Raw genomic sequence first — 72,089 nt, 5'->3', positions numbered from 1 at the left:
CCTAAAGTTTGATGACTCTCCCGACCTGAATTTTTGTTACCTTCCTCCTCAGAATCTTGATTTATGTCCTCTTCCGAATCTTGATTTCGAACATGAGCGGGAGCTGGATCTGGACCTAAGTATTGATCCTTATTTTTATCCGGACTACTGTTCCGATTGTTTCCTGAACAGGTGGTGTTTAGAGCCATCAAAGACAGGACCAGCCAACAAAGGAGCCACCGGTCCATCCTGTTGATGAGGATTCACATAGAATAAAAAAACCTTTTAAAAGACATATATTGTGCAATGCACAGCCAAGATATCGACACAAAATCAGATTTTAAAAATGAAATGTTTGATTTGTTTTGGACAATTGATTTAGACTTTGTTTGGGGGAAATTGGAGCTTACATCTCCTTCACTATCCTCCTGAATTTATACTTTATGATTTTCGAGGCTTAAATAAAGGTTGATTTTGTTAGAAACTCCCTGAAAATTCTTGGACAAGGTGGTGCTGGATCGCCTATAGCGGTTGTGACGGTAACCCCATGGACAGAGGCGCTGCTTGTCAACAGGCAAGGCAGGCAACTGCTTGGGGCCCCAGGCCAGTAGGGGGCGCCCAACGGCCAACAAACTTTAAACCACAACATTGCCTCAAAATGTGCATATTTTGAAATGACGGTAGGAAACCTCCCTAAGGGGAACCCCATCTGACAGCACTCACTCTCAATGCCCTGCTAAGCATTGCAAACATCATTGCTGTGAAAGCCAACAAATTTCAACAAAGGAAAATTAAGAGGAATTATTTGTCCGGGAGTGAAAAAGGAAAGATGGAAATAATAATTTACGCTGGTTGGAGGGGCCCCCGATGAATTTTTGCCTAGTGCCCCAACAGACTCTAGAATCGCCCCTGCCCATGGAGGCTGTAGTCCTCATCCCGGCAGCTGACCTCGGCTCTTTGCTGCATCTTAGCCTCTGCCTCTCTTCAGCTGTTCTATACAATAAAGAAAAGAATCGCCCAAAAATATGACCACAAAAATATTCTCAGCCAAATTAAAAAATCTCTTCAAACTCCCTGCTATTTCATTTCATACACCAGTGTGCCTCAACCATGCTTTCGCCCCAGCATTGCTTGACAACACCTCTGTCATATGATGTGCAGAGGAGATTTTTATTTAGACAGCAAGTTTTCCTCTTTTGGGCGATTTACAATGTAGTTAAAAGTATAATCTACCTCATTTGAACTTCCTCAATTTAGGCATCCCTCATTTAGAGTCCATCGGTGAGATACATGCTCTTTCAGAACTGCTTTCTGTTTCATCAGAGAGCCCGAAGCTCATCACCAACATGTGGTAATCATTATTTCTGAAGATTAATATAATTGGTGACGTTAATGAAGATGACAATGGTTTTGTTTGAAAATGACGATTTTAGGATGGTTTTGATTAGAGCTCTCAAGAACAGCTGTCCATGTTGTGCTCTGCCTCTGGTCACTTCCTGTCAGCACCTGTGGTCACATCCTGTCAGCACCTGTGTGTCCGATCAGACTTAAAGCTGTTTTTTAGCACTTCCTGTCGTTGTGTCCCCCTCTCTAGATCCTCGCTTGTGTTCACTTTAGGTAAAAGCGTCTCATAAATGAATTGTAGAATCAAGGTGTGAATGTGTTGGTGTGACCTGCAGTGCGTAAAAGCGCTTTGAGTAGTCAGAAGACAAGAAAAGACGGACTCTGTGTCTCCACTATGAGATGAATGTAAATCAAACGATGGCACTTTCCTGCATTTATTTTAGCATCGTCCATAAATATATCAATTCTGGTCAAGAATTCAAATATATTTAACCGCAGACCTTTTGGTTGAGAGATGACAGACTTTACCAACTGAGCCACAGCAGCTCAATAAAATTAATATTTAAAACAAAGAGGTATGTGTCAAGCCTTCACACACAAACACACACAGCGGGATGTCAGCACCCAATCATATTCATTGATCTGAACCGAGACAGAATCAGTAATGATGGTCACACTAGTCGTCTCCGTGCTCTCAGTGAAATCATCGCTGATGTGAACGTCGACATAAAGAGGTTAAAATCAATTCATCGCCTACCTGCTCATGAGGCTGCGTCCTCGTAGAACTAATTTATTTATTAGTCTGTAGAGTAACGAGGGTTCAGCTGCTGCGACGACGACGACAGGAAAAGGGTTAAGTGAGGAAACCGGTCTGAATCAAAGAGCTTCATAGGAAGTTAAGAAGAACTAAACGCAACATGTAAATGACCCAATGAGACAAAAGAGGAAGCTGTGAGAAATATAAAAACTTCCACTGAGGCAAAAGAGAATGTGGGTCAACGAGGGAAAAAACCATACTCAGCGTTGTAATTATCCTTTTCATTCTGTAAACAGATTCAGCAGCAGATCTATCTCCATTCAAAGACAGTCACTGCATAAAGAAGTTATCATTATATTGCACATCATCCAGCGGCGATTTTAGGGTCTGCTGGGGCCCAAGGCAAATATTCCTGTGGGGCCCTTCCAATCAGCGTTCATCACCAATATAATAATAATAATAATAGCTTTATTTATATAGCACCTTTAAAAACAAATGTTTACAAAGTGCTGTGACAGACAAAGCAAATACAGCAACACAACAACATAACAGAGATCAACAGACGGGCCAAACAGAGAGGGCAAAATTTAAAAAATGCAAATAACAGGAAATAAGATTCAACAGGCAGGTATGAAGAGAGGCAGTTCAGTACAATGAAGGAAAATTTGTTTAAAATCAACCAGAAGAGAAAAAAAATAAAATTGAGGGAGAGTGGGACGACATCATATCACAGGCTGTAAACACAGAATGAAGATAAAAAGAAGGGATAAACGGGACATTGGTTAAATGAATAAAGCAACAGAGAGCTGAAGAGTTAAACGATAAAATGAGTAGGAATTTAAAAAGGTTAAAAGCAATAAAATTAATAAAAGGAAGGGATAGATCTTTAAAGGAGAAATCACATAAAAGCAAGTCTATAAAAGTGAGTTTTAAGAAGTGATTTAAAAGATGCCACTGACTACTCAGGCAGGTTGTTCCAAAGTTGAGGGGCTCTGATCGCAAAGTCTCGGTCTCCTTTAGATTTGAGCCTCGACTTTGGAACAACCAGAAGGGCACTGCCTGAGGATCTGAGGTTCACGAGAAGGTTGGCAGGGGGTTAAAATTTCACAGATGTAACTCGGGGCATGTTGTGAATCATGTGACATCAACAAAGAAATTGTGAAACATAAACTTGCATGCCGATATTTAGAGCAAAGACCAGCAACATGCAGTCATTGACATTTCTTTCTGAGTGAGTGCTGTCAGATGGGACAGCCCCCCCTGAGAGCACTTTGCACATTTTGAGCCACGGTTTCATGTTTGTCATCCCCTTTGGGACCCCTACTAGCCCGGGGCTCCGAGCAGTCGCCTGCCTCTCCTGTGGTGAAGCAGCGCCTCTGTGCACTTGATTTAAGGCTGTTTAAGGTGACTGTATTTTATTACCCTGAGGCTACAGAGACTGGGAAGTGCAAACCAAAATGACAAAGTGTGAGAGACATTTGCAAAGCTTGAGACGTGTTTAAAACATTCTATAAAACAGACTTACAAAAGCAAAATAAAAAAACTAATTAATGAGATTCTGAACCATTTTTACGCACGTCAAGAGGTCATTTTAAAAAGAGGTGTTGTGTCCAGAATCCAGCCCACAGGAGTATGACTTAAATCAAAATTGTTCTAAAAGTCTCCTGGGTAAAATATGTGTGCAGGGGTTGAATTGTATTTGAAGCACTGCTTTCACCAGCAGGGGGCGGCAGAACATCACAAGATCTACTACACCTCACTGAGTTTAAATCTCATCTTTCTAAACGAAGCTCCTTTTCCTCTCTCATTACTGTAATTAAGGTTCAACTCATTATAATGATAGGTTTGCTAATCATGTCAATTTCATGATTTTATTATTTAATACAGCACACATCACCCAAGAACCAGGAGCTGGTGGAGGACCGCTGCAGGAATGCAGGGAGGTCCAGGTGCATGCGAGTCAAAGGGGGACTGCAGAGGGTTTGCCAGTCATTACTTGAGCCAGGCCCTGGGTATAACAGACGCTATGTAGGGGTCAGAAGAGCGCCACTTGGATCAGGACGAGGCTTCAGGTCGCCTGGACGAGGGTGTCACTTGTAGAATCCAAAACACTCAATGACTCCAGGGTACAACACTGATGATGTGTCCTATATGTTCAGCTGGAGATGTGTGAAAACTGAAAGGTGGAACATTCATTTAGTGGACTCTGGATTTGTACATGAATCAATATGTGCTGCAAGGTAGTGAGACATATTGTAATGCTAACTGAAGCTGCTAAGAACCTTTGAAAAGTGACGTTCAGAGTTTGATTTGTTGATTAAGAAATTAAAAGAAAGTCCTAAAATAACTTCAGCATGATTTTATAAGAAGGATGAGGAGGTCTGTACATTTAATTATTCATATGGCCGTCAAATTTATATCGACAAGCGTCAGAATTATTTGAATTATTCTTAGAAAAACTCCATCGGAGGTCCATCGCTGTCAGACACACGGAGCTACTTTAGACGCCAACTGCTGTCACCTGCTCGATTTTGATGTGGACAAACAGGTGTTTATGGACCCACCTGTAGCTTGTGATTGTTCATGCATTCCACAGCTGTGTGTGTGTGTGTGTGTGTGTGTGTGTGTTTATGTGTGTGTGTGTGTTAACAGATCGTGGTTTATCCATCAGCGAGTTTACAGTCTGGGCATGCAGGTGTTTTTTATCTTCCAGGTGTTCAGAACAGAACCAACAGAAAAGAAAAGTGCACATTGTGATGTTTTTAACTTGTTTATTTATCAGGTTTGATCCTCGACACGGCGTGTGACCTGGTCAGAATGTTTTCCTTTGATTATTCCTCCTAAAGGACAAAATTATGTTTTATTTAGAGTCTTTCTTTCTCATTCTGTCCGAGCACAAAGTCACCAAACATTTACAAACACTCAACAGTTTTCTCACCCTGCACATTATTTCATTTTGATTCAAACGCTGTTAAATATTTTATTTTGAGCAAACAACGCATCTCGCTGTGTAACTTCCTCAGGGGGTAACCTGTTGGCCATGCTGTTAAATATCTGTTCAAAACATTCATGTCATTTCGAGCACACTCGGCAAACTGTACCGTACCTGAGAAGGTGTGACCCCCCCCAAAGACCCGGTTCATTTTGAGATGTTTGAGTGCTCCATACACTCTTGGCCCTGGCAAGGTTGGAAGAGGCGAAGCTTCAGCGTCGGTCGCTGCACAAGCACTAGAACGCAACATGGACATTACTCATAATCAATCCCCGCCTTGCAGAATCGAGGAGTGCAGGAGTCACTGGAGACCGCGGTTGGATACATATATATGTAAAAAAAAAAAAAAAAAAAAGGAACAGAAACTAGACTTTAGATTATTTGAAATCAAATGTACATAAAAGGTTAGAGCTGTTGTCTCACAGCGAGGAGGAGATTTTGAAATGACAGTAGGAAACCTCCCTAAGGGGGCCCCATCTGACAGCACTCACTCTCAATGCCCTGCTAAGTGTTGACAAACACCTTTGCTGTGAAAGCCAAAAAATGTCAACAAAGGAAAATGAAGAGGAATTATTTGTCTGGGAGTGAAAATGGAAAGATGAAAATAATAATATTGGAGGGGCCCCCAATTAACTCTAGAATCACCCCTGCACATTGAGGCTGTAGTCCGCCACCGCAAACGAAGGAAGCGGTTTCCATGATGCACGGATGGAACATAAAAAAGGCAAAGCGCTTTGTTTTACTAAAGAAAGATTTTCTTTATGCTGGAAGCGAAATGTTGGAAAACAAAGACATGCAGTGTTAGAACAGATCTACGAGAATGAGCGCTTTCATGCATGGGGGCATTTCCCTGTGTCGGGTTTATTTATGGCGGGACGGTTGAGATCACTCGTGCGTGGGCAGAGGTTGACTGATGTTGAAGCCTGCAGGGGGTTTGATCTCACCTGGGACAAACTGCTCACCTGGGAGAAAAGAGACCAGACTCACACACATGCAGGTGTTATGATGCTCATCGTGACTAACTGGAAACCCCTGAGTGATAAATCATGCTCTGTGTGAACGTCGACGCAGCATTTTTTAAACGTGTCAGCTTAAATAGAAACACTCTCATGATAAGGATGAGCTGCTTTTTACAGATGTAAAACAACAGCTTCCCTGACTTCACTGACGCTAGATTATTGATGACAAACGCTTTTAGAGAGGTTGTGTGGTCCTTTGTGTGTGTGTTTGTGTGTGTGTGTGTGTGTGTGTGTGTGTGTGTGTGTGTGTGTGTGTGTGTGTGTGTTGCACCTCTTCCTCTGTAATGACCTCGGGCCACAGAGATCAGGTTCAATGGTTTCTACAATACCAAACTGAAGTTAGTGCGTGCAATCAAAGACAACCTTCCAAAAGTCTAAATCTAAATCTAAATCTAAAAATAAACACAGGTATCAAAGATTTCAGAGCTCCAGTGAGTAACACCAGAAGACTCTAGGTCTCATTTGTCCACAGTGTATATTAAAGCAGTTAACCCTTGGGTTGCTCTTCTTGCACCTTACTTGCACATTTGCTCACCTCCATACTGCACTTTACAAAACTTAGTAAAAGTTTCCATGTTGGTGTGAGCTCCTGACTGATTTTACTGCAATGTTTTATAGTGATGTGCTATCTGATTTTTAGCTCTGTTTTAACTCAAACCTGATCATTGTCCTTGTGCTGTCTTTTGTGTGCTCTTGTGTCAAAACAAATCCCCCCTCCTGAAGATGAACTATGCGTATGAGCATTGGGTTTGGACCAGAAAACATTCATCCTAAAGTTGCTGTGGGCTAAAGAGAGAGAAGTGGTGGTCAAAGCAAATAGAAGTGAAATATAAAATGTGAAGTGCAGATCCATGCGATCTTCAGAGTCCCTCTGCACCTTTAAGAAAAAGCTAAAGACCCAGCTCTTTCATGAATCCCTACTAACTTAATGATGATGGTCTCCATATTATTGATGATGATGATGATGGTAATGACGATGGTTTTTGTTTGATAACGATGACTTATAAGATGGTTTCTATACTGATTAGAGCTCTCAAGAACTGCCCTCAATGTTGTGCTTTGCCTCTGGTCACTTCCTGTCAGCACCTGTGTGTCCAATCAGACTCAAAGCTGATCGTTTGCTCTTACTCACATTGTTCCCTTTTTTCTAGATCCTTGCTTGTGTTGTTCTTACTCTCTGATGTACGTCGCTTTGGATAAAAGAGTCTGCTAAGAGAATTGTAGAATTGTAGAAGTGTAAGGAAGGAGGAGGTTAAGAGAATAGACGATCATCCTTAATTGATCCCCAGAGAGGATATTTAGGTGTTGCAGGAGTTATATTGAGAGGCTGTAGTCGTCATTGCAGCAGCCGTGGGTTTGAATCCGTTTGAATAATTATTAGATTATTTACCTCCTCAGCTGATGAGGAATAACTGACCCATTGCTGTGTCTCTCGTCAGTCAGCATCACTCAGACTGAGAGGAAACGACTGCCTGAGGAAACAAGGATCACTCACTGGCCTTCTATTCACCTGTCTGCTGTGATGAAAGGTGCTTCCTCCTCACCTGGGCGCACACTGACCACCACACACACCTCGTTTCTAAAAGACCAGGAATGAAAAGTGACACATTTATTCAAAGAAAGCTCATTTCAAAACTTATGAAAGGATTGTTGACGTGTGTGTGTGTGTGTGTGTGTGTGTGTGTGTGTGTGTGTGTGTGTGTGTGTGTGTGTGTGTGTGTGTGTGTGTGTGTGTGTGTGTGTGTGTGTGTGTGTGTGAAGGCGCACCTGCACATTCCTGGATTAATGAGTTTATAGTCGGTTTATCACCTGATCGATGATCGGGTCATAAAGTTTCATATCTTATCAGGTTTTTTTTTCTGCACTTCGTTTTTCCTCCTTCTAAAACCTTCAAGGTCATCAAACTGAAACCGACAACAGGAGTTCTGCCCTTCTAAATGTCGGCCGTCTCGACAGTGTGCAATGACATCGATCCTTTAATCAAAGAAACATGAAACGATGGCTGCATTTATTGAGTCGCTGAATTCCATCTGCAGTCGTCACATGAAAGTGACGCAGGACGAGGGCAGTAAAGAGGCTCAGCTGACTGATAGTAAAACACTGTAAACACTGCAGTACATCCTGCTCTGTACAAAGTATTGAAACTAAATCATATTCAATAAATATGTTTTTACTGCAGGAAGGAAAGAAAATAAAGTTTATTTATATAAAGCACATTACAGGTGAGCTCGATATGCTTTACATTAATGATAAAATAACAGCAATACAAGAAACTAACACTTATCTCTACAAACATGAAGAAGATACAGAAATCTATTTTTTTTAAATGCACATCAGAGACATCACAGCTGTTTGTGCATCTGTGTGTGTAGCATGTTTCCCTTCACACACACTCACCTGAAGGACACACTGCACAGAATAAAGGGACGTAGTTATTACATTTCAAAGTAACTAAGATGTGAGTGCAGGTTCTTTACCTCATATAAGTGCTGAGATGAAAACACTCCTATGTTTCTAAAGCTAATAGTTGATAAAAGAACTTTAAACTCGCTCTGAAAGCTGCTTTTATTCAAATGCAAAAACATGTAACCTCCTTACTGTTCTTTTTTACGTCCCTCAGGTACTTACTTTTTGTAATCTGCTTTTTTATGAAAATCATGATGTCACACAGGTGACAGAAATTTGACTGAGACAGAGATTGTTTGCAAAGGAGGATGGATCTAAAGTCAGACTCGAGGCTTTCAGATGACGAGGAAACAAAGGTCACATATGATGAAAAATCCACTTCACCAATATGTGTCTCTAGTCCGTCTAAAAACCCCCCAGTGATGAGAAAAGTCCATCCTCTCTGTCTTCTGCCTGCTCCACTTGCTGAAAAGGAGGATAATATGTTTCCTTAAAAGTGTATTTTCAGCTGCCGTGTTCTTTTGAAAAGTGTTTTTATCTGTAAAAATCTGAAAGTTTTGGCTTCCCACCTGAATCCCAGTTTACATCTTTTATAAAAGTTTTATTTTCTCGTCATGAAAAGTGAGTGCTGCCTTGTATTCAGGTCATTGCTGTTTGCTGTTATAAAGTTTACCTGCTCAGCTTGAATAAACCTGCCAGAAGTGTGAAGTGCGTTCAGACACTTTATATATATTCCTGCACAGCTCTCTTACTTTAATATTCATTTGTCTTCATTTTGTGTTTTATTTTCATTTTATCTTTGACAATGCAAACACAGCTTTCCCATGTTAGTGAAGCCCTTTTTCATTTAACTGAACTTTGTGTCTAACCCAAGAACATATCGGACATGAGGCTGCAGGAGCTGGGGATTGAACCCCCGAACTTCCGGTTGAGAGACGACCGACGTGGTGATGTTGTGGTCGATCACTTTGCTGTGGTGGAGGGGGGGGGGGGGGGGGGGGTCATGTCTGCTGGCGCCCTCCTCCGGCTTCTTCTCTTCTCCCTCCACCTCCATCCGTCCGGCTGATGACAGGCTGGAAAAACCCCTCACAACACACTTCCGGAATAACGCTGCCTTCAAATTAAAGCAAGCAAGGAAACATGTTTTTAAATTGATTATTTCAACTTAAAAAAAAAAAGGCAGGCAATTTTCTTTTGTCATGACAGTTTAACATGAAAAAAAGAAAGAAAACGGAATTAATTAACATGTTTTGAAAATGTTTCTATCCTATAGGACTATTGATTAAAAACATTGTCTGTTTTTCTCAATTTATGTCAGCCATCATTTTTTTTAAAGCTCAGTTTTGATGTGTGGACTAAGATTATTACTTAGTCTCTTTAGTCTCCTTCAAAGGCAAACCAGACAGATTCAGAGAAGAGGGATTATTTGTCTAAAGTTATCTTTGATGCCTGAAGTGGAGATATAGAACGTCCTCTTTTTTTATTTAAATGTCCTCGTTTAAGATTCGTTGTTAATTGCAGGTTTCAAATAGAAAAGGATGATATTTGTTTTGTTAGAAAACACTTTGAACATGTAGCCGAAAGAAAGAGACAAGAGAAGACTCAAATTGTCCTGCTTTGTCCACAGGGGGGCGCCAAAATCAACAAACCTGATTATTCCTCACAGGAGCTTTAAGTCGTGTCATGTCGCGTTACAGCCTTTGTTTTAGAGAGAGGATCAAGGATAGAGTCAGGAACCGGGGAGAGAGAGAGAGAGAGAGAGAGAGAGAGAGAGAGAGTGGGAAGCAGCCACAGGTTGGATTCGAACCAGGGCAGAACTTGATGACTTAAGCCTCTGTACGGTGGTACACTAACGTTTAGGCTACCGGCGCCCCTGCAGTGTTTCTTAACATGATCGTTCGCCTCAGGAACCACCACCTACTTCCTGAAGGAGAAATCACAACACACATTTCTGATATTTTTTTAACCAATTTGATTTATTCACTGACCTCAGAAGATTAAAAACACTAATTGCGTCCCACTTTTGGGTCCCAACCCACCAGTTGAGGACCACTGTGTTCTTCCAATGATCAGAGCCACTCAGGATAAGTGAGACTAATTTGATGTATTTCTCGATGTCTTTTAGCAGAAGCTCAGTCAGTAGGAACTCGGGTTGAGAGCTGAAGGGTCGCTGGTTCAAGTCCCGGTATGGTCCAAAGTATGGAAATTGGCTGGATAGATACAAGGGGCAAGGGCACGTCCCGAGTCCTGCAGAGGTTCGGTCCCTTGAACCCCCCACAGCTCTGACCCACTCCCTGTGTCCCTGACATCTCAATGCATGTGTGTATTTTGAGCCCATGTGTGTGAGCAGTGTGTAAGGGATTAAAAGTAGGCCTATATATAATTCGTAAATGTATTCTGTTTTACAAACTGATGTTAATATTTGAATGTCTCATTTTATTTTATGTTTTTTGTCCAGTGTTTCAGTAACATCTTGACTGTGATTGCAGCTGCTGTAACAGTGTAATGAATTTCAGCCTGGAAAAAACAAAAAACTGAAAAACTGTAACGTCCACCGAACTCATTATTTATTAAAACTGCAATATAATAATAATGAATAATATGTCCATGATAACAAAGTGCAATACTGAAACAAACAATGCAATAATCTTGAAAATGTGTGTATATATTCCATCTGACTCTTATTCCTGTAAATATTTATTGTACCTATTGATATCTAACTTACGTTCCTATTCTATTTGATGAATATTTTTTATTATATATTTGTATATTTTGGAGCAACTGTAACCATTTGAATTTCCCTCTGGGATTAATAAAGTATTTCTGATTCTGATTCTGAATAAATTATATGGCTACTCTTTTATTTTGATAGTCTTGGCAGGAACGAGTCGTTCCCATGGTGTTACACTTGAGGCACACATTTCCACGATTGGTAGCCTTACCGACACACACCACACACAGCGGACCACTATCTGTCCTGCTCCCGGTGGGAAGACAACACAGAGAGAAACACTCAGAGGAGCGAGCTGACTCATTACCGGCTTCCGCGAAGATTTAGAAACAAAGCGGCCGAAGAGGTGGAAGGGAAACCAGCAGAGAGCTCGTGTTAGTGTTGAAGAGCCGTGCTCTCTTCAGATTGGACACCGCGGTGATCCGCTGCTGGAGGAGTCGCTCAGGTGCAGACAGTGAAGTTTTTATACGGTCGTGTTGGAGTTTGCAACTTTACTCAGTTTTTATTTTTTTTACTGCACTTCATATATTTATTATTCAACATGTTAACAGTGAATGATCCACTAAAGCATCTCTGCGGGGGGGCAGATCCACTCCGCTGATTCCACAGACTCTGCTGCAGATGTTCGTGAAGAGCAACTTTCAAGGTGACTAATGAGGCGGTGACTTTGAAGTGAATCAATTAGCAGAACAGATCACTTAAAGTGTGGGACAACCTGAAGAAGAGAGCTGTGTTTCTCTCACTTGTGAGTGAGTGAAGTCACGTTGTAATAATAACCTGAGTGAGTCATGGAGTTCATCATGAGGATGTTCAACTCTTCTTGGTGACGACAGATCTCATTGGAGATTCACGAGCCGGCTATATTTGAGCAGACACTCGTCACAAACACCGGACAACTCTGTCGTGATTGAGCCCACTGAGCTCGGACCATGGCCTCCTCCTCCTCCTCCTCCTCCTCCTCCTCCTCCTCCTCGCGGAGCAGCTGCTTCTCGTTGCTGTGGAGACGGACCGTCCTCGCGCTGTGCGTGTGTGCGCTTGGGGCGCACGCAGCGGAGGATGACAGCGCCTTCAATGCAGAGGTAACACACACACACACACACACACACACACACACACACACAGCAGAACACACACTCATGAGAATGACAAGCTGATGAGAAACCGGAAACAGTAGAGAAAACTCATAACTCAATTAACAATGACCATGGCAACAATCCTCAGGACTATTTGTAGCTCAAGTCAGTCACTCAGAAATAATAATATTGTGCCGTTCAGATGTTAGTGGTTAGCAGTTTAAGTAAAGATTCACACTGTTTGATATCAAGTCTTTACTTCTCTAGTTTCAAACATGACCCCACACATTAGATACTCTTGTTTTCCCATTTGGCTTATTGGCTTCTTGAGAAGAGGGTGAACACTGGTTTGAGAAGAGGGTGAACACTGGTTTGAGAAGAGGGTGAACACTGGTTACACTGGTTTGAGAAGAGGGTGAACACTGGTTACACTGGTTTGAGAAGAGGGTGAACACTGGTTTGAGAAGAGGGTGAACACTGGTTACACTGGTTTGAGAAGAGGGTGAACACTGGTTTGAGAAGAGGGTGAACACTGGTTACACTGGTTTGAGACTGGTCTCTCCTGCCTGGGACCAGCAGCTTGTGACACAGTAAGATAAGTTAATCATTGTTAGCAGCGACTAAGAGTAATTGATGCCTGATATCTCTAAACACACCTGATCACTCACAGGCGACTAAATCCTTAATACTTCTACGTTACTTAATGTTTTAACCTTTATTCAACCAGGAAAGAAACTGGTTTGGATTAAAAATCTCTTTTTCAAGAGAGTTCTGGCCGCACATACAAATATGATTAGAAAAAAAACAAAACATTTTGAATCATGAAAAGGCAAATACTTTGTAGAGATCGCCCACAACCATAAATAAATGTACATCCGGATGTGTCCGCCTCCAAGTCGTTTCACATCCCCTTAAAATCGTCCAATGAGAGCAGCTCGTTAGGTTTCAGGTGTTTTTGTAACTTAAATAACAAATTTACAATGACAAGGGTTCAAATGTGTTGATCGGCAGCTCGTCACAGGCGTTCATATAAAACCTTTTGACCTTTTGACCTTTGTAGAATTCAGGAATGAACGGTCAAAGAAACATGAAAGCAAACATGTTTATGTGATCTCATTACTTCAGGGGCTTTACATACAGTCGGTTAATTATTCACAACAAATGGGGGCTTTCCTCTTCGGTACAGCTCATTAAGTCTACCCTCGACCTTTGAACCTTTGAAGGCTCTAGTGCACTTTATGTCCTTTTAGTCCAGGTATTATGTAAGAAGTGTCAGGGTCAAGCTGGATCTTGTATTTGATTGCTTCGATCCAGCAGTTTTCCTGCACACTTGTTTGGTTTTGAGTAACTAATCAAGAGTTGAGTGCCAAACTATGAGGTTTAAAGAGAGAGAGAGAGAGAGAGAGAGAGAGAGAGAGAGAGAGAGAGACAGAGAGAGAGAGAGAGACAGAGAGAGACAGAGAGAGAGAGAGAGAGAGACAGACAGACAGACAGACAGAGAGAGAGAGAGAGAGAGAGAGAGACAGACAGACAGACAGACAGAGAGAGAGAGACAGAGAGAGACAGAGACAGAGAGAGAGAGACAGAGAGAGAGAGACAGAGAGAGAGAGAGAGAGAGAGAGACAGAGAGAGACAGAGACAGAGAGACAGAGAGAGAGAGAGAGAGAGAGAGAGAGAGAGAGAGAGAGAGAGAGAGAGAGATCACGGTTATGAAGGTGAGCTTGCAGCCAGACTCAGTGACCAGGGTGTCTGTTAATAACAGAGCTGTGGTGTGTTTTCAGGTACTGAGAGCGTCTGATGACCCTCAGTACTTGTTGCTGAATGTGTGCATGTGAGAGCTCCGCCTCTGTTTTCTCTTTCACATTTGAACTGCTCCTGAAAAGAATGACTAACTAGCTGTGATCAGGTCGTGTTAGTGAAGACAGCTAACACTCCTCCGACGTGTCGTTCATGGTCGTGTGTTCATTGAACACTCAGCTTAAAATCATCAGCGCTCTAATGAACATCACAAAGTGTGCAGGTCAGATTTAATTAACTGATTAAAAAAAGGAATGATTGTGACTTGAGGAGAGAGAGGGAGAGAGAGAGAGCCCCAAAACCGGCGTCCCAGAAGTCCTTGCTGTAGTCTGAAAAGTAAAATGTGTGGACAGGAAATAAGCCCTTTCTCCGATAGTGAGGAGGTGGTGAAGCATGTACTGTGTGTTTGTAGGAGAACCTGATCAACATATTTATATAAAATTACATAACTTGTACAGTTGATGTCTTTTAAAGTGAGTTTTTAAAGCAGCCCTGTGTCTGTAAAACAAACCCAGACTGTGGGATCGTGTTGAAACTCCATCACACACCTACTCGACAGTTCAGACCAAAACATTCAACGTCTCGATCTGATCCTCGCTCTGTGGCTGTAGTCCGGTCTGAGACCTCGACTCCTACTCTGTCTGTGCTAAACGGATGAAGGTGGGAGGGCGAGAGAAGAACGCGGGGGAAAAGGAGAACGAGAGAGAAGTTTTTGATATGTATAAAAATAAAAAGAGGAAATGTGACATCGCCTGCCAAAAAAAATCTTTCTGAGTAAGTTATGACAGAGAGACAAAGATAGAAAGGGAAAGTTGTCAGAGACGGTGGAAGCAAGTCTCAGCTGTGCGGCATGTGACGGCTGAATGTGACAGCTGTTCTCTAACTGGGACACACACACACACTCACACTCACACACACACACACACACACACACACACACACACTCATTGTGCACAGGCATGCTGGGGCCTGGGACTCCGAGGCATCTCATCAAGTACAATGGCCCCTCTTGTCTGAGGAGAGAGAGCTGTGAGAGAGAACCTGATAAAGGAGCGAGCGAGAGGATGAGAGAGCAAAGAGAGAAACATGAACACGATAAGAGCAGCGTGCAGACGGGAGGCAGAAAGTCATGTAACGCCGGCTGAAGCAGAGCAATAAGGAGTGAGGAGGAGATTTGTATTCAGGGACTTTATTGCTGCACAAAACTAGAAAAACTTTCCTGAATCTGTATCCTCGATGCTTCTGTGTTAATCTGCAGCGTGCCGTCTCTCCACATTCAAGCCACTTCCCCCGTGCTCCCCTGTGATTGGCTGTCACACAGAAGCACATCGCAACAGTGATGGGACGGGGCAGGGGGAATCCCGTTAAATAGGAAATAGGAAGGAGTGCAGCGGATCATAAAAAAACGTCATTTCTGGTTACAGATGTGAGGAGATGTGTTCACGTTTTTACAGTGAAGCAAAGTAAACGTTGATCATGCAACAAAGAGAAACAAAAAAACAAACATGCACATTCAGATTGTTGTGTGAATCTTTGTTTGACCTCTCTACACATGCACTCGTGAGGCTCAGTCCACTTTCAGTCAAACTTACAGAGAGTAGAGGAGAGAGACTGAGACGATGAAAGTGCTAAAAGTTTTATCACCATGGTTGAATTTGCAAATTATCATTAATGAATTTTTTATTTATTTACTTATTTTACAGGGACATTGCATATTAATAAACATTTCGGTAAATATGCCAGAGTTAGCCAAAAGGCAAATTTTCATCTGTTGTCATTGGCCAGATTTTATAAAAGGCTTCCAAAAAAACCAACAAATTCAAACATGGCTAAAAGCTACAAATAGAAATAACATGACAGTAACTAAGCAGACAGGTGAGCAGCCACAGGAGAAAATACATAAACCATGCAACTTTGACCCCTTACACCACGAGATGGTGTGTTCTACAAAAGCCAACTTTTGAAGAAATGTGCTTCATGTGTCATCGCATTCAGGCTGGGGATTGAAGGGTTAACTCACCATCTGGTACAGTGAGATACGATGTTAGGGCCACACCGATGTTGGATTTTTTTTGGGGGGTCGATACTGATATCGATATTGGAGAGAGCAAGAATAAGATACAGATAAATCGGGCGATATCTTTCTAAAATCTAAATTCAATCTGTAGAGATCGATATAGAGATACACATTTATTATGTTGATCCATAAATTGCAGTTATTAAGATTTAAAACGAAGAGAAGATGGTGACTGGAGAGTAACTGAGCATGTACTTGATGATCATTATCATCAAACTGCAACCTCGTAAGCATCTTTCCCTCTGTGGAGATAATTGGCCGGCCTACATAAAATAATGCACGACTTTCAGCGTGTATAAATCCATCTGTTTGCCACAACATCTTAAAAACTGAACCAAATGAATTCTCTTTGTCCTTTCTGTCTGTCTCTCTCTCTTCCTCTTCATGTCTCCGTTTCCTTATCCGTCCTCTGAGTCCGACTTTTGGGGGTTAAGAGATGGCAGCAGACCAAGACTCGGAATAAAAGCTCTGTTAGTATCTTGGCTGACATTGTGGTTTGGACACACACTCACACACACACACGCAAACACACACACTCCTGGCAGGTTTTACAACTCCTTGTATATTGCTGGGTCTGGATTTGGCAGGTAAAGCTCAAGGACTCTTAGAAAGACCATTAAATAGACGAGGCCCGGTGTACACGCTCACACAAACACACACACAAGCCCCTCCCCCTTTCCCTCCTCCTGCTGTCTCAGACTCGTTTTGTATTCAGCGAGGGGAGGTGAGCGTCCAGGCTGGAGCACTTTGCTGTTTTTTTAGACGATGGAGGTGAGCGATGGCGTCTTCCCATCGGCACTGCAGCTCTGGCCTTGTACCCGACCACAGCTGGTTGTAAATACTCGGCCGGACGGGGCGGAGAAAGTGCACAAAGACACACAACACAAAGACACAAACATCAACAGACATCCTCCTTCCAGTCCTATCAGTGCAGAAATGATAACCACATGGAGAAGCTGAACGCAGAGGAAAGAGGAGGACGGAGCTGGAATGTGAACCATGCATGTCGGAGATTACAGGACAATAGCTCCGGCTTTACTTTTCAAATTACTTTTATTTATTTGAATTCAGCATTCTGCAGTTTTTAACTCTTTAAGTCTTCTGCGGTTGGATGTCCGTTCATGAGAGCTTTTTGTTTTTTGTCTTCAGGCAGAATGAAATATGAACAGCATGAAGACGACAATCAATACGGCTCATTACTAATCAGCTCTGCAAACGATTTCCCGTCTTTTGTGGACGTGGCTTTGTCGTTTAAGATTTTTGTGTGTTCTCCACCACCAATCTAATAATTCTCACCTAACTGGATTACCGTTTGCTTTGAACACAAACACAACCTTATTGAACAGATTATGTTACATGTTGCTGTTCGGAGAAAATCAAATTATCAGTAAGAGTCTCTGAATGTTCCACACTGAACGATTAGCTGTATGCTGAACCCCCTGCGTCAGTGACCGTACCATGTATCATAGCAACAGTAACCGGGCCTGCAGAGGTTACATGAGTGAGATTCATTGTGCTGTTTTAATCTACTTTTCATAACACAAACATCATACAAGTGGAGCTGTTATTTTTTTTATTCACCAAAACGTGCATACACACACTCACACAATTATACAAAAAAGACATACAGACAAAGAGGGGAACTGTGGTATGATGCAGTTTTGCAAAGCAGATTTAGACAAAAACAAACAAAACAAAAGGAAAAGGGTCAGTAAATAAAATGAATGAATTAGAAAGAGGGACAAAATAAGTAAATGAGCAAACAGGAAAAAGAAAAACATGGGGACAAAATGATGTAAGATAAAACTGGTGGGATAGGTTGTACACATGGTGACGATTTTGGGTGTTGTTTGCTTTGACGATCGGGTCGATTTAACATCTTGGTGGAAACTGGTTGGATAAACTTGTTTCTATTTTCCTCGTCTGTCACTATCGTAGTTGGACGAGGAACAAGGGAGGAGGGGGGCTCTCCACGGCACTGGCACTCGTTCTTTCCTCTCAGCAGAGTTTGTAAGCTTGCTTTATTTATTTAATATTTAACGGATGCAGTGTGGACAGCGAGCGTGCAGTCGTGTGATGTCACATGAAGCAGGTTAGAAACAGACGTGTCAGAAACAGTGCATCCTTTGCTTCTCTGCTGGTTCCTTTATTGTTTCTGTGCAGCGGTGAACATGTGTGCTGAAGGTGTTTGCAGTGGGAAGCCTGAGCCACCTGTTCCCCTCGCTTCGACTGCGAGTCGGTGTGTGAAAGAGTCGAGAGATAGTGTTTCAGGAAGTGCATGTTTGTTTTTGATAGTGTGTGTGTGTGTGTTTGTACGTCAGTGTGTTTGAAGCTTTCTTATCTCAAGGCAGAGGTGGGTCAGGGTCATGACCAGCTCAGCCCTCTTCCTGCTCCCACACACACACACACACACACACACACACACACACACACACACACACACACACACACACACACACACACACAGCTGATACAGCAGGTATATCCGCTGCCACTAAGTGAGAAAAGAAAAAGGGTAACATTTATTTTCAGCAGCTTTGCACTGTGCAAACTAAATGACTGCCGCTGTAAATAGAAGGTAATTAAGATAACACTTTATTGATGCCCGCGAGGGGAAATGCGGTGATCCAGCAGCACATGATGAAACATGCCATGTTCAGCGGGCATGCACAAAGAGGACAGAAGAAGCAAAGGAATAAGCAAGACTGACATGGAGAAAAGTACTAATGATAACAGATAAATCACACCCTGATATAGAAATAAAGAGGTTAACAGTTTGCAGGGTGAGAAACAGTGGAAAGTGAAATGAAGCTTTGTGTGCATACTGTGCAATAATGAGCTGTAAGTGCAAGGTTTACTCTCAGCATGGCTCTTCTTATTGAGAGTGTTTATGGACTTCAGTTTGCTGCAAAAACCTCGACTTGCTGCTGCTTTCATTCCCCTGATTGGTGATGCTGATGTTTTATATATGTGCATGCATCGTCTCAGTGCCTAAAATCTTTGGATTCTGTGAATCATGCTGCGTTGAGATTCACAACAAATCTCCGGGCCCTGAATCATCACTGTTCTCTGTGTGATCGAGTCGGCTGGCTTGCATTGTCTTTGCGTGGACTAAATCATTTCCATGTCCTTATTTATAAAACTACTGGACCTGCTGCTCTCATACCTGTGTGATTGTATTCATTCTAACCCAAAGTGCGTCATGAAACGGGGAAAGGGAGTTTCAGGTCTCCTGCAGGAGGATCTGTGTCTGGGGGATTTGGTCTCTTTAAATCTTTTTTAAAGTAGATTGAAGATGTTTCAGGTCCTGTGACTCAGGACATGTAGCTGCTCTGTGTTTTATGTCTATAACTCGTTTACTGTGCTGCATGCTGCCCCGCTGGGCCAGGACTCTGGTGAAAGAGATTCTTAAATCTTCAGGATTTGGTGTTTACCTGCTTCTTCATCTCCCTGTAAACATGATCAATACTCACATCCTGCTTTATGATCACTGCGACTCATCTGTGCAGGCCACCTGTGATGTTTTATTTTTTTAAAACACAAACCACAGCAAACCGACCACTGTGGTTTACCCATTCTTTTCCCATTTTAAGTATTTCTGATTCTGATATTGCGGGCTCAGCACTCTTAAATAGCAACATGGAGTTTCAGATTAGAGTCACAGCTCCACCTCATTTCCAGCAACAGGAGAAGAGAGCGATTGCAAATATGTGTCCTCACATGTCCTCCCCTCTGACTGCTGTCAGCCTGTCACTGTCACCGTGTAGGACAAAGGGAGGGATGGATGATGATACAGTCGTGCCTGGGGGGGGGGACTTGCTCTGATGCGCTTGTTTGGAAAACGGCGTCTTGTAACCTATTCACCAAAGACTTAAAAAGGTCAGCATATCAATGTTTTCCAATTATATTTATATTTTTTATTAGCGAAAAAATAAAATTCAGTTTCTTCATCGCTCCAGAAGTAAGACGCTCACGTTGCCGCTGCCATGTTTGTTTTCTGATACATCACCTGGTCAGCTGTCAGAAACTGGGGTAGGGTTGCATGCAACAGTATCACATTGTCTTTCTTTGAGTTCTCCAGGTAGCAAAACCAGGTTTCTCAAAGTCCTGGATAAGAGCCTACCCTGGTTTCTGGAGTCGGGGTCTGATGTTTACATGAACAAACACAAAAAACAGGATTCTTAAAAACCTGATTAAAACCAGGACCTTCAAGTCCACGTAAACACACTCTCTGATGATAAAGATTTAATATAACATTAAGTAGTAGTATATAACGTAAACTGTGTTCAGGATTAATCCTTGAATCAGAGAACAGCAGAGCTCACCTGTCTGCAGCCGGGCGCCACATGTGAGGTTTTAGGATTTAAAGATGAATCAGAGTCTGAAGGTTTCAGCTCCTCAGGCTGTGAGCTCCAAACCCTGAGGGCTCAAACACCGCTCACTGTTCACTCCTGACCCCCCAGACCTCCCGACGGCCCGCGGCTGACCTCCTGACGGCCCGTGGTGGACGCTCGATAAACACGCGCGGTCTCTCTCAGGTGCACCGTTTATAAGACGTAGCCTCACAGTGCTGAACCTCTGAGTTACTCCAGGTTTTAAAATTTGAATATTTGGATGACAAAAATGTTCTGTGTGTCATTTGATGAAAAGAAGATTTATGAATATCATTTATAACTTTTAAGAGAAAGCATCAAAGCTTGTCAGAAACGGCCATTTCGCTTTTCACTTTCAGTTCAGATATCCACTTTTCAAACGGTGCTTTTTTTTTTCCTGACCGACTGTTTTTTTTGTTCTTTTTTTCTGTGCTCTCAGCTGAGCTCATTACTCTTTCATTACATTTAAACTTTGCGGTGCGGAGGAATGGAGAGGAGCAGCTACATTAACAAAGCCATGTATTTCAATAGCTGACGCTTTAATTGATCACAAAGCTGAGTTTCAGTTAGTTCTGCCTGACTCAGACGGACGCTGACAGTGACTGATGGATCCAGCTTAATGAGTCCACTTTAAAGTGTTCGATCCCAAAAGCTCTCTAAAGCCTGACCTCACACTGCAGGAGCGTTTTCAAATCCTCCCCGATGTTAGCATCACATGAGGAGAATCTCAACAGTACAACACAAGCAAGGATCTAGAAAAAAGGGAACAATGTCAGTAAGAGCAAACGATCAGCTTTGAGTCTGATTGGACACACAGGTGCTGACAGGAAGTGACCAGAGGCAAAGCACAACATTGAGGGCAGTTCTTGAGAGCTCTAATCAGTATAGAAACCATCTTATAAGTCGTCGTTATCAAACAAAAACCATCATCATTACCATCATCATCATCAATAATATGGAGACCATCATCATTAAGTTAGTAGGTATTCATGAAAGAGCTGGGTCTTTAGCTTTTTCTTAAAGGTGCAGAGGGAGTTTGGAAGTTGTCCTCCCTCGTCTCTCCACATTTTTGTAGTCACACACAACTTCCTCCAGACCCCTTGATGATGTCAATTTTAAGATTTTAAATTCCTAAATATCAAACATGTTTGATGTGAATCGGGGCGTCCCCCGCCGATCTCCGAGCAGATTGGGGACGTTAAGGGGACGCTCTTTACAACGCTCACACTACAAAATAATCGGGGAAGATAATCAGTCCCGAGCAGCCTCGAGTCCGGAACGACCCGGCGATTGTCGGGAAGGAGGAATCGGACCTCAATGAGCCTGAAGTCTGAGTCAGGTTTAAAAGAGTGGCAGAGGGAGAACAGGTTCACTCAAAGTTTATGTTGTAGTAAGAATTTAGAGCCACGCTGACATTTTAAAGGCAAAGAAGTCAGGATGGAGTTAAATCACATTTTGGAATCATCAGCTTGGGCAGGTTTGTTTTTTATGTCAGAAGCCCTGTGATGATAATAAAAAAAGAGCACTCCTTTTATTTGACCTTTTTTATTCCTCCCTTCATACTGCTGCTGTGTTTCCAGCACAGGAACACGTTGACTGTTAGGTGATTTGGACTCTGGGGGTGACGGGATGATATTTAGGAGCAGCACATGGACACAGAAAGTCTCTTATCAAAGCAGACTATCGGACATTAGACGAATACAATTTGCTGAGATTTGAGTTTTTGCAGTGTGGTTAGCCCATCCCAAGATAACTTATCTGATGAACCAGCAGACTTCCTCTAACATCTGCGGCTCATTGTTTATGGTACAACGAGCAGCTTGAGACAGGAGGAAGGAGTGGGACAATAAAAGATCCAATATTCTCCTTGTGTTCATCTTTCATGCTGTCACTCTTCAAAACCTTTAGAGCAGCTTTGTATGATCTACAGCTCAAAAACATTTCTGATTTATCTGAGACTGCTGTCAGTAAAAAACCCTCATTTCAGCCTCTGCCTGCCAGAAACGGTTAGTTTCTGCTGCTGTGTCTTTAAGACCCTCCTCCCCACGTGCCCTCTCACTCCTGATTGGTCAGCTCTCTGGAAGCCTTCCTCGGGGGAGGGGGGGGGGGGGCAGAAAGAACGCTGCAGGGCTGCCAGGGGAGAGCTGCTCTCCAGTGCTGGGAGAAGAGAGTCTCTGTAAGACGTTTGAAGCCGCCTCGTGCAGTTCTCTTCTAAAACAGAAGAATCAGTTTAGCGCCCTCTGCAGACTCATCCTGGGATTACTCCATCATACGTTTACCTCATGATCTGAAACTTTGCTCACATTTAGTATCCAGTATTGCAACTACATGAGAGTTTTAAAACGCAGATCAGCGGGTCGACTTTTGATCAGCAGAATCGACATCAGAGAGCGGGTTCTGATTGCAAAAGCCACAATGTTTGTACTCCGTCATACGAGACCAAAGTTACCTTCAAAGTGATTTGTTAAGAACTATTCTGACCACAAACGGAAACCAGAAGGCCTCAGACACCTTTAATCAAGTACCTATCCGACAGATTCTCTACACAAATTCAGTCATCTAAATACAGAGACTTCAGGTATTAACTGAAGTCATTTTATACAGCTTTTTTGCATTTCATAATCCTGACAAGAGAGGCTGAGACACATGAGTGAGTGTTTTATGGCTTTAGAGGAGCGGGTGAGTAAATACAGATTTAAAAGACGGGTGTAGACATGAAACCTGCACACACACACACACACACACACACACACACACACACACACACACACACACACACACACACACACACACACACACACACACACACACACACACACAGACGCTGACACAGATACACACTCACTAACACACCCTTTTACATTCCCCACACCACCAAGGGGAACGAGTGTGTGTGTGGGCGTATCTATCTGAGAAAACCCAACATTCAAGTGTGTTTGTGTGTGTGTGTGATATTAGGTTCCCTCTGAACAGGTGGGATAGACTTTGCATCATCTGTGATTGGGTCGAGTATCACGTTTTCTCCCTCAAGTCTGTCATCGTCCCCCCCGCCCCCCTCGCCCTCCCAGTTACATGGAGTGATACAAACCGCTCCACAGTGCGCTCATTCAGGCCGAAAAACACACAATGTGCTCTCTGCTCTCAGCCTCATTTACCAAACATTTAATGCAGCCTGAGGCGAAAGAGAAAAACCTCATTGTTTCAAATCACCTCCTGCAAATCTCTTAGAGCTTTTCAGCCTTTATATTTGATCTGTCACTGTTATTGGTTATGAAGAAATATGAGTGATTTTACCACAAAGCCAGCGCACGTCTGATCTCATTAGTGAGAAACTTAAGATGAGCATGAGTCACACTTTAGACTCTGTTTAAACTGCTCAAATGATCATAAAACTTCACTTTCCCTTAACTCCATCTCTAGTTTGGAGTCGAGTTAGTGCTTGTAAAAAGAGGACGGTTCTTTATAGATATTAACAGTCCCCTTTCTGTTTGTCTTCCTGTGTGTCTCCAGTCATGGCTGAGGATGTACGGTTACCTGCCGCAGGCCAACAGACAGATGTCCACCATGAGATCGGCTCAGATTCTGTCCAACGCCGTCAGCGACATGCAGCGCTTCTACGGCCTGGAGGTCACCGGACAGATGGACCTTCAAACCATCAGGTCAGCGGGGTGACACTGGGAGGGGTTTTTGTGTAATGTCAGCTCACACTGTACCACCTGATAGTCAGGCACAATGTGAAAGATCTCCCAGAGGTAAAGTATGATCCAAACACATTATCAGAAACTTGACAGTAGATCAAAAGTTCTTAATAGTCGAGTAAACTTATTATATCTTTTTTGATCCTTAGTCACGACGACCACAAAATAGAATAGTCACCAAAATGCACAGAAATGACAAACGTGTGTATTCGTCTGGTTTCTGGTCATAACTACCTTATTACACTTAAAGGGGACATATTATGAAAATGTTTTGAACATATATTTGGGTAACCTGAGAGTCAACTGACCCACAAAATGTGAAATAAACCCATCCAGTCCTTTGTTTGTGGTCTACATAAGTCTTACAACACAGAGAAAAATGCTCTGTTTCAAATGTCCTCTCCTTGTGATGTCACAGTGGGATTCTGGTTAAAAAAAATCCCCTCCCCTCCCCTGGTATTTCCACCCATGGACTCCACCCCCAGCCTAGAACAAAACTTTTTTTTTATTCTCTCTACAGACGAGTGATGTCTACAGGAAAAAGGGGGGGGTCATTACATTTAAAGAGACACACACACCAAAACGGAGCGTTCTGAGAGCTGGTTTATACAGGGTCACAAACCTCCTCTGGTGCTTGATTCATGTTATATTTTGACCAAAGCACAGCACAGATGTTTCATTTAGACCACAGGGGACTGTTTGAAAAGGTGGAGGAGGGGACTGTTTGAAAAGGTGGAGGAGGGGACTGTTTGAAAAGGTGGAGGAGGGGGATCATATGTCCTCTTTAATATAAGTGTATTACACACATTCACATTACTTGATAAGATTCTTAAAATTAGCTATATTAGCTCATTTCAAGAATCTTTACAAAATCATTTTCTTCCTATTTCTCCTCATTACAATCAACTCGGGCCTTATATTGTGCTTGAACTATCTTGAAATAAGATATTTATGTGGACTTGGATGTAGCTATGGTAGAGGTTATTTTAGAAACTAGGCAAACACATTTAGTAAGGTATGACTTTTGGCAGTGTAACAGGGGGATTTCGTCAAGCACTTCTGAGACTTGGACCTTTAAAAACAACATGTTTTTCAGGTCCTCAGTTGTTCCTGTTCCTTTCCTCAGTACCTGCTGTTGACTAACACACTCGTCCTCCTCAGTAGACTCTCTTCAAACAGATCACAGGAACCATTTCATTATGAAACAGGAAAAAAGGAAACACAGACATTGATCAGGGAATAAAAAACAGCGTCCTTCACCTTCATCTCCTCTCTTGGCAGCTCCTTTCCTTTTTCATCACCTAACTCTCACTTGTTCCTGTCTGCTCTCCGACTCCTCCAGTGCCATGAGGAGACCCCGCTGTGGCGTGCCCGACAAGTTCGGAGGCCAGATCAAAACCAACGTGCGGCGGAAACGCTACGCGCTCACCGGACACAAGTGGAACAAAAGTCACCTGACGTACAGGTCTGTGAAGACACAGGCAGACTCCTGTTTTCTTACCTTGTTGTTGATGGAACATCATTTAATTGTATTGTGTTTTCCATTTGTTTTTAATTCCACGCTACAATAAGTGTTACCCAACAGTCACGTGGGACACGCAGACTTTTTTGTGATTTCTCTTCCTGTTCCTTTCTTTGTTCCCCTCAGTATCCAGAACTACACTCCAAAGATCGGAGAGTATAACTCCTATGAGGCCATCCGGCGGGCCTTCAAAGTCTGGCAGAGCGTCACCCCGTTGACCTTTGACGAAATCCCCTACCAGGAGATCAAATATGGACGCCGCAAGGAGCCCGACATCATGATCTTCTTTGCTTCCGGTTTCCATGGAGACAGCTCGCCTTTCGACGGAGAGGGGGGCTTTCTGGCTCATGCGTACTTCCCTGGACCCGGAATGGGCGGGGACACTCACTTTGACTCGGACGAGCCGTGGACCATAGGAAACCACAACGTACAAGGTAAACACTGATCAGATTACAAGTCTTTGTACAAATCAAAATATTAAGATATGTTCAGCCATCAATAAGAGAAAAGAAAAACATTCAAAGCATGCCGGTTTCAGACTCTCACTCTTTTGAGGCTTCAGGTGGATGAAGGTCTCTGCACAAGTTGACTTACCATCTGATAAAAGAGAGACCCATCCCGCTGGGCTCGAGCACTCTAAAAACACGCCGGAGAGTGTTTGTGGCTGAGTAGAGTAAAGTAGAGTTCCTTTAGAGGCATTTTCACCAAAATATGTACGAGATGTGATGTTAAAAACGTTGTTAATATGTCAGTGAATGTGTGACAAAAGGCAGGCGGACTTCATCTCCTGCTGTCACCGAGCGATCTCTGACCTTAAAGCCAACAGGAACACAACACTGGTCCAACATTTGACCACTTGAATCCTCTTCAGTTTCCTCCTAAAGACACAGAGCTCGTCTTTTACACTCCTCTGTCCTCTGTCCATGAAACATAGATGATAAGCGATAGGGATTAGTCGTGCTGCTACCATCTATATCACTACATTCTCAGGGCTTGTTTTCACCCAAACGGGGGCCGTGGTCGCTCTCTGGTTCTCTCTCTTGTGTCATTTTGTAAAATAGATTACAAACAGCTGTCCGCATCACTTTCCCCGCACACCTAACCTGAGCCGGCGTGGATCAGCTAGCAACATCGTCTCTCATTCGTCAGGCTCCACGTCTCCGCTGACATCTGGGAGAGCTCAAAGTCAGACATCATTCAGCCTGACCCGACTTCACCTCCACACCGCTCTCAGATTCACCCCGTAATGTGTCAGGACTTTGAGGAGTTATGTTGGCTCAAATCATTGCAATTTTTTGCCTTTATTGGACAGGACGGCTGAATAGAGACAGGAAGAGTTCAGAGGAGAGAGCGGGGGATGGCATGCAGCAAAGGGCAAAGGTCAGATTTGAGTCGCTGGCTGCTGCGACGAGGACTACAGCCTCTGAACACGGGGCCACGAGGTGTTACCGTTAGCCCATCGGCGCCCCAGATAAAATCATTGCTTAGACATAACGTCGGTCATGTTTAACCTTTTCTCTCTCCTTGAGATGCGCCCGAAAATATATCACAACTTTTAACACCGTCATCTTAAACTAAACAAAACATTTGAAGGAGTGAGGATTATTTAAATATCTTCATTTTAAAGAAGTTTTCAGAGTGTCCCCTTCTCGCCGTGCACCCATTAACCCTGCTGACAAGAGAGGGATTTTAGTCCAACAATGGCTTTTCCTGCCCTGTTATCTACACACACACACACACACACACACACACACACACACACACCAGAGACAGACAGCTAAATGTGTGTGTGTGTGTGTGTGTGTATCTGTGTGATCAGCTGTGTGTGGGATGTGTGGCAGGACAGATCACAGGGATGCCACAGTAAGTGGGAGTGTGTTCCACTCGGTCAGATCTGCAGACTGCTCCCTTTGTTGCTCTCTTTACTTAAACAGCCTAAAAAGGCAAAAAACACAAATTAGCATCCTGTGAGACTTGAGTGCAACACATGTTCATCAAGCTGAACTTTTCACAGATGTAGTCTTCATTAAACTTGGGTATTTTTTACTGCCTTCAAATTGCTCTGTTGTTGAAATGTAGTCCGAAAAAACCTTTAAAGGTCACATATTCTCCTCCTCTTCTTCAGTGTAAATAATTCTCAGAGCTCCTCAAAACATGTGTGTGAAGTTTCTTGTTCTAAATCCACTCTGATCCTGTATTTGATCATGTCTATAAACCCCTCTATTTCAGCCCTGCTCAGAACAGGCTGTTTCTGTGTCTGTACCTTTAAATATGTATGTGTCTAGAGACACATATTAGTGTTACCAACAGATATCTGATAATTTGCCTTCAAAGTGAACAGCGAGTCTTAACAGCACGTGAGCGTTAGATATTGTTTTGCACGATCAGACGCTCGCTATCCACATTTCATCCGTTTAATATTTACGTCTTTTCTCTGTGAATGTCAGTCTCCCCTTCAAACAGTATGACATGCGGTGCTTTTATTTTGAAGGTGGACAAACTGAAGGGTGGTGCTTTGTATTGACTAGCTTTTGACTCGAGTCACAACAATCAGAGGCTCGTGAGAAAAAGCGAGTGTCAGTGTTTTTGTGGAGCCTCCTCCTTCCCCGTTACTCGCCCATGTTTACTCAGGTGAACGAGATTAAAACAGAAAAGGGACAGAGGGGTAAAAACGTAGCATCACGCTGCTTCAGGCTGCATCGCTCGAGGGCTTTTAGGACACTCGATCAGGAAGCAATCAAGCTGATTTTGACGCTGACATCTTAGGACACGGTGTGACACGATGAGGTTGATATAACCTTGTTGGAAACTTCCCTTAAAGTAATAATGATAATAATCTATATTTATGGAGCACTATTCAAAAACAAGTTACAAAGTGCTTTACAAGGACAGCAAATATAAAAACAGGCAGGTCATAGAATAATAAACAGCAAGATTAAGGAATAAAAAATCACTTTAAGATATAAAATCCCTTTTAAAAGAACTGTAAAATACATACAATTCTTTTAAAGGAATTTTAAAAAGTGAAAAAGTACTGATGTTAACGCCAAAATTCTGTGAACCAATTTGATCATCACCTTCCAGTTAATAAATATTTTCAGTTTCACAGATATTAAAATCTAATCCTCTCAGGTATGGTGAATATTTTGAAGCTACTCCATCTTTCTAACTAACCCGTAGACCCTCTGTTATCGATATAACTTTATTGTTTATGGTCAATATTTCACACAAAAAGATGGTTTCACACTGATCCAGAATCTGTGGACGTCTGGGCACAGCCAAAACCACCACTGATCTGAAACGTTCATGGATGTGAGGAGAGAATCTTCATCTGTGTGTTCATTCCCAGTTACCTTCTCTTCTTCTGAAGTGTCTCAGACATTATCGTCTCCGACCTCTGACCTCCTCTCTAATGGGGTGAAAGAACAGATTTAAGTGAAAGAAAAACAATCGATACTTTCACATGAATAATTTAGAGTTTGTTGTGAAAGCATTAACCCATCGACGTCCTTTCTTTGTTGACCTGCTGCTTTCTCTCACTCGACCCGAGGTTTCTTTTGTGAGTTTTACAAAGTCAAACATGTTTTGGTGTAAAGCGTGTGACGCTCGGTGGGATTAATCAGCCTCTCTGGCGCAACTGGCTTCAACAAAAAAACAGCTTTGACTCTTTATCCAAATCACTTGCTGACATGCACAACCAGAACACACCTTACACAGATGGATCGCTGCAGGCCAAGAGCTGGAAAAGGTCAGGAGCTTTTGTGGTGCTTTGTGGTCGGATGAGACGACTTGAGAGTGCATGTTGGTTGTCAGGGAGCTGCTGTAGTGTGCGTTTTCCTCCCTGGGACTCCCCCCCCCCTCCCCCCTCCCTGCAGCTTTAGACATGGTAAACAACAGAACAAAGATTAGGAGAGCTGAAATAGGACTTGACTGACACAGTGTGTGTGTGTGTGTGTGTGTGTGTGTGTGTGTGCAGAGGATAGTCAGCATTTGGCTTGAACTTTAAACTTCTAACGCTCAGACGTTTGAAGTTTTACTCCTGCTTTGCTCTGTCGGGCTGAATGGTTGTCACAGTTACCTCACAAAGGGCCTCTTTATCCTCTCTCTCTCTCTCTCTCTCTCTCTCTCTCTCTCTCTCTCTCTCTCTCTCTCTCTCTCTCTCTCTCTCTCTCTCTCTCCTTTTCATCCTCAGATATCTCTAACACACCAGTCTTCTCTCTGCTGTTTACTCTCCTTGAGTGTTAGCTTCAGTTAAGTACACCATGAGGACGTTCATGTGACTCTGAAATTTTCGACGGTGAGGGAGAGGAAGTGTGTGAAATAGAGTGTGTGTGTGTGTGTGTGTGTGTGTGTGTGTGTGTGTGTGTGTGTGTGTGTGTGTGTGTGTGTGTGTGTGTGTGTGTGTGTGTGTGTGTGTGTGTGTGTGTGTGTGTGTGTGTGTGTGTGTGTGTGAAATGATAAGATGCACATGGACAGGCATCCCGAGTATCTCCCCCTTGTCCTTTGCATTCACAGCACAAAAGTCCTGCAACAGCATGATGTCACACACACACATATCTGACCAATCAGCATGGGACGTTAAGACGGAGAGAAAAATGACAAGTGAGTTTAAAAGTTCACAGAGGGCAACGGGGAGAGGAACAAAGAGGTATAGAGCGAGGGGAAGTACCCACATTTATGCTGGCTTTACTTCAGAGATAAACTCACTGGGCTGTGGTGGTCAGTTCTGAACTATGAGGAAGTTGATGTGGAGGTCAGTGTGTCACAGCTGTGGACTGTCGGGGTGTCCTCCGGGTGCCGAGGAGGACAGCAGCATCCATTGATTGGTTAGAAATGTTAGAAATGTTGGAAATGTTGCTGCGTCATATCTGCAATCATGAGCGTTTATCTGTCAAATCTGTGGACGTTTTATAAGACGTCATAACTGGGAGAGAAATATGATTGGACGATGCCTGAGTGACGTCACCCGTCTGTTCCTGCAGGGGGCGCTGGAGTCCCCTGCAGGAACAGACTTAGACTTGAGACAGATGACTTGAAATGAATTTACTTTTAGAACTTTTATTTTGCATTTTTGGAGAAGCTAGGTTTTTTTGGGTGATTAAGTGCGTTGCGGAGGAGCGCACGCAGCATGGGCGCGGTCACACGGGCAATCCATACCGTGCCTATAAGCAGAACCTGTTTGTAAAATGAGCACTCTTCATAATAACATAAAGTGTGTTTTGAATTACTGCTTTGAATTACTGTTTTACCTGGTCTCACCTCCTTACAACATGAGTTGTAATGACCGGAAAAATGCAAAATAAATTGTTAGTATTATTATAATCTCTGAAATTGTAGTAGAAGAAACAGAAGGGTATCAGGTGTACCACATAAATAAGCTTATATTAATAAACACAACTTAAAGATGGCCGCTGTCTTAACTGATTTAAATGTGGAAACTGGGAATTTTATATGACTTGACTTGAGACTTGAAGGTTGAGACTTGAGACTTGAAGGTTGAGACTTGAAGGTTGAGACTTGAGACTTGCTTGTGATTTGAACATGTGTGACTTACTCTCATGTCTGGGATAGTTGAGAGTTAATGTTTTAAACCCCTCATTGTGACTTTTCTTACTGTTTTTTTTAAAGGTGTTCAGTTTACAGACTCCTAACAAAAAACCAGGAGTTTATTTTTTGTTGCTGTGATATCGGACAGTTTTTTTTTTATTGCACTTGTCCCTGACCTCTTCTCTCTCCTCCATCATATCCATCCAGGTAACGACCTCTTCCTGGTAGCAGTCCACGAGCTGGGCCACGCCCTCGGCTTGGAGCACTCCAACAACCCGCTGGCCATCATGGCTCCCTTCTACCAGTGGATGGAGACGGACAACTTCCAGCTGCCTGAGGACGACCGGCGGGGGATTCAACAGATCTATGGTAGATAGAATCAGTCCGTTTATATTCCTCAGTGTCGTCCTCTGTCTTCGTCATGATGCATAACCCACCCTCTCTGTTTCCACCCTGAAGGTCTACTAGACGGCAGCCCAACTCAGGCCCTGCCCACCGTGACGCCCCGTCGCCCCGAGCCCAGACCACCTCAGCCACCTCCACGCAATCCAGACCGCCCCAGGACCACAGAAAGACCGGATCACTACGGACCCAACATCTGTGAGGGGAACTTCGACACGGTGGCTATGCTCCGAGGAGAGATGTTTGTCTTTAAGGTAAACGGGTTTAAGAATCAGGATGAAGGATAGAGACGGGTTTACCTACACTTCGCTTTATTTGAAGTCCTTTTCTTGGAACTTCAGTGACAGAGAAACCATCCTGACCAAATAAATGAGTGATGCATTTCTGTAGAATCAGCGTGAGACAAACGGCCAACACGCCGTCTGTTTTCAATCAGGTCCTTGTGGATTGTAAACCAGCAGGGCCGGTGTGTTTTTGTTTTACGAGCGTGACCACTGTTAAGAGGGCGGGGGCGTGGTCAGGTGTTTTCCTTAAAGAGCCTCTGGACCCACACAAAAACATTCACGAGGTTCTGAAACAGCAGTGAGTGATGGAGCCGGGCCAGCACTGATCATCTCACTGCTGGCTGCAGCTGCTGAGTTTTATTATTTATACACCATTTAATGTCTTTTGATATTATGCAACTCTCCCCTGTGCTCATTTGTTCTTCTATATCTGTGGAGTGTTTGAGCCTGCTGTGGAGGCTTTCAAGAAGTATATGTGTAGCTGAGTTTCTAGTGGGAAATTCTCCAGTTAATGTCGAAGCTATGGGCTATAAAAAAACCCATCTTAACACTCACTGAACATTTGTATTTACACAAATAACATGTACACAAGATTAATACTCAACGTTATTAAAACTAACACTACAAGCAGTTAGATCATGCATCATTTTAATAACAGTATTTGTTGGGACTTCAACTTTACAAAAAATAAATCTTTCTGCGTCCGTGTTCTGGCTGCAGAGTTTGCTGTGTAGTCAAACGACAACAGCACAGGAGGCGTCTTCATGTACAAGCAGGGGTGTGTCCAGATATTTTTTAAACTGGGGTGGCCCACCTGGGACACTGACTTATGCAGGGGTGGCATGAAATTTTTGGGCACATGCAACCATATGAATTTAGTTTTTTTTTACCCTTTTTATCCCAACTAATAGGTAACAGAATTTGGTAACATATAAACCTTCTTGTCTTGACTTTTTGGGAACTCAAAAACTCAAAAAGTATTTTTTGCTCAAATCCATTCTTTCCCACTTGTTGGATTGGTCGCCCGTGTGAGCACACAGCAGCAGGAGCTCCCAGAATTATTTCCAAGATGCACTCAGGCGTTGTCTTTGAGCAGCCTCGCCTAGCTCAATGCATGTCTGTGTGATCGGGTCATTTTTTATATTTTTTTGGGATCGAACACAGCGCTCTGTAACTCTGAGTATGTTTGTCTAAGTTTGCAGCTACAGGCTTCATCATTACTGACAAAGTTTCTGATTGTTGTCACCCGTAACCACCAGCTGAAAACACTGTGTTGTCAGCAAACAGAACTTAATGTCCTCCTCTTCAGGACGTGTTTAGATGTAGACGTGGTGCAGTGGTACAGAGATCACTTATGAGGTGTTGCAGTGGGAGAGGTCAGAGGACGTGTCCAGTGTTGGCAGAACTTTCACACTAAAGACGTTTGCAGACTGTAGACGGAGCGAGACGGAGAACACCCAGGCTTGGATGTGATGTACAACAGTGTCAAATTATCATCCACAGCCAGCCCCAACCAAACCTCATTTCAAGGGAAGGAATATGAAAAGCTGGAAAAAGCTGATTCTGGCTTTTGTCTTTGCATCATTACTGTCATACTGCAGACGGGGATGACAGAGCTCTGCCCTCTCAAACCTCCAAAGAGCAGTCTCTGAATATCGCCTATCTGAGTCTGTGAGTGTTTCTGACAGTGACCAGCACTTATCCCACTTCGCAGCTGCACATGGTCAAACATTTAAATCTGTGCTCTTGGGTTTCATCTTAGCAAGCAGTGTCAGTGTTATTGGGTTTCATCCACAGTCAGGAAGCTGGTTTTAACAGCATGAATCAGAGTCCAAAATTAACTTTGAACTCCCCCAGCAGTTATTAATCCAACACAAATGAATCCAACACAAATGAAGTGAATGCTGACCAGAAGAAATCCGTATACTTTTAAGTGATCAGGTTCTTCTGATTCTTCTTTCATTAACAATATGCAAAACAATTTAAAGGTCACATATCCCCCTCCTCTTCTTCAGTGTAAATAAGTCTCAGAGCTCCACAAAACGTTTGTGAAGTTTCTTGTTCTAAATCCACTCTGATCCTGTATTTGATCATGTCTATAAACCCCTCTATTTCAGCCCTGCTCAGAACAGGCTGTTTCTGTGTCTGTACCTTTAAATATGTAAATGAGCTGTGTCTGACAACGCCCCCTCTCTGGAAGGGCTTGGGTGTACTCGGTGCTTTCTCGCTCCATGTCCTATTGTTTACGGTAAGAAGGCAGAGTCAGAGGACAGAACAAACACCTAGCTGTGGGAGAGTCACCCACCTGGGGGAGGGGCTACTGCCCTTTGTGATGTCATGAAGGGAAATTCTCCAAACGGCCTGTTTGAGCACACGTTTTCTTAAAAGTGGAGCAGGCAGAAGATGGAGGGGAGCCATGTGGTAGGGTAGGTAGTTAGCCTAGCCTAGGGTTAGCCTAGGAGCCTGGGTCTGTTGAAGGAGGCAATGCTGTTGTGGTTGCTATGGCGTCTGAGGCCCATGTGGTAGGTTATGTCACTTATCAGTTGGGCCCTAAGGGAATAATTGGGAGGAGGGGATTCTTCTCCTTTCATTAGAAAACACAAGTATCTTCTGTTAATATCAGATTGTCTCAAATGTTTTCTGCTCAAATCTTCTGTGAATGATTCGCACGTTTAATTGTTTTTCTTTAGTGCCTGGTCGGGGATTAATTTGTCTAAAAAAAATCCTCAAGATAATCTGGAGTTGTTGCCGTACTGTTGAGAAAACTGCACTCATTAAAAGTCTGTCATTGTTCTTCCTCTGCTGTTAACTTTGCAGAGGAAGAATAACTTCATACTGTATGAGTTGGAGCAGTCTGTCACATCAGAGTCCATTTATTTACGTCTCAGCAGCAGAGTGTTGGACTAGGAGACAAGCGGGCCGAGCAAACTGAGCTGCTTTCAGTATTGAACCTCCCACTCTGACATCTGCTCAGCTGACGACTAATATGTTCAGTTCAGACTCAGTCTGGTCTCTACAAGAAGACCACAACAATCCACGAGCATGCTTTCTGTTCAGTTTCAGTCCTGTTCTCATGCCAGCTCATCTCATTCTGTTCCAGTCCTGTGCCGCGCCGTCCTGTCTGCCAGGGTGTCCTGCGTGAAGGACGGGACAAGGCGTGCTTGCCAAAAAAGAAGCAGCACTTTAGCGTTTTAGCGTTTACACTCGCTCCAGGACGAGGCGGCTCCCCGACTCCCCTGGTTATGAATGAGAGTGAGGGCCTCGGGTGTAAATCTGTCTGCTGTCCTGTGTGAGCTGCTTTCACTGTCACAGGGATATGAGTGTGTGTCTGTGCTCTGACTACAACGTGCACACTTAATGATTTATCTCGTTTTTTTACCATCATGGTTTAACAATTAAATCCAAGAGTTCTCTATAAAAGTATGAGAGTGTGTGTTTAACAGTGAGGGTGTGATAAAGCCACCGGAGCAGAGCCTGACTATTATTAGCCTGCTGGTGTTCCACTATTGCACGTTTATTGTACGTTCTGGTCTAGTTATCCTGCAGAGCTCGGTTTGTTTGACACGATGACCTTCAAGCATTACGACCCCAAAGTGAACGAAAACTTTAAATCAGTGGACTTACAAAAAGTGAATCCTGACTGTACACAACTTTAGTCTGCAGCCGGGGGATTTCACAGTGAAACTGCTAATAAGACGTGATGCTCAAACACTCAAACAGACTTCTTCACTCTGTCCTCTCAGGGTCGCTGGTTCTGGCGCGTGCGTAAGAACAGGGTGCTGGATAACTACCCCATGCCCATCAGTCACTTCTGGAGGGGTCTGCCTGGAGACATCGATGCCGCCTATGAGAGACACGATGGCCGCTTCGTCTTCTTCAAAGGTAAGCAGCAAGTAAAGATGGAGGTTTGATCAAATGGTTGTTTCTGGTTCATAAAGGGACGTGACCTTTTCCAAAAGGGTTGATATTGTTAGGAATCCTTCTTCTTCTTCAGACACCTTAAAGGATTTATATGTGATTTTTTATACTTAATATAATATAAATCAAGTATATCCTCTGAAAATAACTCTGTGAGTCATGACTGTCTACAATGGGTGTAACACCCGAGTCCCACTGTCTGTGATGTTTTCCGAGTTTTCCGAGTCCTATCTTCACTTTGTTTACATCGCCGGGACGGCCGGCTGACTCCTCCCCTCGTGTATAAAAGTTCTACAATTCTACAATTCACTTAGCAGACGCTTTTATCCAAAGCGACGTACATCAGAGAGTAAGAACAACACAAGCAAGGATCTAGAAAAAAGGGAACAATTTCAGTAAGAGCAAACGATCAGCTTTGAGTCTGATTGGACACACAGGTGCTGACAGGAAGTGACCAGAGGCAAAGCACAACATTGAGGGCAGTTCTTGAGAGCTCTAATCAGTATAGAAACCATCTTATAAGTCGTCGTTATCAAACAAAAACCATCGTCATTACCATCATCATCATCAATAATATGGAGACCATCATCATTAAGTTAGTAGGTATTCATGAAAGAGCTGGGTCTTTAGCTTTTTCTTAAAGGTGCAGAGGGACTCTGCAGATCACATGGAGTTTGGAAGTTCATTCCACCACCGGGGGGCGACAGAGGAGAAGAGTCTAGTCAGCGTCTTAGGACCCTGTTGTGAAGGTTGGATCAGACGCCTTTCTTTGGCAGAGCGTAGTGGGCTGAACGTTAGAGCATGAAACTAACTTCCAGTTTCAACCACAGACTCTGAGAACACGTTTCCCGTTTGATCAGCCACCCGTACAGGACGCAGGAAAGTGTCTGGATTCAGTTTCCATTCCAACACGACCGATAACGCTGCCATGCTAATGCACCATCGTTGTTTCACATATGTGGCTGTATGTTAGCTCATCTTTGCTGATAAGAGATTACAAGCCGTGCAGCTTCAAATCATAAACATCTCCTCTTAAATACGTCCTGTTTGCTGTCCTGAATATAAAGAAACATCCACCATCTGGTTTCTTCTGAACAGCCTCGATACAGTCGTGACGCCCGGTAATACAGTCATAAAGAAGACAGACTTTTCTCATCATCTTTAGATAAAGTTAAAGATAAACTGAACATTTCTTCCCCCACCTCCTGAAGAAAGCAGCGCCCTCATAATGTACTCTACACGCCGAGTATAAATCTCTTTTAGCACGGGTCGTTATTTACACCGTGAGTCACGGTGAGAGAGCAGCTCGTCTTTTATAACTCGGGATAAAGTTGTTGAATGAAAAAAAGGAAGAATTGGGCTCCGAGCGCTCCGGGGCAGCTGTCGATGATGATGAGGAGGGTGATGATGTCATCGGTGAGCCTCTCAGTGTGACACTTGGCTGGCGGCCGTGAGCAAAGAAAGAACAAGAGAGACGGAGAGAGAAGAGAGGGAAAAAGGAAGGAAGGACTGGCTGTCCTGGGAGCACAAGGGAAGGGGAAGGTTGGGTTGATCGTCCAATCAGATCAGCCGACTTTGTGTCAACATGAGGACAGCTGTCCCCTCTCAATCTTCGGTTTTTGGTTTTGGTCTCGTGGACTTTGTCACTCAGTGTCCTCGTTGTCAGCGATGCTTCAGGAGCTGACTTTGATTCTTTTTAAGGTGGACAAGTTTTCCGCATCATCGAATCACACCGACAACAAAAACAGAAACTATTACAATCAACGTTTGTCTGTGATGGAAGTTATTATCATCACTCTCCAGCTGCTCAGCTCAGTGTTTCCCTGCGGAGCGATGAGGAGAGAGTTGAGATCCCTAAATCCAGCGTGAACATGTTAAATATGGACAAAATAATCAATTACAGGAATGCTGTCAGACTGAATTATTCATGGATTTAATTTCAAAGATTTTTAGTTGAGAAATGTTCATAAAGTGATACATTAGTGTAATAAATGGTAAATGGACTCGGGCTTGAATAACACTTTTCTCCGCCCTATTTTTACATATTTAGGGGTTTAAATGGCTCGTAGGCACATGTATATTTGGAATTGCTTGAGCAGATTGTTATAGCCAGCAACCATGAAAACTGACTTATGTGCAATGTCATCCATGTAGGCTATATTACACCTGGTCAGAGGACGTCCAGTAAAAGTTCTTGTTTTTGTCTCTGACAGGCTCAGGTTGTTATTTTCTTGTCTTCTGACTCTGCAGAGACACCGCAGGTCACACCGACACATTCACACACTGACTCCAAACACTCAGTGAGCCGAGTGGTCGGTCGGCTCTGACATGTGGAGATCTAACCTTAGACTTTTCCTGTTCAGAGACGACCGACTCTACCACTGAGGCACAGCCGCATCTTCTTTATTTCTTTATCTCTCTTTATGATTGGATGCACGAATGGATGTATTTATGTAGCACTAAAATGCAGAGAAAATCTTGTAACTTCTGTTTTATTGCACACTTTCACGAAGAGATTATTCGACTTTCACACTCTGCAGCTGTGCTGGAAAGTACGGCAACATCAGAGACGGACAAATTCTCAGTACAGTAACCTGGAAAAAAAGACTTTGTGTGCACTTTTCTCACACGGCTGTTTGTATGAAACAGACGTTCCAACAGCTGTATTTGTTCCTAACGAGCCAAACTGTGATAGAAACCTCCAACGTGTCCCCCTGTAGACACACAAAGAGTCTCACAGCAGGGGAGGAATCAGACCTCCGGATCACTGAAGCGCTCTGCTGCAGTCGTAGAACAAGTCATGGGATTTGACATCAGAGCTGATCGCGGCAGGAAACCCTGGGAAACATTGCGTCACCGCTCGTTTCTCTCCAGATGCTCCAGAGTGGAGAGCTTTGATTTCAAACGAGGAGCAAAGGGGGGCCGGAGGAGGTGGGTGGATGATGGGAGGATGGAAGTGTAGGGGGGGAGGAAGAGGGAGGGAAAAAAGCAGATCGAAGCCAAGAGGAGAGATGTAATGTTGCCAGCGGGAACGTAGTCTGACACAGTGAAAACAATCAAACCTTCCCCTCAGCGAGAAGTCCGCTGACGGATAATTACAAACTCTGAGTCGCTGATGTCGTTCTCTCTTCTCTCCGTTTTTTTTTTCTGATGGCTTGCCAACAAATCTTTATAGCATTCACATAATTTACAAGAGAGTGTAAATGCCGGTTTTGGTTCTCCGATTGTTCTCTGTTTTTATATCTCATTCCATTTTAATCATTGAACATTTTCTGTGCCAGGGAATAAAAAAAAAAAAAAGGGTGTGTGCACAAGCAGAGTGTGAATGTGTGTGTGGACGTGGGTGTGACCAAGTGCACATGACATATACAGTACGATCTCCATATTTCCATAAGGAGGGAGTGGGCTGGGAATGCACCATAAAGGATCATTAAATATCACTCTCTCCTCGCTTCCTTTCCTCTTTCCTCTCCTCAGGAAACAGATTCTGGATCTTCCGGGAGGCCAACCTGGAGCCGGGTTATCCGCTGGAGCTGATCGACTTTGGTCAAGACGTTCCCTACGACAGAATCGACACGGCCATCTGGTGGGAGCCGTCGGGCTACACGTACATCTTCCAAGGAGACTGGTAACGGAGCCCGAAAGCTTGTTCACTTCATGAATACGTTTCCAGTGTTTTTGTATTTTTATTGTCAAAGCTGCGACAAGGCAGAACAGTGCGTCTCAAACGGAAATCTAACCCCAGCTGCCGAGCCCGATGACTAAACTCTGATTTGTCAGGGGGCGGGGTTTAAGTTCAAAATCTAGGAAATCTAGGAATCTTTAGGAAAATAGTGTGTGTCGCCTATAGCTGCTGGTATGAGGCGTGTTTCCTTCTGTTTGAACTAGAGATGCACTGATTCAGAAAAATAACGATGTTTGAAATATTTTTGTTAAGATTTATTTATTTTTGGCGAGATAGGACAGTGGATAGAGTCGGAAATCAGAGAGAGAGAGAGGGGAATAACATGCAGGAAAGGAGCCACAGGTCAGATTTGAACCCGGGTCGCCTGCTTGAAGGACCATAGCCTCCATACATGGGCGAGCGCTCTAACCACTGCACCACCAGCGCCCCTGTTTGAAGTATTTTAAAGTTTGAAGCCTCTTAACACGACGGTGTCACCTGTGGGTGTCTGTCCACCTTCACATCCTGTTTCTGTATTTAGAATAAATAAAATGACGTGTGAGACGGGTCGATGTTAAACATTCACGGCACGCCCCCTCACTCACAAACTATGCAAAACAAAAAAGCAGCAGCTGTATTTCCACAGCTCTGCGTCAAGAAATGACAGAAATCCTGTGAACAACACGAGCATACTGAGCAGGATTTACACGGCTGCAGAAAACAAACTGCTGCATGCCGGGGGGGGAACGCACCGACAGAAAAATAAATACACTGCACGTCTTTGAATGGAATAATCCCAACGATGGAATGGCCTCGCTTCAGGATCCAGTCTGTTGAAATGATTCTGCTTTTACACACAGCATGTCGGCCCACCTCGACCTCTACCCTCTTCATCTCTGTGAGTGTTTCAGGACAGTCGACACACACTGACACGTTCTGTGTTCTCCTCCTCCAGGTACTGGCGTTTCAACGAGCAGTCCCGTCTGGCCGACAGAGGTTACCCCAAACCAATCAGCGTCTGGGGATCGTCGGTGCCCTCCACTCCCAAGGGGGCCTTCCTCAGCGACGACGGGGGTGAGCTCAGACAAGTAGAGTGCTTTCTGTGTGTGTGTGTGTGTGTGTGTGTGTGTGTGTGTGTGTGTGTGTGTGTGTGTGTGTGTGTGTGTGTGTGTGTGTGTGTGTGTGTGTGTGTGTGTGTGTGTGTGTGTGTGTGTGTGTGTGTGTGTGTGTGTGTGTGTGGCACACAGAGACACGCCTGAAACAAAGAATCAGGGTGTGGTCGTGCAATGAGAAAGACAGGGTGGTGTGTGTGTGTGTGTGTGTGTGTGTGTGTGTGTGCTTTTGGGTTAGAGGGAATTCTTTGTGATTTGTGATCAAATTCCAAAGCACATTTTTTCTCTTCAACAGAAGATGTTTTTCTAATTAAACTTTTAATTATTATTTTTTTACAAAGAAGTCCTGTAGAAGAAATATTGTTTAGTAATTTGGACATTTGGCACGTTGTGTGGATTGATGCCACTTTACTGTCTGGACATTTAAAGGACCTAAATATTTGGTAGTTTATTGTTTTTTTTTATTTCCAGTGAATGCAGACTAACTCCTGAACTCTGAATAAATTGCACAAAAACTTAGGCAACGTTTTGAAACATGAGCCCTGTTCAGACTGCCTTCAATGTGAATGTCACAGTCCCTGTGCGGTCTTTGGAGGTCGTCACTGAGGAGAATCGGTTTCAAGGGAGAGCAGTGTCTGTGGAGCTCGTGCTGTGTCGTTCTTCATCAACAAAACGCGACCAATATCACACCCATGTGGAATCTATTTAAACTGTACAAAGAGGTGATGAAGGCTAGGCTTAGTTAGCTACTGCTAATTAATGATCAGTGCCCCCTCCTCTGCTCTGTGTGTTTATAAGAGACTTTGAGATGCTAAAATTACTTGAGAAACGTCCGTGTTTGCCAAAGTGTAAATTTGAATGGAGCACGGCGTTGGGTCAGAATTGTAACTGAAGATCTGAAGGTTTTCTTTAAAAGTATCTGTGCTTTTAGGCATCGAAGTATCTAAAATGTTGAGAACCTTAGTCAGCGGTTAGCTCGCGGACAACATATATAGCAAGACTCTTAAGAAGGAAACATTTCCAACCTTTCTTCCAACTATTTTCTAGCTCTGAGGTTTAATCTTTAAAATCAGAGATGTTCAGGAGCAGAACTATCTAGCTGCATATCAACTTCTCATCTGACCTTTGACATGAGGAAAATTAAGTTATTTTCCACAAATGTTGTTCAGATATTTTAGATTTTCAGATTTTGTACTTGACGTGGTCTACTCTGTCCGCTTTCTGCAGCGTACACCTTCTTCTACAAGGGATCCAAGTACTGGAAGTTTGACAACCACCGCATGAAAAGCGAACCGGGCTACCCTAAGTCCATCCTGAAGGACTTCATGGGCTGCAGCGTGGACCTGGACCCCGACAGAGACACCGATACAGACTCGGGACGCAAAAAGCCCGATGTGAACGTGCCGCCGTTCAACCCGGACGCGGGACGCGACGCCGACAAGGGCAAAGATCGGGACGGGACGGACCGGGGAGGAACGGACAAAGATTCGGGCAAAGGATCGGACGACAACAAGGACGAGGACTACCGGGAGGGGCGGGAGGAAGACACCAACGAGGTGGACGTGGTGCTGAAGGTGGACGACAGCGAGGAGCGGACCATGAACATCCTGATGGTGACCATCCCGCTGGTCCTGGTGCTGTGCATCCTGGGACTCATCTACGCCATCATCAACACGCTGCAGAGCAAAGGAGCGCCGCGTCTGCTGGTGCACTGCAAGCGCTCGCTGCAGGACTGGGTCTGACCCTTTTACATGAGGGGGGTCACTGAACCCTTTACATGAGGGGGGTCACTGAACCCTTTACATGAGGGGGGTCACTGAACCCTTTACATGAGGGGGGTCCCTGAACTATGACCTTTAAATGAACTGTTGACACGACGTCCTCTAATCTAAACCTCCTCCTGTGATTCATCCGTCTCCTGCAGCTCTTAGGAAGTAGATCCAATACTGTACACACACACACACACACACACACACACACACACACACACACACACACACACACACACGCTAACCTCCCCTGGTGCTCTATGATGCGTCGACTGTAGTCTATTTATAAGAGAGAAGTTTGCACAGTGTGTTTTTATTTCTCATTGTTTTTGTTTTGTGTGACTTTTTTTGGTCGTTAATATTATTTTTACCGAACCAGGAAGCCGGTTCTATTCTCTCTCCCATTTCTGACTCCCTCTGACTCCCTCTGACTCCCTTTGACTCCCTCTGACTCCCTCTGACTCCCTTTGACTCCCTCTGACTCCCTTTGACTCCCTCTGACTCCCTCTGACTCCCTCTGACTCCCTTTGACTCCCTCTGACTCCCTTTGACTCTCTCTGACTCTCTCTGACTCCCTCTGACTCCCTCTGACTCCCTCTGACTCCCTTTGACTCCCTCTGACTCCCTCTGACTCCCTCTGACTCCCTCTGACTCCCTCTACAAATGGCACTCAACAAAACCACTAGGCCATCCGGCGCACCCTAAGATCAGATTTTTAACAGCAGGTCTCATGGTTGATATCACACAGTCCTCCTCGAGTGGACTGCTGAGTTTCAGGCCTATAGGACCATCACAAGAATGATGAATGATCAACTCTGTAAAGCTAAACAACATGTCGACCTTCTGTCTTTGCCTTATTTGGAGACGTCTCACTGTAAACAGAGTTTTCGAGGAGATCTCTTTGGTTTGCTTTATTTATGAGTCTTACTCTGAGTCCTCTCCCCGTCACATCGAGACCCTCAGAGAGAGAGAGAGAGAGAGAGAGAGAGAGAGAGAGAGAGAGAGAGAGAGAGAGAGAGAGAGAGAGAGAGAGAGAGAGAGAGAGAGAGAGAGAGAGAGAGAGAGAGAGAGAGAGAGAGAGAGAGAGAGAGAGAGAGAGAGAGAGAGAGAGAGAGAGAGAGAGAGAGAGAGAGAGAGAGAGAGAGAGAGGCCATTGTTCCTGTGTGACATAAACCAAGAGAGAAACGAGGTCTGGCCTTTAACTTTAAAAACAGGAAGTAACACCACGGATACAACACAGCAGTCGCCCGTTGTAACTAATGCACCGTGGAGTTTTTTAATGGCGTTTTTTAACGGCGAGTGTTTTGGACAGGACGTTCTCATTGACGACCTGCAGCCTGTCTGCTGTAAACACGCCGGAGCTGTAAGCACCAGGGTGGGCTCGGCCGTGCAGGATCATGTGAACTCACACTAATCCTTCTTCATTAAAAAACAGCAGGTGTGTGCAAATGCTGTTAACCCCCCGCGACCCCCCAAACTCAACTCTGAACTCTCCAAATCAAAACAACGCCGCTCCCTTTTCATCTCGCAACATCAGAGAAGGAACGGAGGATAGTGTGGCCGAGACAAATAAAGACACCACACGTTTAAACATTTCAGATTCCTTTTTCATAATGGCTGCTCAACATTTCAGGATGCAGAAATAATGTAACTATGACAAAACTGTTGATGATTCTCAACTCTCAATCGAGTCATAGGACTCTGCTGGTTTTGATGTTTTGAAAAAATGAACGGAAACCAACAGCTGCCATGGAGAAGCCGAATTAAAAATAAATTCTCAAGAAATATCAGCAAAGCTTTCAAAGCGGTCGGAGTAAAATGGTCGAGAAACGCCAAAGTAGGGCTGTCAGCCAATTTCCGTCTTAAGCTGAGAGTGCTTTACTTGCTGTGTGCTTTTATTTTGAAATACAGTAAGGCCTTTCCTGTAGATGTAAGGTTAGGACAGGAAGTTAAGCACATAAACAGGAAGTGGTTCCTAAAGGGACGTCAATCAGCTCACGGTAACAAAAGGTCAGTGTGTGATGTCATAAGGTCAGTGTGTGATGTCATAAGGTGGATATTACTGTGTGAGAGTTTGTTAAAAGTGAAATGAGACATTCAAAGATGCAGCAGTGTTCTTCTTTTCCATCACTGAGACTACAGGGAGACACTGAGGACCACTATCTACGGAGAGCCTGAAGGGACAAAAATAACATGAGATTAATTGCGATCAAAAACAAGGTTAATTTCAGACTTCAATGAGTCCTGATTAATTCTCACAGCTCTACTTTAAGAGACAGTAGAAACAGTAAAGAACCAAAACGTCTGACCTTTAAAATCACAGTTCTTTTCGTAAAATATCTTTTTTAAAGTTTTGCAAATTGTTTTGCAGTACTTTAAAATGAGTCTCACTGTGAGCTCCGTCAAAATGAAAAGGTTGAGAATCAGAGGAGAGAGTAAAGGTCGAGGAGCATGGAGTGCAGCTCCACGTATGAATGAGAGGAAAAGCTTATCGGAGGGAGCGTTAAGAGGTAAGCTGAGCAGCGAGGCTCAGCTCAGGACGGCTCAGGTTACACAGATGTGGACAGAAAGGGGGGGAGGGGGGCTGACCTCTTCTCTCTGAGCTCACAAAGTTTGGATCTCAGGAACAAGGAGGGGTGGGAAGAAAGAGAGAGAGAGACTTTGACTCGCTCTCTCCCACTCGCAGCAGTGACCCAAATTCTCCTGTTAGCTAAACACCAGAGCTAGCCAAGAGGAAACTTTAGCTTACAGTAGCTGTCAGAGTTTTCATGGTCCGAGGAATGTGGACTGTAAGCGCTGTGCTTGTAGTTGTGTTTGTACCCAGTGGACATGTCTTTAAAGCCTTGCATACTCAATCAGCTGTTAGGGTTCAATATGGTTGATCCAATGAGATTTGAATCATTAACCCGGATTAACAAACTATTTTTAGAAAGAACGCCGAACTGGGAAAGAAATGAGGAAATCGTTGAGACAGACCTGTTGTTTTTTTACCCGGTCAATGTATTGCTCGTATTTGTCTCGTTTTGAGTCATGAAACTTAATATAAACCACATTTACTCAACAAGTCCAGATACTCATCTTATTTCAAGATATCACTAGTGGGAAAAAAAAACTAAATATAAGTGATGAGTATCATTCTGACTCCAAACGAGACACATACTGAGTTGTGTGTGTGTGTGTGTGTGTGTGTGTGTGTGTGTGTGTGTGTGTGTGTGTGTGTGTGTGTGTGTGTGTGTCAGGTGAGGACAGCTTGAGGTGAAGTTAACAGAACACCTCACTGAAAGGGAAGAAAAGAAAGAGCATAATCGGCCATCAGAAGACGTCTGGAGATTGATCTGTGGCCAGTCGATGTAGTGGTTGCCCAGGAAACGGTGTCCAGTGTCCATCACTCACCTCCTCATCATCAGGGTCATGGGGGGGGGGGGGGGGGGTTGGCGGACAGAGCTAATCAGCGTTAAAAGCAACCCAACCCCCCCTCTTCTTCTCTCTCCTCGCCTCTCCTCTCCTCTCCCTCTCCTCCCTCCTCTCCTCTCCTCTCCTCTCCTCCTCCTCCTCTCCTCTCCTCTCTCTCTCCTCTCCTCTCCTCTCCTCTCCTCTCCTCTCCTCTCCTCCTTCCCTTCTCTCTCTCCTCTCCTCCTCCCCCTCTCCTCTCCTCCTCCCCCCTCTCCTCTCCTCTCCCCTCTGCTTCTGGACAGGGTTTTGAATACGCAGACTCATTGCACTTGACAAAACGTTGTGGAGTTCTTCTCCATCAACACCTTTTTTCTTTCTCCTCTCCTCTGTAACCTCCACGCAGAGTCCACAGGGAGTTAACCACTTCAAAAGCTCGAGAAAAACCACTTCAGAGTTGAAAAAGTCGAGTGCACCTGAGTTTGCTTTGCTTGCAGTTTGAGAGTCTCTCTCTCTCTCTCTCTCTCTCTGTGACGCGGACGCTCTGAGTTTAGTATCAGCGTCTCAGGACGTCGGGTAGAGTGTTGTAAGCTTTAGGAAGAAATCTGTCAGCGCTGATTGATGTGTGTGTGTGTGTGTGTGTGTGTGTGTGTGTGTGTGTGTGTGTGTGTGTGTGTGTGTGTGTGTGTGTGTGTGTGTGTGTTCAGCTAATCAGCTCTCCTCTCCATAAGAGAGGCCTGTTGTCTGACTGTAAATCTCCCACTCTCTCTCTCTCCCACTCTCTCTCTCTCTCTCTCTCTCTCTCTCTCTCTCTCTGTCCCCTCCCCTCCACATACTCAGCCCGGCCCTCTGAGCCCCGAGGGGATCATAATCACAACAATGGCCTTCTCTCTCTCTCTCTCTTCTCCTCCCCCTATTCTCTCTCCCTAATACACACAAACACATGATTGTCTTTCACAACCACACCTCCCTCCCTCTCTTCTGGCTTCGATAACCAGTCCATGCCAAGGTCCAGTGCCTGTTTTTAGATCCATCAAAGCAACATTTAAAAGCTGCAAAAGGATCCACTTTAAAAACCCTGTACCTGTCAGAGGCAGCAGGAAAATCATATTCACATTCAAAGCTGCAAAGTTTTTTTTTAATTTTTTTTTTTTTATGCTAATGCCTTGTTTGTTGCCTCTGATGCAGAGTTGATTTCAGGTTTTAGGACATCGCTGAGCTTTCATCTCTCTCAGGATGACTTTCTGTTAACACTGCATGTTAAGCGTTCTTCAGTCAGCCGGCCTGTTTTTTTTTTTTGGCTCTTTAAACTTTTTCTTTGTGTCTTTTCTCTTAATGAGAATCTCTGTTTGGATCTCCACATCATGCAGAATTCAGGTTTCAGTCGCCTGCGGTCACTGTGCATCCCTTCCCCCTCCTAATAACCACAAACTTAGAGAAGTTGTTGCATCAGCACCGTGCAAAAGTCCAAACTCTACTGGGAGAAACAGCAGATCAATAAAACTGGACTGAAAAGATCAAAGCAAAAAAAAAGACAGTTTGTGTTTTGCTCTGGTCCTCTTTGTGGCTCATGACAGCGCGGAGGAGAGCGGGCAATGCAGACGCTCCTCTCCTTCCCCCCTAAGAGAGTGCATCTCACCTTTTCTCATCGAGCCTCTCTGAAAACCACTCATTTCAAAATCGCCACTCGACTAACTCAGCTGCTCACAAGAAAAAGACAGAAAGCTGACGAATGACTTTCAGTAACTTTGTCGTCGCTTTTCCCCGGAGGAGAGCGAGCGCGACGGCCTTTTTCATCCACTAACAGCAGCTACAGTAGAGAGTAGATCACAGCGGACTCAGCGGATCCTGTACTGACCCATTGACAGCGGAGGTCGACATCTCACACTTTGAAAGAGTAACGTTTCCGTTTCTGTCTGAATAAACCAATGAAAAACGGATGATTTTAATGTTTCTGTTCTCGACCATTTGTCTTCTTCTGTTTCTAATGTCGTGAAGCGTTTTTCTCTCCAAACTTGATTTTCTTGTTTTTGTTTTTTTAACATTCCGATTTAGTTTTTACGATTGGTCCGTTAGTGATTTTTATTTCTGTAGAAAATGTAAGATTTTATATGTTTTGTGTTGTTGTGTGTTCACCTCTAGTTGAGTGTGTTAACAAGCCATGCTGGACATGTACACATTAAAAAAATACATTCTCTGAAGATGAGATTTTTGGGCGTTTTTATTTCTGCAGCATGACAATGCTTCCTGACTTTTAAGGATTGTGCTACACACGCATACAGGGCACACACACCCTCTGCTCTCTTCCTGCGGTGAGGTCACTGTCCATAGGGCCCAGCTTCCTGTCTCACACGGGACGCGCAGCATTGGGTGGCTTTACGGGTCGTGGGATGATGGGAGGGGGGGGGGCGTCTGGCTGATTGCCAGGAAGTCACATGAGCCAGGAGGAAGTTAAAGCACAGCTAGTGGAGCCTGTAAGAGACGGAGGAGGCCACGGTGTCATCGCTCTGAGAGGAAACTCATTGTTCACATTGTGACTTTTTTTTTCATGATGGATTTCATCCAAACACCAAAATTACAGAACCGACCACGATGGCAGACTTTAATGAGATGTTTTTCTTGACTAGGAGAGATTTTGTTTGCAGCACTAAAAAATGAAGTGACACCAACTCTCCTCCTGTCGAGGGCGTAACCGACACTAAATGATAGTTATTTTGTCTTCATGTGAGTCCATGTGATCGATGACTGCAGGAGACCGGCTGCAGGCTTTCAACAGAAGGAGAAAAGTGTTTAACAGAAGCTCACACGCTGACATGTCTGAAGAGGTGACAGCTGTCTGACACATCGATCTGGAGTGAAATATGTCTCCACCTGTGGAAAGGAGAGTTTAAAATAGAGCACAGATAACCAGAAGACAACTCCCTCATGTAGCAATAATCAACAGCTCAGATAATTTGTAATATATTTAAGAACAGCTGTTCCATTTGTCATGGAGAGTTTCCAGCGTTTAGCCTTTCTGAGAAATATAACACTCACAGAGTAAATCTAAGAATAACTGTAAACTACCACTGTTCTCATTGAGTGTCTGCATGAATGTTATTTTGTCAGATTGTTGGTTTTATTTCATTTTTATTTAACCTTTATTTAACCAGGAAAGAAACTCATTGAGATTAAAAATCTCTTTTTCAAGAGTGTCCTGGCAAAGACAGGCAGCAAAACATTAACATGAGTTTCACACGGACAACGAGCAGCCAAGTATTCAAATACAAAATACATTAGACATTAAAAGACACAAATAACAAATCCGAACAGCAAATGTACCTTGAGAGGTAGAAATCGAAAGAAGGTTTGATGGATTCGTTTTTGCGTTAGAGAACATCATGCCTTTGGTTTTGTCTGCGTTTAAAATGAGTTTTAAATCATACAAATTTTGTTGAACAATGTTAAAAGCAAGTTGTAACTGTGAGAGAGCTTGGTCTGGAGTGGGTACATCACAGTGTCATCCGTGTAAAAGTAAAAATTAACATTGAGAACATTTGAATCAATGTTATTTATATAAAGAATAAATAGCGGCGGCCCTAGGATTGACCCCTGAGGCACACATTTTGTTCGAGTGAGTGAGCTTAAAGTGTGGCCCTCTGCCTGCACACACTGAGTTCTGTTTGTGAACCAGTTTAATGTGTGCTCGGACAGTCCTGCTCTAATCAGTCTGTGTTTGAGTACTGTATGGTCCACAGTATCAAATGCCTTGGACAGGTCTATAAAAAGGGCTGCACATAGTTGGTAAGATCAGTTGGGTAAAGAAAAGGCTGTGCGCTGACCGTGTACTCTATAATGACCTACTTTCTGATACACTGTCAACCAGCACACACATCTTTTAAAAAAATCAGACATACCTCCGTGCACTTTGTAAACAAACAACTTTAATGGTGCATGTCGTGTGTGTGTGCGAGGGTTTGAGTGTGTCGGCCTGCTTTACATGCTTTTAATGCTTCCCTGCTGATTGTGTGTGTGTGTGTGTGTGTGTGCGTGTGTGTGTGGCTGTAAAGTCTGCATCTGGCCTGGATCATTGCTTGTTAAACCTATCTGCTACAGTTATCACCAGGTACACCCTGTGGAGTGCCGTAATTACTTACTGTCATCTCTTTCCTCTGTAGAACATTAACTCTCTCACACACACACACACACACACACACACACACACACACACACACACACACTTACATGAAGTCAATGGGTATCAACTGAGAGGTTGAGCCACCTGTTATTGAATAATATTTCTACATTTAGGCATCCAGAGTGCTGATGATTAAATTGAATTATATCACACTGGCAGTCTTTAAGCAAAGACAAAGTCCCCAAGAAAACAAAACGTTTGTGCATTTTGAAAGAAAACTGGTCACTAAAGGTTGCGTTATGAAGCTTCACACCTGCACAAAACTGTTGAGCGTCATGTGTGAATGTTTCTCTCTTCACTCTGAGTTTCTCCTTCAGCCTCCTCGTATTTATTCTGCAGAAAGTCAGAGTGCCCTGATGTGAGAACACAGCAGGATATAATCAGGAGAATTCACCTGGAGCCAGTGGGAGGGGCCAGTGGGAGGGGCCAGTGGGAGGGGGTGGTGACCTTTATTCCCTGTGATCGCTGAACGACCATAGACTGTCTGCACGCCACCTCTACCATCTCCGTGCTCTAATCAACCTGCTGCTGCATGTTTCCTGTTCTCCAGGATGTTCTTCTCCTCTCTTTAGTTCACTTTGAGATTCTCTTCCAACTACACGCAGCATTGATACAAACACACATATTCTCATTATAGCGTCGTATAAGAGCAGCAGGAGACACCGCACCAAAAAACACACAAACATACATCAAAAAACACGAGAAATTATCAATTCAAAATAAAAGAAACATCACGTAGAAGAAAAAAAAGAAATGTATTTGATAGAACATGAAAAGGGAAACAAGCGAGTGTAAAGCCGTGAGGTGAGGGTCCTAACATTATATCACATAATCAGTGTGTGTGTGTGTGTGTGTGTGTGTGTGTGTGTGTGTGTGTGTGTGTGTGTGTGTGTGTGTGTGTGTGTGTGTGTGTGTGTAGTCCTCACCGTAAAACCACAGTTTCCATTTTCCACTTCGTCTTCTCCGTCACATCACGCTCTCTCGTTCACTCTTATAGTTTGGCGGTGAGGTAATGTTGGGGTAACATCTGGAGCCGCAGAGCTCTGCAGAGGGTGTGAATATCCTGCAGCACCGACGTGTGGCTGGAGATGTGTGATTGACAAGTGTTCAACGGAGCCATGACACTCTTACTGCTTATGGATAGCTGGTGTGGGGTGCTTTGGAGGTCGGGCATAAGGCATGGTTAATCTGATGTTTGCTCGACTCGTTCAGGCCCAAACAAAGACTGTACATCCTCAAATGGTGTTTTCACACGTGCACAAAACCCCTGAAAATGTCCCCAAAAATGTTGGTATTAGCTGCATGTGTGAATGCAGACAGCCTCACTTTTTTCACCCCAGTATAGCCCGACCTTGTCCAGCAAGCCACTGGTAAAATTTCTGCATGAATTGCGGGTGAGGGAATGTTTATACTCAAAAATCAGTTGAGGAAAGTAACGTCCACTATTGAACTCTGGAGCTGCAGAAGAAGCTTTTTATCGACCTTTCCTTCAAAACAGCACGTTTACACCACCTGACAACCTCAGAAAAACAGAGATATGAAGATAAACTGAGAGTTTTGCGCTAATGAAACTCTTATACAGCCTACAGGACAATATTTCCATTGCTAATAACAGCAAACTTCAGTTATTGTTACTCATATTTAGAGTGAGAACTCTTCTCTTCACTCTGCAGCAGGATGAACGTCTAAAAATGTACCAACAGATTTTGTGCATTTTAGATGTGTCCGGGTCAATCATGCTGTATATTGTTATAATCATAATAATAATAGTTGAGAAGTGAAAAGCAACAAATTCATCGTCCAAGTGTAGAGAGTGCTAACTAGCTAACCTGAGCTAGTTAACGTTAGCTAACAATAGTATCAGGATCACTGTTAGCTGTTTCCTGTTTTATTTTCTCAGTTGTATCCTCTTGTTTCTCTTTTCCTTGTGTGCACATTTCCCTCATCTTGCCTGTAGTGTTTCTTGTTTTATTTTGTAGTTCTTGTCTGCAGTGTTTCTTGTTTTATTTTGTAGTTCTTGTCTGCAGTGTTTCTTGTCTTACCTCCTCTCGTTGCCTGGTGTCCCTCCATTCTCATGTGTTCTGCGTGTTCCTTCCCTCTTCTTGTCAGTTCATCACATGACCTTCCTCGTGTCCCTGAACCTCTCGTGGATTCCTGTGAACTTCAAAGTTTTGTTCCCTGTGTTTGGATTTTGATGGAGTTTGTTAGTAAGCTCCTGTTTTTGCATTTTGCAGTTTAGTTATCTCGGGGCCCACTCCTTGTTTTTCCATGAGCGTGACACTTTCCCATTTTCCGGGCCCACACAGTCGCAGCAAATGGTTCTGTCCACGTTGTCTGCCCGTTAAAAGAGACGTGTTGACAAACCTTCCAAGTGCTTCCTCATGGTGGCCTCGTGTCTGTCTCTCTAATTGGTATCAGAGAGTTTAGTCCAGACCTGCTTTTGTTTTCTTTTTCTAAAGTCTGCTGAGATATTGAATGTTATGATTTGGTACGTTATAAAAGAAAATAAATTGATAGATTTATTCAGAAGTAAAGAGAGCCCTCAGAGGTCAAAATCCCTCTTTGATGACTCCACACATCCGATACAGTATGTGTGGAGTCGGGTTGGATCATTGTATCTTGTCCTTGATTATGGTTTCTGTGTCAGTCTTTTGGTAATTTTCACTCCTCACTCTAATGACTGTAATGAAGCCGAAGGTGCTTTCATGTCCACATGAGGCTTGTAAAATAACAGGTCAGGCCTTGTGAGTACTTGACCTTGTGTAGAGACGTCTAGACCTGCTCAGCTGTGAACAAAAGCCCAGCTGGACTTCATCAGGAAACACAAACAACACCTGGATGCACTCGCAAAAACTCCGTGTGGGCACACAAACATGTGAAGAATGTGTGTTTCAACATGTGGAGACGCAGGTGCAATGAGCGCCTCAGAACCTCACATTTAAACGGGTGGTCATTATTACATATTCACGAAGTGAACTTTCAAAAGACCAGAATCAGAGTGGAAAGATCCTTTTCAACATCCTGCGATCCTTTGTTTGTCAGTCATTCTTGTATTGAACTTGTTGCATAATTAACGGCTCATTGGCTTCACTTTCTAACAGCGGCAGCCTTTTATGAGCTGTCAGCTTCACACAAAGACACATCTATTCTAAATTATAGTGATCTGTGTCTTTTCACTGCAGCCTGTAGATTTGTGCAGACCAGGGTTGGAAATTAGCACCGGTCACCTGCCAAGTACGGGTTTGGTGAATTTTCTCAGTTTACCGGTCATAGTGGCTGGTAAATAAAAAAAAAACAGAGTGATTCTAAAACGACAAATTGATGATCTTGCCTCTTACTTGAGGTTCATTTGCAGCAACATCGGCTAAATGAGTTCGCCTTTGAGGACATGGCTGCAATGGAAACTCTAAAGCCCGGCTCACACTGTAGGATAATCGGGTCGATTCGAGCGCCGATTCTTCCTTCCTGACAGTCGCAGGGTCTCTCCCGACTCGAGGCTGCTCAGACCCGATTATCTGTTCAGATTATCTCGTAGTGTGAGCGGTCCAAAGATCCAATCTTAACGTCCCCGATCTGCCCGGCGATCGTCGGGGGCGCCCCGATTTATTTCAAACATGTTTTAATATTTAGAATTTAAAATCTTGACGTTTACGTCATGAAAGGGTCCGGCAGAAGTTATGTGTGACTGTAGTCATGGCGACCAGCGGCAGGACGCAACGCAGCTTTTTTTTTTGTTTGTTTTTCTGAAACTTGTATCCATATCCAATTGTCAACGCTCCGTCCTGATTTCACTCGTACAGTGTGAGCTCTCCGGCCGTGTCCGACAATCAGGTCATACAGTGTGAGCGTATAAATTTCAAGGTCTGGTCGGGCGTCGTAAACAATTCAGTCGTACAGTGTGAGCTGACATGCCACACCGACTTTTATACAATCGGGGAAAAATCGCACAGTGTGAGCCAGGGCTTAACCCAGCCTCAAAATAATAATCTAAAATAAACTGAGCGAGACAAAGAGCATGTCACTATTTTCTTTAACAGTTGAAACATCTTCATTATACATTACACTGACGGTTCAAATGAAGTGGCAGGTAAGAAAACTTAGTGATCCACCAGTCACAGTGGCAGGTAGGTGAAAAAGGTGGAGACACAACATGCAGTTAATGAAATAAAAAATGAAGGTGAAACCACATTTAATGATCCACCAAAACATCCACATTCAGTCAGTCTGCTTCTTCCTGAGAGAAAGTCGTGACCTTGTCTACTCAGCAGCTGAAAACGAAAAAGACGAGCTGACTCTTCACTTCCCATAACCCCCTGTGTTTTTGATCCTTCGACCTCCATGGACCTCGGACAGATGCAAGAGCGCTGAAAGTCAGTCACAGCTGGGGGTGATGAGAAAAGTTCTTCTTTACAATGACACGATTTTGGCTGTTTTTCACTCATTTTAGTCAGTCCAGATTCTAAACATCATAGAGAGCTGTCTCCCCCCCCCTCCCCCCCTCCTCTCTAGAGTGGATGCTCACTCAGGTCACCATGTGGTGGACTCTGAAGCTTCAGTGTTTATCCAGCTCTGCATGGGTCTGTAAACCTTTCTGTGTTCTAACCTCTCTCCATTTTTCAAAAGCATCTCCAATATTGATCCTAGTTTGAGCACGTTTCTGCTCGTGGAGCTTATTAGAAACATGCAGAGGCTTTTTAGGTCGGGTACAATCACTTCTATCTGAACCACTTCTCTTGACCGCTTCCATCACTGCAACACCTGTTGACCTGATAACTGCTCTCATATCTGGTAAACCGAGGGGCGTCCAAAACGGCCGTGTGGGGGGGTCTTAAAAGCGCCTACCTTCTCTGGTCCAAACAAATCCAGAGCATTCAGGAGCAGAATCTAAAGTTAGAAGGAGGACATACTGGCTGCTGCATTGTTGTCAGAGAAGCCAGCACTTCAACACAGCATGTTTCCTTAATGTCTGATCAGATAGTAAGATCATTTAATTCTGTTAATATCTTACATATAGGACCTTTGAAAGTCATCAAAACAAATCTATCACATGTACTGGTTTGCTACATCTACATATCTTTTAAAAAGTAGTACATTGTGCAAACTGTGCCTGATATGAGGGGGCTGCTGCAGCACCCTGAGCACCCATTCTTCCCCCACCTGTGGACCAATGAGAGACAGAGCAGACAGTCTCCTTAAATCAGCATGAAGTGTAACACAGCCTGTCTCCATAACTCACTTCATCACAGCATCACAACTGAATGATTAAACAGTTTAGTTCTGTTTTTGATGGAGCTGTAAAAGGGGGAAATCTTTTCCTTTTCCATTACATCACCGTATCCCGGGACGACCAAAATTCCTCAGAGCCTCTCTCACCCCCGTGGGGAAGCCTAAAAATACGACGCGTCAAACCCCTCTGCACCGCTCGCACATCAAACCCTCGGAGACGTCGCACCTCAGTGTTACAGGGCCTGCATGGTCGTCGTGTTCTCCTGACTTTATGTAACCGACTCTAATCTTTTATTACCCGCTACATGGACTCTTTGCAGTATTTGATGTGCAGCGCTGAGCACATCAAAGTCGAGACTACAAAGTGAACGCAGCCGAGAGGAGGTGAGTTTAGTGCACACCTGCTGTGTGTGTGTGTGTGTGTGTGTGTGTGTGTGTGTGTGTGTGTGTGTGTGTGTGTGTGTGTTTTTTATTACGATATGTAGTTCCTCCATCTCTATAATAAAACATTTGTCTGTGTGAGTGTGTGTGCACGCTTCAGGATGCTTATTAGGCATTATGATGATGTTAAACCTATTATCATAACAACCATCAGGAACGCTCGTAAAATTACGGGATGTAATAAAGTTAATGAACAAAACATCACAAGGGACACATGGTGTGTGTATTTTTAGACGTGCAAATGTATGTATGTGTGTGTGTGTGTGTGTGTGTGTGTGTGTGTATGTGTGTGTGTGTGTGTGTGAGTGAGTGCGGTGAGGGAAAGCTATGGAGATGTTTTCACAGCGCAGCAGAGGAGTGATGCTGTGCAGCGTTGGGCAGTGATGCTCAATGTGTTCAATAAAACAGTAACATGATACCTGTTTCCAGTGATGATGCTAAATTAAATAATTAGAATTTCACTCGTTACATAAGAGTCACTTTCCCCACATTCGGCTTTAATCACTGCACAGTTTGGTAGGCTGTTTGTTTACTTCCTCAGAGAGAATCGTGCACACGGCATTAAAGCTACCAAAACTTTATGACACTGAAAACATGCAATACACCGCTCTGACTGTTTAATGAAATCTGCAAACATGAAAGTGGACAAGGTGTACAGTACGCAGGCACACAGAAGATGACATCGTGTTGCAGTAAAAAGTCAAGTGACCAGGGACGATAAACACACAGCAACACGAGGAGGCTCTTAAGATACACGATTACACAAATCTAAACATACAAGCTGCACATCAGCGGGACGTCGCCTCTGCCTCCATCAAATATTTATTTAGTTTGATTAAACATTATAGAAAATCACAAAACAAACTAAATGATAAAGGTCAGAGCAGTTGGATTTGTCCCAATGTCCTCCAAGATTTACATAACGCAGAAAGCCTTATAAGGAGTGAACCCAGGTCATATTACAACATTTGCATCTGATTTTCTGAGTAATGAGTTTTTAAAAGTCACCTCACCAAAACTGCAGCGAGTGAAATGTTTTGTGGTTAGAATGCAGAATGAATAAAAACAGCAACAAACTGAAGCCAGTTAGCAACCGAAGAATGAAGCCAATGCAGACGTGCCAAAAAACTGCAGTTCCTTGAGTGTCCACTGGAGGCTGGCTGCATAAGCTAAGAAATCCCCAGTAGGTCCCATTTAACATGCCCATTTTTTTCAGCAGGAATAAACCTGCTTGCAGCCTGGTAAAAAAAATCAAAATTGGTATCAATACCTAATTTATTTATTGGTACACACTGAAGAGGGGTTGATTTTCTTAAGTGATGCATACATAAAAAGGGGTGTGTCCTAACAGCAAGCGAGCACCAGCCACAAATTCAGCTTGGTTCAATTGTTTCCTGTTTGAGGGCCCTTTGACGGCCCTTGAGCGTCACTCCGTGTAAATGCACGATACGACACGTAATTAGCTTGTTTTACAAAGTGGAGATAGCGGTGCGTAATTAATATCCATCATACGTGTGGAAATGTTGAGCTTTGACTTGTGTCAACTTGGAGAAAAACTTTATTTGGCTTCTTGACGAGCCTTTAAGTGTTATGAATTTAGTAAAGTCGATACAAAGCACGACACTTCACTTTGTTCACCTTCAAAATAAAAGCACCACACTTCAGTTTGCCCAACTTCAAAATAAAAGCACCTCGCTTCAGTTTGTCCACCTTCAAAATAAAAGCACAACACATCAATTTGTCCAACTTTAAAATAAAAGCATCACACTTCAGTTTGCCAAACTTCAAAATAAAAGCACCACACTTCAGTTTGTCCACCTTCAAAATAAAAGCACGACACATCAATTTGTCCAACTTCAAAATAAAAGCACCACACTTCAGTTTGTCCACCTTCAAAATAAAAGCACCACATGTTATTACGTTTGCAAGGGGAGACTGAAAGTGCAGTTTGGACAGCGAGCGTCTGATGCTGCGCGATCAGCTCCACCTCTTCGTCTGCTTCGAGACTGATTGAAAGGTTTGACTTAAATAGTAATTCCAATATGGCGACCATCATCGCTGGGCTTCAACAGCCCTGCGCAGCCCAGGAAGAGTCACTTCCAGCTTACACTGAAGCTAAATAAGCAATCAAAACACTTTTTCAGAAACCAGTGGGTGACGTCAATGAGGCTGTGTCCATGTTATATACAGTCCATGTAATAAAAGCTTTGCAGTGCTTCACTGGAGGGGGGGGGGGGGGGGGGCGGGGGGGGGGTCTACATCTGTTAAGAGGGTGTGTCTGTGATAAGTGTGCTTACTGCCGATCATTCAGCTGATATCGCAAAAACAAATTCACCTGTACACCCTGAAACGCTGAGCATCTGGTGACAACATCAAACACACTCCCCATGTGTTCTTCTCGTAGACGAACAGCTGTCAGAGTGACACACACACACACACACACACACACACACACACACACACACACACACACACACAGACCTACTGACACTCATGACACCTTCATCTGGAGATGCTCTGCCTTCATCCTGGCAGGGACATCTGGAGCTGTCGGAGTCCAGCGAGCAGCAGCGTTTGCGGGGCCACACAGGAGGCGGGGATCCCCCCGGTCCTGGAGACGCTCTGGAGATGCCGTCATGTTTTCCAGGCAGCTGGAGAGCTGGAATGATGGGGGGGGGGGGCAAGCTGGCAGAAAACAAACAGATGCCAAATGGAGAAAGGAATGAGGGCCGTACAAGTGCAAGTGCAAGCGTGTGTTTGTGCGTGTGTGTGTGTGTGTGTGTGTGTGTGTGTGTGTGTGTGTGTGTGTGTGTGTGGTGTGTGTGTGTGTGTGTGGGTGTGTGTGTGTGTGGGTGTGTGTGTGTGGGTGGGTGGGTGGGTGAGGAAATTAGAAACTTTTATGTACCAGGTGCTTTCCCAAGTCCCAGCGCTCTAGTTACTTTAAGGATGGAAAATGTCACTTTGCAATTAAGGAAGGTCAAAACTTTATGTTCAGAGTTAACTAAAACTCGTGACATAATGATTCTTAATCAAGAGGATTTCCACAAGATAAATAATCACAGCTGATTAAAAAAAAACCTCTTAATGTACAATATTTTTAATCTTTCAACTTTGTCAAATATTTATGTAGAAATATTTCAATCAGTTATCCAAGCCAGAAAATTCCTTCATTTGATTGTTGTTAAGTTGTAACGGGACGTGTCTTGTTGTGGAGGCTGCCATGACAGACACAACATGTTTATCGTTGCCGTGGAAACATCAGATGTCACGTCAAAGACCGCTGCATAAGGAAACGTGAGCTGTTACTGAAAGCTGTCGTTCTGTTGTTGTATGAGCTGCTGTGATAAAAACATCATGTCAATAATACTCGGATACATCAGCTCGTCTGTAGACATATTCTCTTCCTCAGGTCGGTTTAGCTCGTTCATCTCGATTACAGTCAATGCAGAGTTATAGTTTTCATCACTCCCATGATTCCAGCCTCGACGTCATCTTTTCTTATTGGTTTGATTGAAAGCTACCTGGCGGCACAAAAAATGAAAAAGCTCCTAATGGGTAATTTAATTTAACCCGTCGACACGATCTACACCTGAGGAAGATTTTTCAGAGTGAAAAGTTGCTTTGTTGTAAAACTTAAGGTAATTATGCAACAATGCAACAAATCTGTCCGGGATTTGAGTAGAGCAAACAAACTGTACGTATAAGAGTCAGTGGTTCTGTTAACACTCAAAACTGAGCTACACACGATTATGATTGTATCTGTCGTCTATTAAATGATGAATGTGCGACGTTTTGATCCAGTAGATTTCGACCTGGAGCACCAGCATAAAAACCAAAACAAACTGCTATTAGGCCACGCCTCCTCGATACTGAAGCCTCCGCTCTCCTCCAGAGACACACCTCCAACCCCCCTTCACTCACGTTCAGACGGAGGAGTTTAGCAAAAGCAGCAGGCAAAATGATCCGTTTCTCAAGCTGCAATCACCTGTGTCCTGCATTGTTGTGTTAGCATGCTAATGTCAGCGCACTTTAGTTAGCTCGTAGCTTCACATTGTTGTGTTAGCATGCTAATGTTAGCGCTCTTTAGTTAGCTCGTAGCTTCACATTGTGGTGTTAGCATGCTAATATTAGCGCTCTTCAGTTAGCTCGTAGCTTCACATTTCATGTAAACTGACACAGAATGAGCGTGATCTAAAAACTCTTACTAACATCCAAATAATCAGTGAGTATGTTCTTCTTCTTCTCTCTAGTTCTTGACTAAAACAGCTTTTATACACAAGGGGAGGAGCCAGCCGTCCCGTCCATGTAAACACGGCTCTGACAACAACACAGCCAGCGGGACTCGAGCTTCTCCCTCATTGTAGACAGTCATGACTCAGAGACACATTTACACAGGACAGACTTTATGATTTATTTAAAATGTCCGACATTCTGCCTTTAACTCCAGAGAGAGTTACTTTTCCTTTTTGGGCTGTTAACAGAGACAAACTATAGAAAAGAAAAGTTTAGAGCTAAACATCCGTCTTCCACAAAAGGTAAAAAACTAAAAAGTTTCATGTGCTGCTCTGCTTGTTATTTCACATTCGTTATGGTTGGAAAACTCAGCTTGAAGGCAAACAAAAAGGAAGACGTTCTTCTCTTTCAGCAGAAATAGATTTGAGGAGCAACATCCTGTTTATAATAAGAGTTTCAGAAAATATGGATCTATTTTAAGAACATTAGCATTAGCAATACGGCCTCCCGTCATGTTTTAACCACTCATTGTTTCATGACGATTAAACAAAAAGAATTGGGAGGTATTATCTGAGATATCTGGAGGCCTACATGAAGGTTTTTTGTGTGTCTCTCTTCATGCAACAATCAGACGGTGCTCATCATCATGCTGACAAAGATAAAAAACTCTTGAAAGCGTGGGCCGCTACATCACGGCGCCCCTTCTCCCCCCGCGCTCTCATCTTTTTTTTCATGGCAGGATCACTTCTGGGCCTCGCTTCATCTCGCTCTATCACTCCTGCTCATTCATCGCGCTGTCGAGGCGAGTCTGCCCCGTCTACGTCTCAGCTCCAGCTCTGTCAGATCCCGCCGTGGGGGCCTGAAGGATTCCTGTGATAGCATCCTCAAAGTGCAGATCTGCCTTCACACTGACACACATGAGAGGCTGTGTGAGTCAGCGAGAAAAGGAGAGCGAGCATGTAGCTGCTGGTTCATCTTCAATCTGCTTAAAATGAAAATGAAACTGCAAATTACTACAAAATGTCAGTCGTTCCTTTTTATTGTATTTTGGATATTGAGAAGGGAAAGACGAGTTTAAATGCATTTCCATTTGCTGACTCTTAATGAAGGGATGAACACATTGGCTGCTTCAGAGACGTCCTTCATTGATTCTGAAGCCTGCACTTCACTCGTTCTCTGGCTGGTTATCAGTCACCCCCTCCTTCCATTATCGGCCTAATAACCACCTTGGCGTGCTCTCATGTCTGCCTCAGAAGAAAAGACTTCTTGTGCAGAGCGACAGCAGTGTGGCCCCCCGAGTCTCGCCTCTACATACATTCCAGCCTCTGTCTCATCTCAGCCCGGTGGCTTCTGTCTCGGCGCTCTCCTGCCCACTCCGCCCGCCCGCCTGAGTGGGCTGAGGAGGTGTGTGCTTGTCTATCTGCAGTCTGCAGGCACGACAGGCTGACAGGGTTTGAAAACCAGCTAAGTGTGGGTGTTATACGGAGTTCAGGTTTTTTGCTTGCAGAGTGTCTGACACCGTTTTCAGTTTTAAACACCATGTGAGTTTGAACATGCATCCAAATCCACCGAGTCCAACCAACAGTTCAGCCTGCAGCCAGGTGAAGAACAGAAGATCTACAGTATGCTGCTTTATTAGAAAGATTAATACTTAGAAGAACGACAACTTAAAGGCTTTATATGCAATTTTTCACACTTAAATGTAGAATTCAAGTCTATCCTCTGAAAATAACTCTGTGAGTCATGACTGTCTACAATGGGTGTAACACCCGAGTCCCACTGTCTGTGATGTTTTCAGAGTCCTATCTTCAGTTTGTTTACATCGCCTGGACAGCCGGCTGACTCCTCCCCTCGTGTATAAAAGTTGTTTAATTGAGGGACTAGAGAAAAGAAGAATAACATACTGTACTCACTGCTTAACTGTGTTTCTAGATCACGCTCATTTCAGGTAAATTTACATGCAGTGTGAAGATACCAGCAGAATATCGTCCCTCTTCCGTTCACCTTAACCCTTACCTCCATCCCTTCGTCCCTCAACCCCTCTACCTCAATCCCTCCACCCTTACCTTCATCCCCTTCATCTTTCTTCCCTCTTCCGATTATCCAACCAGATGTTTAGAACACAAATCCGGCCTCTGACACGTAAACAGCCAATCGTTGTTTTGTTTTTTGGGTCTGTAAATCAGAACAGGACAGATTCTGAAGAGTAAAGACTGCTCAGTCATAGCTATAAAACTTTTTATTTTTCTTTAATATTAGTTTTTGTTTTGATAGAATGAGACTCATGCCACTTCTAAAAAAAACACAAGATTTCATTGTGTTGCCACTCAAAATAAAATAAAAAACTGAGTCCAGATCACCTGTAGCAGAGAGACAACAGGGAAGAACTTGGGGATGTTCCTGCAGGCAGACGTTTAAAACAGCTTGCTGTTTTTAAAATGAATGAGACGCTCTGCTGTATGAAGATGTTTCTGCAGACTCTGCCCCCCCCATCTCTGTGTCATTGAATTTGTTTGCTTTTGTATTGTGTTGTCGTCTTACTTCATGCGGCTCAAGAATGCAGACAGATAACAAGTTATCAACCACCTCTGCTGTGACCAATAACTCCCCCCCCCCCCCGTGGTGATGCACACACACGCACATTGTCAGACAGGAGGCAGCTCTGAAGATTTATTGGGCTACTTATCGCTGCCGGTCGGCCGTCTGTCTCCTCCTCATCTATTCCTGTCATGCAGCTGCGTAGGTGTGGATTAAAACCTCTTCCGGGATGATGCTCACCGCGACTCGGCTGCATTTCACTTAATGAGAATAGATGCAGTTTAAATGTAACTCGGCTAGACCTTGGCAGGAAGTATTAGGGAGTGAGGGCCGTGTTTTTGAATGGTGCAACCAGTGCACATACACGCTGAAGCAACCGGAGACAATTCATGGGGAAATTGTCTGTCTCGGGTTCCCCCAGGGGGCACAGTCGACTATAAGAGGCTCATTTACACTCGTGTCTGGTTCATGACCTTTGTTGTTGTAATCTTCTCTGAAACTCCCTGACTCTGTTTTCTCACTCTCAGAATGAGCAGCAGCTGTAATCCCTTAAAAACTGTGTGTGTGTTTTCACTTCAGGCAGGTTCGGCAATTTGCATAGAAAGGATTCTTCAGTGAAAAATGTATTTGTGATGATTCTGTTTTTTTGGTTTGTTCTCTCTCTCCCTCCCCCCTCTCTGTTCTCTTTCTCCTGTAGGTACCTGTGTGGTAGGGGGCGTGGCTTGCTTCTCACCTCAGCAGCAGATAAGGCACACCTGATTCCACTCAGCTCATCAACCTTACAATAAAAGCCTGATCTTCACTATTCTGCTGGTTAATTTAATCTAGTCTGTCAGTGCTCTGTGTACTCACTTTTGTGCTTCTTTTAGTGACTTTTCTAAAGCTGTTTGGCTGCTTTTTTGCAGCGTATTTTAGGTAGCTTGAGATTGTTTGCCGAAGACCGACTGTTGCATCGCTTTATGACACGTTTTGCCTTCCAATTCAATCCAATCCAACTTTATTTGTTAGGCACTTTGAAACAACCACAGTTGACCAAAGTGCTGTACAGAAGAATAAATAAAATATGTAACAGCTCACTTGAGATAAAAGAAAAACTACATGTGAAATACAGAATCAACTTAAAACACGTAAAAGGAATAGGCACGCAAAAAAGAAATCAAATAAATAAGTCGACGTCTTACTGTGGCCAAAAAGTTGCACTTGAATACTTCGCAAAGACTACGGCCGATGGCCAACCACCACATATGTTCCGTGCATGGGTTAGGGTAAATAGCGGCTGAATTAATTAATTATGGGACCCTTTACTGTACCTCCCCTTCACCCCTCGGTTCAGCTGCTCTCCTCAGGCAGATGTTTCAAAATGCCGTTAGTTAAAAGAAAACTCACATAAACTCTTTTAATCCCAACTGCAATACACATTTTAAACAAGGCTAGATAAACACTCCTTTTTAACGTGTTCTTAGCTTTTTATTTGTTACTTCAAATCAAAGGTAATTTTTTTGTCACTATGGGGTGGACAATAAAGTTTTTATTAATCTTTGTCCTGACCTGTGTTTTTTCTTGTGCTCAGATGTACTTCCCTGCTTCACCCGTCTCAGTTCATCCATTTTTTCATCCTCTTGTCATCTCTGGTGATAATTCTGCTGCCTGCTCTTTTTCCTCTTTTTGCCTAATAAACACTTTTTACATACCTGCTTGTGTCATCCTCTGGTTAGGGGTTTAATTTAAACCTCAACCTTAACAGTGTTGTTGTTTCAGAGCGTCATCTTCATACATTTATTCAAGAAAACAAACATAACCAGAGCACAAGGTTAGTGGTTTAGAAACAACAACATCAGAAACCACATTAGTACAAATGAAAAGGCGAGTTAAGAATGTCAGAAATGAGCCTGGGGACGTCGTGAAGTTCAACCACAGGGGGGGACCGGAGGTTGTGGGTCAGGGTTTTTTTACCAAACAAGGCTCATCAGGGGAATCACAATGGAGCACATCCCCCCCTCCCCTGAGGATGTGGGACACTGTGCATTGTACACAGTTTGTGTTTGTGGCTCTTTCTGTGCATGTGGGTGTGATCGTGTTTGTCTTGCTTTTGAGTTCATGTGATGTTTTCCCTGCTGGCTACAAGTTGCACTTGTCTGACGGTGACAGATATAGAACTGTAAGACACACAATGTCTCTGACTTCACTGTGAACACAAGCCTCTCAAAGTTTTGTGGGAGACAGTCTTTGCGGCTGTGAAGAATCCTCCGTATGAATAATTCTGTCTGATTTTTCTCCCCGCGTCTCGGTGTAAGGTAACTCGTTCTGACAAAATACAAGACGCTGAATTGTAGTTGCGTCGCTTTTTTTCAGTTTCAATGAAGTGAGCAGCCGTAGAGGCCACTCTGATGTCAAACTGACATAAAAGTGTTTGAGAGAAATACTTAGCTCAGCTTCATTTGTACCTTTGTCACAACTCCAACTGAAATAATGAGGCGTTTCCAAAAGACCAGCTGACAAAGACAATGCAGCACTTTTTTTTTTGCTGCTGTTATTTTTAAGATGCAGATTTTTGTTCCCTTAGACGTCTCCTCTCAGAGCTAGAGAAACACAGACACAACCATGGCCAGAGCTTGTATTTTAAAACATCAGCAGCATAATGCACAGACGTTATTAAAGCTTGTGTATGTGATACGTTATGGGAGGACATGTTGCCTGAGATGTTATGGCGGTCTACACCTGTTGAAAAAACAACGTGGTCTGATGGCAGTTGAGGACAGAGACAGAATAATAAAGTATAAAGTTAATCTATACCCAGATATATCTTTTCCAGGGCTCTGCGGTGGTGCAGTCACCTCACAGAAAAACGGTTCCTGCCTTATTGTGAATAACTCTTATCCTTCATAAAATAGAAAAAAAGATGAGTCATCAAAAAACTCACCCACCGTACAGCGTGTGCAGATCAATACATGAGCTAATGAGACTGGAAACAGGCTTTTTTGAATGGGTGTGTATGTGACTTCCTGTGCTTCTTCAAGGAACTGCAGGATTTTGCACTTCCGCATTGGCTTCATTTTTCTAAACAGGAGGTTGCCGCTTGAGGATCAATAAAATGATTCATTGTTTGCCTGTTTCAAAATGTAAATCCCCTCTTCTTCAATTGTTTTGAACCCTTTTTTTTAGTGACAATAAAGTTGAGAACTGTAAATAATGTCTGCACACAGTCAGGTTGCAAGAAATAAAGGAAGCGTTTAACCCCAGCAATAACTTGTAAGCAATCGTTTTTACCAAAGTTCCCAAAATCTGATCAGAGCCAGACAGAGGATACGAATGTTAGCCAGGAGGCTAGCTCTAATGCTACTGATCCAACATGCATGCATCTGTGGAGGGCCCATTCCCTCGGCCTTTCAGGGGTTCAGTCATTTCTGTGGGCGGGCTCTAAAGTGTCTGTAGGTTGTAAATGTGAGTGCAGCTGGTTGTTTTTGTCTCTATATGTCAGCCCTGTGATGGACTGGCTGGATGTGTTTTCCAATTTATTTTGTGTCAGTGAGCAGGAATTTCAAACTCATCAATCTCAATAGGTACAGCAGTATATTGCTCACCTTAAATTGCTTGTCCCATGTCCAGAGGCTATAGCCCCCGACTTTGCAAGTCACCCCTCCTCCCTCCCTTCGTTTCTGACTCTATCCACCATCCTGTCCTCTCAATAGAGGCACGGAAAGCCCCAAAAAATAATCTTGAAAAATAATGAAGGCTGGTGACACAAAAAGTCTGTGTGTCTCTGTAGCAGATCGGCTCACAACTCCAGACTCTCAAGGATTTAAGTTCCATCTTCTGAAACCAAGATTTGTCTGAACCTAATGAACTGTTTAGTTTTCTAACCTCGACAAACTGCAATCATCTTAAAGGTGCTAAATCTCGGTTGAAGGAATCGAGGCAGCAACACGAGGCTAAGATTGAATAAAGTTCATGATTTTTACAGATGATACAAGAACAGCCCCACATTCATGTCATGTCCACTATCACCAAATAAATGTGCTCGGGCTTACTGACAGTTTACACATACTTCCTGTGCACGCCGTGGTCCGTTAGTGCCTCACTCTTCCATATGCAAATTGGCAGATAGAACCAATAAAGGGCTTTTTTTTGGCACAAACTGTATCCAATCAAAAAACACAAGAATGAAACTCCTTCTGATCGAGACAAAGAAAAGTTAAACAAGACCTATTCTGCTGATCCATATTTAAATAAATCCATATAATGTTTCCATGTTGGATATCCGTACTAAACCTCGGAAAATTGGCGAGACTTGGCCAGAACCTGACGTCAGGTCCTGCTGGCGTATTGAAGTTGTAGGACACGCCCACTGCAGCAGCTCTTTCAAGGACACGCCCAGCTGGAAGCTCACTCAGCTTTCCCTACGTCTGCAAACAGAGCTGGTCATTTATGGATAACCCATGCAATTGTTAGCCAGCTTGAAGCAATATTACCGTGATATCACATGTTCTGAGCAACTGAAACTGCAATCAGTCATATTACATATAGACCCCGAGGCTCAGACCTGACCTGTGAACCCCTTGAAGTAGACTTTGGGCCTCACACTTGTGTGAGTGTGAGTGTGTGTGTGTGTGTGTGTGTGTGTGTGTGTGAGTGTGAGTGTGTGTGTCTCTACATCAATTTAGAGATATTTCTCTTTGCCATTTCTAAGTAGTCTACGCCATGGCGGCTGGTGCATTGTTGGCCAGGGGGAGCACTTCGGGGACCAATAAAGTTGAAGTTGAAGATGGATTTCTCAGATGGACCAGGATGTATTTCTTAGTTTGTTGGCTTGATGCTAACACATACTGGCAAATGCCAATAACTGGCTAACAGAATTAGCATCGCGGTTATCCTAATTTAGGAAACAATCTATTTAATCTATTTAACACACTATTTAACACACTAAACTAAGATGTCCACTTGTACTTACAGGCAGATGTTTCATAAAGTCTGTGAAAACAAAATGTGTTTTTTTTAGTGTGTTTTCAGGCAAGCAAACCATCACGTCCAGAGGCTGAGTTGTTGCTGGTAAGTTTCTAAAAAGGACAACCTCCTTATACTCATCGCCTTATCTATCCAGCTTAAACCTGAATGTAAATATCTACCATTCGCCCACTTATCATGAACAGTAAATAGTTGTAAGGTTGAGCTTCACAGTCGTTTGTTTGAGGTTCTGATGTTGGGAAGTTCAGTTTGATGAAACGCAGCTTCAGCTGAGGAGATTTAGTTTAAACTGGTTTGAGTTTTTATTCATCACTTTCCCTGAGAAAAAAAAAACACTTCCCTCCAGTGTTCAAACACATCAATTTAATCTGGAATAAGAAACTGAATGTCAACCCTGCGTCCTGATAGAGGCAGACAACTTGGCTCTACTTTCTCATATAAGAAACTTGCCTGCTGTAGCTTTAAGAGCCATTAGCTCCAATAAGACAGTTCTGTTTTCAGTTAGGTACTTTAATTGAAGACTTGAAGGCAGTATGTAAGTAGGCAGTAATTGGATATTTCATAAAGATGTCTGAATGTCAGTGATGGTTAGGGGTTAGTGCACATGGCTGCTTACAGCAGATTCTCTGAAGGCTGCAGCAGAGAGAGGAAACAACAAACCCACTGAGGACCAAATGAAACAGAACACTTTGTACTGTGGTCCAAACCCTCTGGACACCTCTTAAAAACCTTTTGAATTACCACTTCATGTCGAACGCTGTCCCATTGCTGAAGGCTGCTTCCTCCTTAACCTGGCTAACGAAGGATGCACCGTGGACAAACATATCCTGAGACTCTTTGTGCACCGACTCAAATGAGCCGGCGGACTCCAAAGCAGCCGAGTAACACAATTGGAGAGCATTGTTTTCAAGCTATACAAGGTCATTCATTTAGCATTCTTCACCACAAGTTGTTTGCAAAATGCTCGCTGTAGAGTCTTTATCCACAAAATGAAAATTAGTAGCACTATTATAATAATAAACTTTATTCTTACAACACTTGTTAGACGACTGCTCCACTGAGACAAAAGATACCTGATAAAAAAAAGAAACAAAAGCACAACCAAGACCTCGTATTTACAAAGATCCATGCTAGCATCTTATGTAACATAAAAATGTACAGTATTCCTTGATAACCATGTAAGCATTATTTACATACAATAAAAACAGAGGGGTTCAAAACATGTAGGACACCATGGTTAGGAGGAAGAGAGCTTTCAGCCAATCAGCTGTGAGGACGAGTGGTCTGCACAGGCTATGATGGCTGCTGGTCCTTCAGGGTGCATTCACACCTAAGTGCTTTAAAAACGGGGGTCTTTGTTCACTTCCAAGTGCACCAGAATTTAGTTGTCTGTAAAGGATGTCAAATAGACTTGCTGAGCGGTGGCTAATGTTAGCATTGCTAACAACACCAGCATTCAGTCCTCCTTGCAGATTAGCGTGCACATGCCCGAGTTTGGCCCCGGCCAGTTTAACATCCTGTTTACATGGACGGGACGGCCTTCAGTATAAAAGCTGTTTTAGTCAAGAACTAGAGAGAAGAACATACTCACTGATTATTTGGATGTTAGTAAGAGTTTTTAGATCACGCTCATTCTGTGTCAGTTTACATGAAATGTGAAGCTACGAGCTAACTAAAGAGCGCTAACATTAGCATGCTAACTCAACAATGCAGGACACAGGAGATTGCAGCTCGAGCAGAGGACACTTAATGGTGTTTAAATATGGTGCATTGTAATTGATAACTCTTTCAGGTGAATGCAGGTGGAGAGAGGGGTTGGAGGTGTGTCTCTGGAGGAGAGCGGAGGCTTCAGTATGGAGGAGGCGTGGCCAAACAAAAGTTTGTTTTGGTTTCATGCTGGTGCTCAAGGGCGACATCTACTGGATCAAAAAGTACATTCTTCCTTTAAGGGTGCTACCCAGACTTTAGACACAGCTTCTGTGCTCCTTTTGTGTCCGTTTGTTTTTTTGTTGGTTAAACCTTTCTACCTACTTCCCTCTGTGCACCCCCTTCACCCCCCCCCCCCCCCCCCCCCCCCCCTCCACCCCGTTGTTTTGGACTTTCAGTCAGTCTCTGGAGTTGTCTTTGAGATATTGATTTCCATGGACTTGGAAAAAGTGAGCCTTTGTTTTTGTTTATTAAATTTGTTGTGATGATCTGCAGCCAGGGTCTGTTGTTCTGTATTTATATAAACACACACACACACACACACACACACACACAAACAGATCAATCTCCCTCCTAAATGTTTTCCTTCTCCACTCTTCTGTATCCCACCTTTCATTTTAATTGAATTCAGTTCATTCAAAGGGATTTATTTGAATGTTACATCTTCAAAAACACAAAGTCGTCTTTTCCTTTTCAACCTTTTCTCACCGGAGTGTGCGACTCTGCTTTTAAGAAATTTGTCTCTGACTTCGCTGCAGGCCTGAGGAGGATTTCAGCACCTTTTTTTTCTTCTCCTGCTCAAACATGATGATGAAATATCAGCACAGCGTTATCAAGGAACGATGATATTATATTCCAATCAAACACCATCTTTAAGTCGAGCACAGTCACTAGACAGAGGCGTAAGAATGAATATTCTCATTGTTAGTTAGTATAAAAGCAGTTTAGTTTCAGCAAGATGACTGATGGCTACAGTCTTTCTGTGGATTTAACATCCAGTGACATGAGTCTGCCTTTTTCAATTCATCCAACAGCGTTTCAAAAACACCTGTAGTCAGTATTTCAGCCCTGTGAGCAGACGTGTCGGTGTCAGATGTCAAACTTTAATTTTGGCATCTTCCATCACTTCAACCACAATGCAAGGCATTGAACCCTCAGATGTGCAGCCCCCTCACTCTGACATCTCTCCATTAATTCATGCTCACAGGGTCCTGCTTGTGCATGTGGTCGTATTGTGAAGCACGTTCCAAGAGTGAAATTCATGTATTTTCCTTCAGGGATTTAAAGTATATCTTCTTCTTCTTACGTTTTTATTCTGCACATCTTTTCCCCTCCTTGTATTTTGTTTTGTAACGCACTTTGTAATGCTGGTGTTGGTAAGAACTATTCAAATAAACTTTAGCTTGGAATCAAACCTACACAAAGCATTGATGGAGTTAGGAGAAGAAGCAGAAGAAAGCCAGCTACTGGCAGCTGCAGGAAGTGGCAGCGAGACGTCCCCAAGATGCCACTGCCGCCACCGGGAGATGTACTCGCTTAGTGGGCGAAACATCAGTGAACGGCGGCTTCCAGCTGACGACCCTGCAGCTGACCAAGATGCACCGTCGGAGGTGCGACAGGCTGGAAAAGTCCAACAGAAATAAAACATCCAACCTGTACGACCATCTGAGTAAAGGAAAAGAGTATTTTATAACGGGGAGGTTTGCGAGAATCGCTTTTGATTTCCTCTTTCTCCTCATGAAGCATTTCACTCCATCACTCATGTATCAATAAATGATTTAAATCGTAATATTTGGCCCCTCTTAATTATTAAACAGGGTCCATTTTCCTTTTCTCCGCAGTCCCCTGAGTTCTCCTCGCCCCGAAGCACTGAGAGCCGGACAGAGTTCATTACGAGGATCCTTTAGGGGAACATCAGACGGGCTCGCGCATCATCCAATCACACTAATCAGGAAATGAGTCAGGGTTGCCATGACGACAGGTTGCCAGGGTCACTAAGGGGCGAGGGCACAGAGGACTGCTCTGAGACACACACACACACACACTCATACACAGATTGACAGAATATAAGGAACACAAGAGACTCAAACCTTCACAGAACGTTTAATCATTTGCAGGAATCTTTTTCTTCTCTGTGAACTTCATGTAACCTTTGTCTGACTGTGTTTTTAAAACCAGGCAGTTTTTTTTGAAGCAACAATATGTAACATTTCCAACCTTGAAACTGTTGTTTCAAAGTTGATCTAGAAGCACAACAACTTTCAACAGGGGGAAAAGCGTCCCTACCTCGTCCACAGATCGTCGCCTGCTTAGATCACTATGTAAGTTTGGCAGCAGGTTGCGGTCATCAAGAAGTGCGTATACAGGTTTAAGGTTGGCTACTAGCTAGTTAGCCCGTCTCTGTACAGTTTGAAAAAATGGCTGAGGCTTAGAGACGGAAGAGGAAGTAAGGAAAGAAGTGGATGAGGCTATGAGGAGAGAAAGAGAGAGAGTGGGCAAGCAATAATGATAGTGCAGATTTTATTCAGAACAGATTGAGACGTAACATTAGCCTGTATCGTTAGCGTTGTCTGTGTTTAACAGCTTTACCAGCTTCAGAAAGTCGACTAACCCGAGTTATGTCTCTACAACGAGCTGTAGATGCTAGCAGAGTTGTATTCGCGCAAAAGGTTTTTAGTAATATAACTGAACACCGTGAGTCGACGGGGGTCTTCTTTTGGTTCCCCACAGCACCGCCCCTCTGCTTGTTGACTGTGATGAGGAGCCGTCACAGCACTGTGTGATTTACGACAGTGCAGTTGCACTCGGAAACCTTCTGAGGGCGCCACATCGCACCAAACCGAATTCTAACATAATGTTGTTCTGAGGCATTTTGTGTTGTATTTGTTGAAATTAACATAAGTGGTGAGCAGTCAATAAAAGTACAGCAGGCCTGTGATTCATTTAATTTG

General features: G+C 43.6%; 2 protein-coding genes across 2 annotated transcripts in view; one reads left to right on the top strand and one right to left on the bottom strand.

Moving 5' to 3' along the window:
• Positions 1-2,199, bottom strand: part of LOC114921503 (adhesion G-protein coupled receptor G5) — a 14,171-nt gene extending 11,972 nt beyond the window's left edge. The window contains exons 1-2 of the mRNA XM_065952449.1: positions 2,081-2,199; positions 1-228 (exon numbers count right to left, since the gene is read on the bottom strand). The exon at positions 1-228 is cut by the window's left edge and continues 296 nt beyond it. Coding sequence (XP_065808521.1) covers positions 1-228; positions 2,081-2,088 — 236 coding nt within the window. The 5' untranslated portion in view covers positions 2,089-2,199. The remainder of the gene's footprint in view (positions 229-2,080) is intronic.
• A 9,221-nt stretch (positions 2,200-11,420) lies between these two features.
• mmp15b (matrix metallopeptidase 15b) lies at positions 11,421-44,801 on the top strand. The gene is made up of 10 exons (XM_020655978.3): positions 11,421-12,307; positions 24,059-24,207; positions 25,589-25,711; positions 25,895-26,202; positions 31,523-31,684; positions 31,775-31,971; positions 35,745-35,883; positions 39,397-39,547; positions 40,539-40,657; positions 41,923-44,801. The coding sequence occupies exons 1-10, from the start codon at positions 12,158-12,160 to the stop codon at positions 42,435-42,437; spliced, it is 2,013 nt and encodes a 670-aa protein (XP_020511634.2). The 5' UTR covers positions 11,421-12,157; the 3' UTR covers positions 42,438-44,801.
• The last annotated feature ends 27,288 nt before the right edge of the window (positions 44,802-72,089 follow it).

Source organism: Labrus bergylta, chromosome 3, assembly GCF_963930695.1.
Source record: "Labrus bergylta chromosome 3, fLabBer1.1, whole genome shotgun sequence".
Taxonomy (NCBI): Eukaryota; Metazoa; Chordata; class Actinopteri; order Labriformes; family Labridae; genus Labrus; species Labrus bergylta.
The sequence above is the reverse complement of the archived record's forward strand: the minus strand, read 5'-3'. Positions and strand labels throughout refer to the sequence as shown.

What these genes read in the sequence shown, in the direction of transcription:
- mmp15b (XM_020655978.3), top strand. Translation starts at nt 12,158, where the DNA reads ATGGCCTCCTCCTCCTCCTCCTCCTCCTCCTCCTCCTCCTCCTCGCGG. An exon ending in ACAGCGCCTTCAATGCAGAG is followed by an intron (nt 12,308 to 24,058) that starts GTAACACACACA and finishes GTGTGTCTCCAG; the next exon opens with TCATGGCTGAGGATGTACGG. An exon ending in GGGGATTCAACAGATCTATG is followed by an intron (nt 31,685 to 31,774) that starts GTAGATAGAATC and finishes TCCACCCTGAAG; the next exon opens with GTCTACTAGACGGCAGCCCA.